Source organism: Microtus pennsylvanicus, chromosome 1 (assembly GCF_037038515.1).
Source record: "Microtus pennsylvanicus isolate mMicPen1 chromosome 1, mMicPen1.hap1, whole genome shotgun sequence".
Classification (NCBI taxonomy): Eukaryota; Metazoa; Chordata; class Mammalia; order Rodentia; family Cricetidae; genus Microtus; species Microtus pennsylvanicus.
This window is the reverse complement of record NC_134579.1, coordinates 77,737,307-77,793,749: the sequence shown is the minus strand read 5'-3', so window position 1 is coordinate 77,793,749 and position 56,443 is coordinate 77,737,307. Positions and strand designations below refer to the sequence as shown.

Below are 56,443 nucleotides of genomic sequence, written 5' to 3'. Positions count from 1 at the left end.
TGTGGCTGCTGTACTGAGGAACCCAGCGCAAGGTGGAGCTGATCACATTCACTCACAGGCGTGTGTGTGTGCGTGCGTGTGTGTGTTTGCGGTTGCTAGGGATATCAAATCTTTTTCTGTTTTTAAAGATTTATCGTATAGTTTTAAATGTATGTCTCTGTGTCTGCATGTATGCAGATGACCACAGAGGCCAGAAGAAGGTGTTGGATCCCCTAGAACTGAGTTGTGATGTGGGTGCTGGGAACAAACTCCAGTCCTGCAAGAGCAACGAGGGCTCTCAACCCCGAGCCAAAGCTCTTACCTTTTAAAATCTTTTTCTTTTTTTCCTCTTTGGGTACAGGGTCTTGCTATGTAAATATGGAGTTCCATATTTAGGTGGAACTCAGAGAATCACAGAGATCCACCTGTCTTTGCTAGGATTAAAGGTGAGCCCCATCATGTCTAACAGAATCAGTCTTCAGTGGTGTACCCTTGCTCCCACAAATAACCACCCCCATACTCGTCCACGCATCTCTTAAACACAATAGGTCCGTGTCTCTGTGTCTTACACACACACAAGCATACACGCACGCACACAAACACACACGCACGCTTGTTCACACACCCAACCTCGTTGGGTGATTCAAAGCCACCTGTAATTCCAGCTCCTGAATATTTGATGCCCTCTTCTGACCTCCACAGATACCTGTGTGTGTGGAATATGTTAACACATCCGCATACATAGAAACAAAAATAAACCTTAAAAAGTTAGATTAAATCCTTTACAAATAAAAGGGCCAGCCTGATGGTTCACTGGGTAAAGGCACTTTCTGCCAAGCCTGGTAATGTGAGTTCAAACCACAGGACCCACATGGTGGGAGAGAAGCAGAGCTGTTCTCTGTCCTCCACTGCATGCTAAGTGCGCTTGCGCACGCTTATTCACTCAATAATAAGTTTTAGGAGTCAAGTTCAAGATCATCCTTCGGTTGCATAGTTGAGGCCATCTTGAACTACACACACGATATCAAATTCCATCTTTCAGTTAGGAAGAATATGGAAGAGAGTAATCAATCACTTGAGAGTCGCTAAATGGCAACTCATGGGTAATTGGCAACAAAAGCCGCAATCTAATCAATTAGGGGCATTCTCAACACAATAAATCCTAACACTCTAGAGGGCGCTAAGACGAATTAAAATGTGTACACCCACCCTCAGCAGTGTGCTTTTTTAAAAAAATCAATCTAAAGAGACCAAGAAAAAAATAACAGGCATATGGAAGAGGCGCAAATGTGGACATGAAAAGTGGATATCGTCTCCCTGTGTTGTAGGCAGGAGTTCTGATCTGGAGGTTCCACAGTTCAAGTCCACGGAGATCTGGAGGCTCTCAGTGTGACTTGGAGACTTGAGAGAGGGTGGTCGGGAAGGAGAAAGCGAAGAAGCTCGCACTCCGGGGACCCAGTTGCAGCGGTCCTCCTGCCTGCAGCCTGAGGCGCAAACCTGTGGACCCAGGACCCGGACCTGCCCACCGCCCAGCCACTTGCTCGGTCGCCTCGGATTCGGGGCTCAGGGGTCCCTCGCCAGACTCCGCCCCTCGAGACCCCCACGATCTCCGCCGAGGCAGGCGGCTCCAACCTAGTCCCCGGGGCGCTAAGAAACGCGGGTGGGCGCGTGGGGCAGGGCGAGGGGCGGGGACGCGCGGGGCGGCGGGGGCGGGGCGCGGGCACCGATTGGCCAGCGCGGCGTTCCGAGGCCGTTTATGGCGGCTGGGCCGGGCCACCGCTCCAAAACAAAGGGCAGGCGGCCCGCGGGGCGGCGGCAGGAAGATGCCTCGCGCCGGGCTAGGGCGCCAACGGCCAGAACGCGTCCCGGGCCACGCCGGGACCGCCTGAAAGCCGAGCCCGCGCCGACCGAGCCTGGGCCGGATGGGCGCTGCGGACGGGGCCGCGGACCGCCGAGCGGCCGTGAGTACGGACGGGCCCCCGGCGGGTGCTCTGCGGCGACCCGACGGTCGGCGGCTCCGGGAGGGCGGGGAAGCACCTGTTGGGCGCCGGCTGGCGGGGCGGGAGCGCGGAGGACGCGTTGACTTTTTGTTCTGTTTTTCCGGCGTGTTGGTATCTGGTTCATTACGTTTTGGAAGACAACGCAAAACCCCAGTCTTTTGATTTTTTTTTTTTTAGGCCACCCTCCTATTGTTTTTACCCTACCTTAAAAAAAATGGGAAAGGAAATGAATACAGAAGATACCTCCAATAAAGAAATGTTAAATAAGGGGTGGCATTTTCAAGTTGCATGTACAACAATAACTAAGAGGAATCGTCCTCATTGTTTACCACTTGTGGCTCTAGGCTTTATTAATGCAGATTGCCAATAGTAGCAACTAAATAAGGTATTTTCTCCTCAATACCTACATAAAAGCTCATCTTTGACGTCCAAATCAGGTGCTGAGCTCCAGAGCGGAAAGGCGGCGGAATTTTGTTTTGGATAGATAATAGACGTTGAAAATACCATTTTCCATTCAAAGCTCTTTCTGATTCAGTTGCCTTCTTTTGGATATCCGAAATGTACTTACCTTAATCTGATGTCTTAATCTGATTGAGCGCACCTGCCCCTCGCAGGTGTCAAGGCGAGGCTCACCTCGTCTGAGGAGCCTTTCCAGGACCTTCTGAGCAGTCCACCCTCACCCATCGTCACCTGTGCTGTGTCCTAGTAAATGTGCTAACAAAGTTTGCTGAGTCCCTGCTTCCCCCTCCCCAGGAGCTGTTCTGTGACCACAAGCTGGTCCTGTGGGTGTACGTGCGTGGGTAGTGGGATATGAATAAATACGTTCATATGTATTTATGTATGTTTTGCCTGCATGCATGTAAGTTCGCCATGTGTGTACCTGGTGCCAAAGAAGCCAGAAGAGGATATCGGATCCCCTAGAGCTTAAGTTCCAGTTGGTTGTGAGCCACCATGGGAATGCTGGGAATCCTGTCCGGGTTGTCCACAAGAGTAGCGAGTGCTCTAAAGTACTGAGCCATCTCTCCAGCCATTGTCTGTGAGCTCTTAAAAGACTGGGAGGCGTGTGGGAGGATTGCTGCTCCCAGGATCTCTAGGTCTTGCGTTCCTGGCCAGCACCCTGTGTGGTTACCATGTCTTCTTAGGGGTGAGAGCAAATTCCTGCCCTACCACAGGCGTGTAGTCCACCACACCAGTGGCCAATCTGAGTAATAGTCTGTGTTGTTGTTTTGGTTCAGGGCCTCATGCATTCCAGGCAGCTGCTCTCCGTCACTTATTCTACCCACAGCTCCAGTTCTGTAAATAAACTTATTTTAGAGTAACTTTAGAATGACATAAATATTACAGAAGAGCTGTGGGTGGGGCTCAGTGGTTAAACATGTGCCGAGCACGTGTAAAACCCGTGGTTCCATCCCTGCTGAACACGCCAATCAAACGTTTCCAGCTGCTGGGGCCCGGAGGTACTCAGCCTTTAATCCCAGCACGTGGGAGGCAGAGGCAGGAGGATCTCTGAGTTCAAGGCCTGATCTACAGAAGGAATTCCAGAACAGCCAGGGCTACATAGAGAAACCCTGTCTTGAAAACAAAACAAAAGTTTCCAGCTCAGCTCTGGTGGTCCCACCAAACCCTCACCCAGTTCACGTCCCTTACTGTGGTGCATTTGGTCAAACCGAATAACTGAGAAGGGTCTGTTCTTTAAATCTCAGGTCGTCTTTGCATGTTAAAGAACCAAAGCTGGTAAATGTGTGTCCACGCTGCTGCTGCTCTGACATCTGTCTCCAGTCACCAAGCAGGGGTGGAGGATGCCAGACTGGGTGGTCTCAGTGGAGGGCTGAAAAGGCACAGGGAGTTTAGACTATAAAGGAGTCGCTCCTTCACAGGCCAGTCTTATACCAGGCAAGTGGGACGGGATTTAGCAGAGGATTCGGGTACAGATGAGAGAAAATCCTGAGTGGGTGGAGAGCTAAGGATTCTGGGGAAGGCAGTATGAGATAGAATCAGACAGATCAGTTTTGTCCCCAGGGGATGATAACCTCCTTTTATAACTCAATGCCTGGGTCCTATAGACCATCAGCAGGCATACAATACGTGAAGTGGAAAATCCTTGAACGTTTGATTCTGTTTTATTTAGCATGTGAGTAAATAAAGTCGTTTAGCCAGGCATGGTGGTGCGCGCCTTCCATCCCAGCACTCAGCGAAGCAAAGACAGGGATGTCTGTGAGTTCTAGGCCAGCAAGGCTACATAGCAAGATTCTGTCTTTAAAAACAAAAACAAAAGTTTAGCCAGGCCTGGTGGCAGGAAATGAAGAATTCAAGATATTCCTTGGCTGCACACGGACATATGGAGTTTTAGGCCAGCCTGAGCTGCGTGAAGCCCTGTGTAAAAACAACGAAAGAAAGGACTTGAGGAATGGCTTCGTGTTAAGAGTGCACACTGCTCTTGTAGAGAACCCACGTTTGATTCCTAGCACCCACATGAGGCAGCTCACAGACAGCTGTAACTCCGGCTCCCAGGGGTCTGATACCCCCGACTTTTCTGTCAGATGTGCGTGCATGGAACTAAAAGGCAAACTTTAAAATTCCCGGCTGTATTTCTGCTCACCAGCCATCTTCACAGCCAATGCGCTAGTCGAGGAAAGCAGGCAGCTTTCTGCTGGCTTGTGTCTTAGGCCCGAGCTGTGCAGAGCTACGTTACTGCAGCAGAAGGATGTGCTGTGGGATCTTAGACTAGACTGCACAACACCGAGAGTAGGCATTGTGCCCGGCCATGGCAGAAAGAGGGGGAAGACGAGGGGTTGAGGGAAGAAGTGCTCGAACATTGGTGTGGAGGTGCCAGATCCCCTGAGGGTCCCGAGAGAGTAGGAGGTGGCATCCACAGCAGGCACAGGGCATTTTGTCTTGGGACCACTGTCCCCAGGTGCCTGAAGTATGGGAGAAAGCGTCTCATCCCGTGATTCAAGTGGGGAAAGAAAGGACATGAGGAAACAAGTAGCTACCACCAGAGGCCAGCCCTAGCGACACTGTGGCTCTTTGACTCTTTCGGGATCTTTCCGAGCCTGGGTGTAGGTATTGGGCACCTGAATACTCAATTTATATGCTCGGCATCAAAATATAAAATATCCAGGTGCAGGGCCAGTGAAGACACCTGTTGTCAACCCTCAGCACCTGAGTCTGGCCCCTGTGACACATAGTGGATGGAGGGAACCACCTCAAAGTTGTCCTCTGACCACCCCTGTGGTGCAAGCACAAAGGTACAGACTGACAAGGCCCTTGCTCACCACAGCCTCCAGCCCATCTTGGCAGTGTCTGTTTACATGAGGGCATTAACAGACTCTCCAGCTTGAGGTGTATCCTAATTTTTCGTTATTACAAGGGAATATTGTGACTGCTTTTATCCAGTTGTTTCGCAAATGTAAACTCCTTCGATCTTCGATTGACCACTCCAGCTCAGGGACATACACCTAGGAATGTTCTGGATGAAACTCCTCCCCCGGAGGAGGCCTCACTGTGTTTCCCATGCTGGCTTCACATTCTTGGGTTCAGCTGGTCTTCCTGTCTGAGTCTTCCAAGTAAAATTATAGACTAGCCCAAGCTCACCTGCTTGTCAGTGGCGGGTGAGAGCCTGTTAAAGGAATGCTGTGGAGAAGCTGGGCACAGGTAAAGGTGGGGCAGGTGGTGGAGCATGCCATTACTCCCAGCCCTTGGAAGGTGGAGGCAGGCAGAGCCCTGTGAGTTCTAGGTCTGTATAGCAAGTTCCAGGGCAGTCACAGCTCCATTGTGAGGCCTTGAGAGCGAGAGGAGGGGGAGTGTGGCCAGCTGGAGGGCACCGTGGCTCCACACTTCGTACCGTCGGGCATCAAGAGCCGCTGCGCTCCGCTCTCCCCCTTAGTCTGCGTCTTCCACGGTGCGCTGATTACACCATATGGACATGGGCCCGATCCACAGACTCCTAAAATAATGGTATGTGCTTATTTTAGATGAGAAACTTCTGGAACCCCACATACTGGTTTGCTAAGGAGAAGGAGAAAAAAAAAAGAACAACAACCAGAAAAACAAAAAGCAGTGTCTGTTGTGGAGGCGGTTCCGTCACACTCAGGCTCCAGTGCCCTTCCCGTGACTTTCCTGACCTGGTCCTGACTTACCTGGTCCCGACTTACCTGGCCGACAGCTCGCATTTGCTTTCTAGTTACTTCACAGTGGCTCCTAATTGCTCATTGGGTCTTGCAGTGTTTCCCACTGTAGCTTCTGACTGAAAGCCAGTTAGACTGACACACAGCCACCAGGTCAGGGATGGCTGCTGTCTGCCTGCTGCTGTCGAGGATCAGAGCTGCTGAGATGACCTGAAGTTTGCATGCACGGCTCCTTGAAGGGAATCTAGGAGCTGCTCTGGGGACTGTGACACAGACTGTTAGAGAGGGACTGATGGCGGCAACACGGAAATAAAGAAGGCAGCCAGGCACCTGCAGAAGCAGAACTGTTCCTTTAACCAGAACAGTGAGGGCTGCCATCTCTACAGAAGTGGAGACCGCTTGGGGTTTTATAGGATGGGACAGGAACCTTGGGGATGGAAGAGTCCATCTGCATCAGTCCCCTGCAGTCTGGAAGCGGTAGACACCAGCGGGTTTGGTGTGGGGTCTCGTGACCAGAAGCTTCCACAGGTGCCATCAGTCAGGTCAGCTTCCCTGTGGGAGCTTCTCGGGTCACCTGAGGCTTGAGGGTCATTAACCTTTCATGACTGCTTCAAGTAAGGACATCTCGAGAGCAGGGCCACATGGTGAAGGCCTCTACCATAGTTTCTCTGCTTTCTGTTCTGATAAACACCACAACCAAAATAGTTTAGGAAGGAAAAGGGTGTCTTCATCTGACACTTCCAGGTGCTACTCCATCATCGTGGGAGGTCGAGCCAGGAACTACTGAAGATGTTTTTGCTGGCCAATGCCCAGCTAGCTTTTATCTATTTATTTCTATTTGTGTGTGTGTGTGTGTATATATGTATGGGTGTATGGGTGTTTTGCCTGTGTGTTTGTCTGTGCACATGTGTGTAGCTTCTGTGGAGGCCAGAAGAAGATGTCAGATCCCTCAAACTGAAGTTGCAGACAGTTGTGAGCTGCCATGAAACCAGGTCCTCTGCGAGAGCAGCCAGTGATCATAACTACCGAGGCATCTCTCCAGTTCTTAGCTAGGTCTTGTATATAGCTTAGACCTACCTGCCTAGGGTGGGCTGGGCCCTTACACTTTGGTCATCAGTCTAAGAACCTCTCAGAGACACGAGCATAGCCTATCTGATGTGGGCAACAATTCAGGTGAGGATCCCAGACATCCTAACATGAATCAAGTTGACATAAAAACTGACCACCAGTCTCCAAATAAGGTGAGTGTGCATTGTGGACCGGGAGAAACAAAGTTTCACAGTGCTCTTGCCCGACGGTGGGCTGTGCACAGCACTCCTCATCAGGGTGTTGGCATGGTTCAGCTGCTCAAGAATTTGCAGCCTCTTAAAGTTGTGAATGCATGCCTGTTTACTTTTTTTTATTTATGTGTGTGTGCGCGCGCATGCGCCTGTCTTTATGTGCACTATTTGTGTGCAGTACCCGCAGACACCAGAAGAGGGCATCAGATCCCCTGGAACGAGTTATAGGCAGTGAGTGATGAGCTGCTTGATGTAGGCTCTGGAAACTGAACCCAGGTCCTCTGCATGAGTGCCAAGTGTTCCTAATCACTGTACCATCTCTCCAGCCCCTGCCTGAAGTATTTAAGTCAAAGCCTGGACCCAAGCTAAACAGGGCTAAGGACACATTGAATCTGTGTAAATGAGGTCACTTGCTGGAATCCACAGAGGCTGAGTCAAGCATGACTCTGGTGACAGCCCTGGCTTGTCCATGCTGTGCCCAGCCACCCAGCAACCCTGCAGAAGCTGAGTTTTCCTTGCCTGTTTGTCTGTGTGTGTACACACGAATGCAGGGACCCACAGAAGCCAGAGGCCTCAGTTCCTCTGTTCCTTTCATTATTTCTTTTCTCTCCTCCCTTGTGTGCTTCCAAACAGACCAGTTTTTACATCATTCCTCTGTTTCTCTTACTGGATTTGGGAGTTACACACTTCATTTTTATTTTTTTTTGTGGGGGGGGGTTTTCGAGACAGGGTTTCTCCGTAGCTTTTGGTTCCTGTCCTGGAACTAGCTCTTGTAGACCAGGCTGGCCTTGAACTCACAGAGATCCGCCTGCCTCTGCCTCCCAAGTGCTGGGATTAAAGGCATGCACCACCACCGCCCGCCATTTTTATTTTTTTTTAATTTTTTAATTTTTATTTTTTTATTTATTTTTGGTTTTTCGAGACAGGGTTTCTCTGTAGCTTTGGAGCCTTTCTTGGAACTAGCTCTTGTAGACCAGGCTGGCTCCAAACTCACAGATCCGCCTGCCTCTGCCTCCCGAGTGCTGGGATTAAAGGTGTGCGCCACCACCGCCCAGCTTCATTTTTATTCTTATAGAAATTTCATCAGATACTTCCAGATTTATCCTTACTTTATCAGATTCAAAGTTAGTTTATAATGACAGTTTGCCTACCAGTGGGCCACATAGATGTTGACTCCCTCAAGACCATCTTTCTCGTATGCACGAGGACACCTAGTAATGAAATTCTCCTCTGACCTCACATTTCTCAGAAAACACACCTGTAATTAAACACTACTATCCTTGTGGGAAAATTCCAGGGCTCTAGACACTTTCCACTTGAGCTTTCCCCTGACTGCTGTCATCTGCTGCAGTTGGGTCTTTTTGGACTCTACACATTGTCCACACAGCCCGTTTTATTGTCTACTTGTAGTTTTGAGTATGAGTAAGGCAACTCTACGTAGAGTTGCCTTCTTGTCTAGAGCCGTATCTTTGAACTTCCTTTAGTGATGTTTTACTACAGTAAGAACCTTTAAATTGTGTAACAGTGTCATTTCGCCAATTCTTTTGTTTTTGTTAGAGGGTGGTTGGGAGGACAGGGTTTTGCTGGGTAGTGCAGGCTGGCCCAGAACTCAGAATCCTCCTGCTTTAACCCTCAAGATGCTGAAACTACAGATGTGAGCGTATACCTATTCTTTATAGAAGTGAATTGGTTCTGTTCTGGGGGATACTGGGTTGGAGCCCCTCCCTGCATGGAGAGCTCAGGATAACAGCTGATGGAAATCTTTACGGTTGTTTTGGTTTTTGTGGTTTGTTTGGTTTTGGGGGGAGGGTTGTTTTTGAGACAGGGTTTCTTTGTGTAAGGCTGTCCTGGAACTCACTCTATAGACCAGGCTGGCCTCCAGCTCAGATCTGCCTCTGCCTCCAAGTGCTGGGATTAACTGCGCGGGCCACCACACCTGGCTCTTTCCAAAGTTGACCCTTCCTGAGTACTGTCTGGGTTTCAGTTTACTGTGGAAGCACCTCTGAGCATCAGATACCCCCCTTCCCTTGTTCTATGTCTAGTCACGGTTTTATCTTTGTTTCTCCTGCTTGGACTATAGCCCAGACACTTAAGTCTAGTGTTGCTTCGTGGAAACTCCTTCATCAATCATTTCTCTGACTAATCTTCAGTTCTGATTCTCTCTTCATCTTATTCCTGTCAATCCCCACTGGATTAATGGTGTTTATTTCTAGTGCTATTTATAATAACTCCTAAATCTGCAAGGTCATTTCCCCTCATTTGTTAATCGTGTATCTCTGTAACGGAGCAAGAAGTCCTTCCCTGTGTCTATGGTGTCGAGTCTCATCTGTCCCTGGTACTGGTGCTTTGTCCTCCTGAGAGCCTTTTTTTTTTTTTGATGGGGGTAGACCTGGCTGTTAGACAAGTATTCTGCCACGCTGCGCCATACCTCAGCCCACCTGGTTATTTTTTTACTGTGCTCTTCTGATTTTTAAGATTACATTTGTTATTGAATTGGGGTGTGCCACAGTATACAAATGGAGGTCAGGGGGCCGCTTCGGGGGGAACTGGTTCCCTCCAACCACCACGAGGATGCGGGTGATCCTCTCAAGTTACCATGCCTGGTGACAAGTCCCTTTTCCCACTGAGCCGTCTGGCCAGCTCATGGCCATGTTGTTCTTCCGGTGGGGATCTCGGGACTGGAAAACATAGACTTTCTCCAAACCAGCTATGTGCTTGCACCTGCCCTTGCCAGGTGCCTTAGGGCCTTGTTGCAAAAACCCATCTATTGGGAATTCCTGAAGCCTTCTGACTGGTGGAATCGGGGGCTGTGCTATGGTTACTGTCCCCGTGGTGCTGCCAGATGCTTTCAGGGCAAAACAACCGCCATGCTCAGCAGAGACTTCCGGCTTCCGCTGTGCACGATGGGGTCATCCTGTTTTAGCCTCACATTGTTGCTTTGAGGAAACGGCCCAGGTGGGATGTAGCGGTGCACCAGAAATCCCAGGTACACAAGAGATGGACAGTGTGTTGAAAGCCAACTTGAACTAAATAGAAAGCCCGTTTTGTGTGTGTGTGAGAGAGAGCTAGAAAGATGCCATTAAAGGCTAGATTCAACAACAACAAAAATTTTTTTTAACTGCTTTATTTGGTTATCATTTTTTAATACCTCTCCATGGGAAGATTGGTCCAAATGTGATAGATCGTAGTTTGAGATGGGAACTTTTCTTTTTTCTTTTTGTTTTCTTTACTTTTGGACAGGGTTTCTCTGTGTAGCCTGCCTATTCTGGAACTCATTCTGTAGACCAGGCTGGCCTTTAACTCACAGAGACCCACCTGCCTCCTGAGTTCTGGGATTAAAGGTGTGCGCCACAGCTGCTAGTGCAAGTTGACTTTTGATAGATTAAACTATCTCTTTTTCATTTACTCTTTTAAAGTATGAGTGCTCTGTCTGCATGTACACCTGCAGGCCAGAAGAGGGCACCAGACCCCACTATGTGGTTCCTGGGAATTAAACTCAGGACTTCTGGAAGAACAGCCAGTGCCCTGAAGGCCATTATGAGTATGTGCTTGTGGCCAGTGCCTGCAGAAGCCAGAGGGGCTGGGTCCTCTGGAGCTGGAGTTGGAGGCAGTTCTGAGCCTGCTGACATAGGTGCTGGGAACCAGACCCCACCCTTTGCACACCCAGACACTACTCTCCAGACAGCGTTTCTCTGTGTATCAGCCTTGGCCTCAAATTCGCAGTGATCCTCCTGCCTCTGCCTCCCAAGTGCTGAAATTAAGAGCATGCGCCACCACACCTGGCCTTCTAGTCATTGCTCTGAAACAGGGTCTGCCATTGAACTGTACCACCATGCCTGGGCATTACGTTGCACCATGGGTGTTGGGGCTCTGAAATCGAGCCCTCTTGCTTCAAAGTAAAGGGCAAAAGCACATCACTGACTGAGCCGTCTTTCCAGCAATATGCTGACAGATTTTCAGTTTATTGACAGACTTTGATTTAGTCTAGTGAGATTTTTCTTTTGGAGAACTTGAAGCTCATTACTGCATGCCCACACATATACACACACATTTATATGACATACATACATGTATATGACACACACACTCGTCTGTTTCCAGAGTTCACAGTGTGCATGCCTTGGTGAGATGCAGCAGTCAGCATCACACTGCGCAAACGTCCGTAGTGTACCTGACAAAAAGGAGGCCGTGAGGGGACCTACGCAGCAGCACACTGCAAATGTCCGTAGTGTACCTGACAGAAAGGAGGCCGTGAGGGGACCTACGCAGCAGCACACTGCAAACGTCCGTAGTGTACCTGACAAAAAGGAGGCCGTGAGGGGACCTACGCAGCAGCACACTGCAAATGTCCGTAGTGTACCTGACAAAAAGGAGGCCGTGAGGGGACCTACGCAGCAGCACACTGCAAATGTCCGTAGTGTACCTGACAAAAAGGAGGCCGTGAGAGGACCTACGCAGGAGCTCCGCTCTACCAGAACCACTGGGTTTGATTTTGAAGCAATGACGGCATTTGGATGTTGGTTTGCATCTCAGAGTCCCCCACAGGTTCACCTGGCCCCCAGCTAGTGTTGATCTTTGGAAAGTTGTAGGGTCTACCTGGAGGAGGCAGGTGATTAGGGTAGGCCTTTGAAGGTAGTGTCTTCTTGTTTTGGCTTGTTCTTTCTGCTTCCTGGTGCACAGACTCCCACAGCAGACAGGAGTTGCTCTACCATCATGCCCTTCCTGTCACAAAGAACTGAAATCCCTCAGAAACTGTGAGCTGGGATGAACCACATGAAGTTGTTTCTGTCTCAGTAAGCCAGAAACAACTACTACGGTTTCCATGGTTCCAGGGCTGTGCTCTCTGCTTTGGCAGACCAGACAGGGCAAACACAGTTGTCCCAGAGCCTCTCTCTCTCCGGGAGACAGTGACATGTCTGTGATCTGTTTTGGGTCCCACAATGGGCCATGTTCCAGCACATGGACAGAGCATCAACCACTGTCAGGAAAAGAGGCGGGAGAAGAAATCAACAGCTTCAAGGCCAAGAGAAGGCAGACACAGGAGTGACCTGTTAGCCCAAGGTCACCGAAGATAACAATGTTTTCTGTGAACCTAGCCAGTTCCCTGCCTCCATCATCTCTAAGACTCAGTGATGTGGGGCCAGGTGCATATGCTGCACTGGGAACCCAGCACTCCATGCGGAGGTCACCAGCCTATGAGTCTGAGGGGACCCCATGCAGGCTGTCTTAGAATGTTATAGACGCTTGTATAAATACAGCTGTAATGGAAGTGAATGGCACCCCGTGAAAGTGGAGCCCCTGGAGAACAGTGTCGCAGACGAGACTGTATCTCATGTCTCCTGTGTGAGTGGCCAGCTGGAAGCAAATGAAAGCCCCAGCCCCATGCTGTCTTATACCTGTGACATGGGAAGATACTCAGATGTGGCCGTATTGGCAGACAGGATATGTCCTGACCCCTCCGCTCCCAGAGCTGACCAGTGACACACCTGTTGTCTACCAAAGACAAGCCATCCGTGGGGCCACTACGCACTGACCAGCCTGAGGGCTGCTGCGAACCCACAGCCACCGTGAGCACTTGTGGCAGTCGCCCGAAAGAACACAAGCAGCCATGTGGCCATGACGTTGCACCCAGAGCACAGCTTGTACGGCACAGTGGCATCCCTTGGGGCCATCCATACACAGGACACAGCTGCCATGACAGAAACACCAAGACCAAACGAGGTGGTGTCGAGATGGGGCACTGTGGAAGGGCACAGTCACCCAGTGGTTTTGGATAGGCCCGGGACGGGAGACAGCCGGGGGAGCTTTAGATGCTCTCCTGCCTCCAAGACCCATTGCATGCATCGTCTGTGGAAGCGCGAACCCTGGTGGTGCCGGAGGCTGCAGGAAAGGTGGAGTCCACAGGGTTGGTTTCTGCTGAGGTCTTGCGTCAGCTTGCCAACACCTGTCTCCCCTGGTGGCTTTGACTGCCGCAGTGTGGGCCGCAGGTTTAAGAGGAGTCTCCTCTGTCAGGCCCACCCTGACGACCTCATTCCCACTCTTACTCGCTGAACCTCTTGACAGTTCCTTTGCATTTTTTAAAAGACCCATCTGGAAACTGGGACTGCAAACTGCACACCTGAAATCTCAGCCAGTACTCAGGATGCTGAGGCAAAAGGCTGACGAGCTTGAGGCCAACATGAGGAAGACTCAGCGCTCAAGGGGAAATGTCAGGGAGCGAAAGGTCTTGGGTGTAGGCTCAAGGGGACTCAGCATGAAGAGCATTGGCTGGACTGCTGGACGTGAGGAGTTTACTGGAAAGGTTATCAGTACTGTAGGTAGAAAACTGAATGGTGGGAACTCCAGAGTGCCAGACCCAAGAGCAGACAGCGTGGGGGAGGAGGGCTCCGAGAGGAATCAGGCCCCTGTGGTAGAAGTAGGCCGCGTAGCTCTCTGAGGATAGACCCTGCAGCCTGTTGCTCTGAGTCGCAGGCAGGGTGGGGGCTGCATGGGTGGCTGTCCATGTCCTGTGATGTAGACCTGAGACTTAGGTGAGTCAGTGCCTGTTGGTGCCTGGGAGAGGAGAAGGGGCTGCTGCAGGTGCTGTGGCCTGAGCAGCTGTGGATTCTGGATTCTCACGTTCCAGTCTTAAGAGTCCATGGCATGGGACACACGCTGCTATCCCCACACCAGAGACACAGAGACCCACAGATCCCTGCGCTTGCCAGCCATCCAGCTTAGCCTGATTGGCAGTTCCAGGCCGCTGAGGGACCCTATTTCAAACACGGAGGGCTGGTGAGATGGCTCAGCAGCTGAAAACTTTTGCTGTGCAAGCCTGCAAATCTGAGTCAGTCTCTGGAACCTACGGAAAGCCAGATGGATCACACTTCAGCTGCAGCACTGCTACAGTGGAATCTGCAGTGGCAGGAACAAGAGACCCCACAGTGACATGACGGAAGGAGAAAACCAGCTCCTAAAAGTTGTCCTATGGCATCTTCATGTGTCATGACCTGTGTATGCCTACGCTCATACACATGCAACATACACACAACTGTACTGAAATCCAACTAGGAGGGGTGTAGACTGCGCTTCGCAAAGGACCTGGGCTCGATTCCCAGCACTGATACGGCTGATATGGCAGCTCACAGCCATTTGTAACTTCAGTTCCAAAGGACCCAACGCCCTCTTCTGGCAGCCACAGGCACTGCATGCACATAGTGTACAGACATACATGCAGGCAAACATTCATGCACATAAAATAAAAATAAACCTAAGACAAAACAAACAGTTGGGTGGCTCCTGAAGAAAGACATACACAGTTGATTGACCTCTGCTCTCGATATACACACACCCATACACATGAACATTCACGTACACATAAACACACATGCACACACCCCAAAATTACTGGGAATACAAGTCAGCTCAGGGGAGCTCACTGGCTTAGCATGTGCAAGGCCCTGACTCCCATCTCCAGTGCTGTGCAGAAGCAACACAGCATCTGGCTAGTCTGGGGAGCTGTTTTCCTTAACGGGCAAGTAATAATGTCGCCAGGCAGTGGTGGCACACGTCTTTAGCCCCAGCACTCAGGAGGCATAGGCAGGCAGATCTCTGTGAGTTCGAGACCAGCCTGGTCTACAGAGAGAGTTCTAGGACAGACTCCAAAGCTACAGAGAAACCCTGTCTCAAAAAAAAAAAAAGAAAAGAAAAGAAAGAAAGAAAAAGGATTATTCAGTCACTGTTAGCAATGTTCAGTCTGTCACTCATGGCTGTGGCACTGCTGAGATCTGTCACTCAGGAGCCCTGGCTGATGCTTCATGAGTCCCAGAGTCAAACAGTGTTTTTCTCCCCACTTTCTATTATTTATATGTAAAATAGCTCTCTGTGTCTGCAGGGCACCGGCTAGTTGCTACCGAAATGAGAAAGTCCATGAAACCCGGGAAAAGGGCCCTGGTCCGACTGGAAGCTACTTAGGACTCAGTCATCAGAGTAAATAAAGGGCATCGATGGCCCCTCAGACCACCCCGTGGCTAAGCTCTGGTGGCTAGAACTGACGGACTGAGGGGGAGAGGGAGCAAGGTCGGGTGTGAGGAGCAATATAAAACAGGCAACACGAGGGCTGGAGAGATGGCTCAGAGGTTAAGAACACTGTCTGCTCTTCCAGAGGTCCTGAGTTCAATTCCCAGCAACCACATGGTGGCTCACAACCATCTATGAGATCTGGTGCCCTCTTCTGGTGTGTGGGAAGCAGAATGTTGTACACATAATAAATAAATAAATTAAAAAAAAAAAACAGGCAACGCGAGGCAGTTCTGGAGTCTTGGAGTTTTGTTTCGATCAAAAAAGTCAAAGATAAGAACAAAGCAGCTCGCTCACCACTTGTCACTAAGCTGAGATGGAGAGCAACGGGCCTGCTCCAGGCTCCTGTGTTGTGTGCTTCGTCAACACTCCGGACCTCAGCCACTCCGCCTGACTGCGGCGTCTGCCAGCACCGCGGGAGGTGCAGACCGATAGCTTTTGTTTGTACGAATAAACCATGACCAGTGAACAGACCAACAACATACCAGCAACACCAGACCTGTGGAACCTACTTGTGGCCATAGAAAAGGAACCCTGGAGGCAGGGGTGTGGCAGGCACGCTGACTCCTTTGGTCACTTGGTGCACACCTCAAGGACCCCAGAGCCCCAGGTCCAGTGCAAGTCTCTCCTGCCTCTGGTGACTGGCACAGCCTGTAAGCCAGACCTACCTGTGACAAGCTTTCACCTGGACAGGTCTACTACACCCACGATTCTAAGGCTGATCTGGTCCCTATAGACTTTTCTCTTTGTTTTTCACGACAGGGTGTCACTAAGTAGCCCTCACTGCCCTGGAGCTCAGTCTGTAGACCAGGCTGGCCTCAAACTCAAGATCCTCCTGCTTCTGACTCCTGAGTGCTGGGATTAAAGGTGTGCACTGCCTTGCCAGGCCAGACCTTTCTTTCTGCCTATGAGTTCTCTGCTTCTGAATTCTGCAACTCGGCTTTTCTGAGCCATTCTGAAACCTGTACATGTACAGATATTTAAAATAGTGTGGGAAATGTGCTCCGTGAGTTAATATTAGCCATTACAATGGGCGCGCGAGGAAGGGGCTCTGGGTAAGGCGTGAAGAGGACGCACAGGTCAGACCAGAAGAGAATCCAGGGAGATGGCTGTACAGATAACGGCTTGTTGCCCAAGTGTGAAGGCCTGAGCTCAAACCCTAGAGCTCACATGAAAAGCTGGATATGGTATTGGGGAGGCAGAGAAAGGATCCCCAGAGCTGCCAGCCGAACCTGAGTCCCTAAGCTGACTTGGCAACTAAAAGCACTTGCCACACAGTCATGACAACCCGCATTGAGTCCTTAGAAGCACAGTGGAAGGAGAGAACCGACCTCATGTACACGTGCACATATGCGCACACACACACACACACACAGTGGTAGGTTTCTTCAGACGAGGGGGAGAATGGCTGATCCCCAGCACATGTGTCCCCTCCAGACATGCACATGCATACACTGCACATCCACCTGTACAAAGAACTGGCAGTGACCATACTGTCAAGTTAAAACCAGAGTTACTTGGCACATTGCAGCCAACTCCCCCAGCTGTGTTGTGCAGACACAACGTGCCTGCCTTCGCTTCTCAAACAGCGGGCTCGCGACATCAGCTGGACGTGTAAAGACTTGGCTCTCAGACGAGACTGAGGCAGCCTGGGCTACAGAGAGACCCTGCCTGAAAAAAGCAAAACCTCAAGACAAAATAGATGTTGAGCAGAGGATGCAGCCTAGCAACCAGCTTGTGCTCCCTATGCATAAGACCCTGGCCTTGAGAAAGAGCTTTAGCGTCTAGGCCTGCTCCCTGCTCCCTGCTCCCATCACCTGAGCCCTAACGCCCCTCCTCACCGTCTGATTTATTTGCAGGTCGCACTGGTTTTCTCTTGCCCCAGTGTGTGGACACCACCACACGCCCTACAGACCAGCAACGGCTCTTGCGTGTATGTTCCAGTGTTTCTTCTGTCAGAGAGTCGGACAGAGCCCTAGGTCCTCCAGTGCTGGCCCGGAGCTGAGGGACGAGCGCCCAGCAGACATGGTGAAAATGACCAAGTCTAAAACTTTCCAAGCTTATCTGCCACACTGTCACAGAACTTACAGCTGTATCCACTGCAGAGCCCATCTGGCCAATCATGATGAGCTCATCTCCAAGGCAAGTGATCTGGATCCAAAACTGAGGGAACAAGGCTTGCACACACCTTTAATCCCAGCACTGGGGAGCCAGAGGCAAGATGGTCTCTGTGAGTTCAAGGCCAGCCTGGCCTACAAAGTGAGACCCTGCCTCAAAAGGGGAAAAAAAAAGCCATAAGGTAACCGGCAGAACTGGTTGGGAAGGACATGGCTTTGGTGACTTGGTGACAACTGCTGTTTACCACAATCTGTCACTTGAGCCAGCAGTGAGAGTCAGACACCACAGGCCATTTTTCTGCAGCATGCCGGGCATAGCCGTCCTGGGAAGGGACACAAAACTTACCAATGCATCACATATGCATTTCAAGTTGGAAGATGCCACACATGAAATTCTTAAAGTTGCACAGACTGCCAAGAGGTCTGAAACCTTCATGAGCTAGTGATGGGGAGGGTGACTTGAGTCTCGTGACCCTGTAACAAGATACCTAGAAAATCAGCTAATCAAGAAAAAATGTACCTGTTGATGATTTCAGAGATTTCCTTTTTTTTTAAATATTTATTTATTTATTATGTATACAATATTCTGTCTGTATGTATGCCTGAAGACCAGAAGAAGGCACCAGACCCCATTACAGATGGTTGTGAGCCACCATGTGGTTGCTGGGAATTGAACTCAGGACCTTTGGAAGAGCAGACAATGCTCTTAACCTCTGAGCCATCTCTCCAGCCCGATTTCAGAGATTTCTGTGCAAGGCCAGGTGCCCCTCCCGCGGTTGGAGCACGGAGCAGAGGAGGGTGGAAAGCAAAGAGGAAGGGACCAGTATTCCAGTAACCCCCGAGGTCTGCCCGTGGTGACCTAATTTCCTTCCTCATGGTTCCCTCGCCTGGCCGTCACAGCCCTGGCACACTCTCTCGAATGGTCTCTCTGCTTAGGGCTTCGTGAAGCTGAGGGCGCACTGTGAGAACAGATTCCAGCAGGTTGGGAACTAGAGCCACCTCCATGCGAGGTCACCAGTCCGTATTTGTCATTTAACAAGTTGCCTCCTTTTGAAGAAAAGATGCTGTCACGCTGCAGCCCAGGCTGGCCTTGAACTCAGAGACCGGCCTGCCTCTGTCTCCCGCGTGCTGGGATTAAAGGTGTGAGCCAGCACAGCTGACCCTTCTGCACTGTTGACTCTCGGGTGTGCTCATGTTTCCGTTCACCTCAGATGACTTGTGCTGCAGGAACTGTCCCCTGAAGCATCGCTCTCCACATGCCCCCCATAAACTCTGACACGGAGGAAAGCCTGTGGAAAGCAGAGGACTTGGAAAGAGTTTAAGGCTGAGGGGTGTGTCAGAGTCTAGGATGAGGGTTGGCTAAACTGAAAAGGAGCACAGAATAATATTCTTGGTCCTAGAAAACCGCTTTAGGAGATATTCCTGAAATAAATGTGTGTGTATATATACATATATATATGGATATATATGGATAAGCCTGAAATCTATATTTTATTTATTTATTTTTCTCTGTGTATCCCTGACTGTCCTGGAATTCACTCTGTAGATCAGGCTGGCCTCAAATTCAGATTCACCTGCTGCTTTGTCTCCCAAGTGGGATTAAAGACATTGACCACTAGACTGAAATCTGTATTTTAAAATCAAAACCTATCTGGGTGGGCTGTGACTTAGCTCAGTGGCAGAGTCCTTGTGTAGAGCCCAGTATCGTGAGACAGCCCGTAGCTCTCAGATCCCACACCCCAGGGACCGCCCACTTGTCTCCTCCCAGCACCAAGGTCACAGGAGCAAGCAGTCGTGCTCAACTTTTTTTTGAGGGGGAGGGGGTTGAAACAGGGTTTCTTTGTGTAGTCCTGGCTGTCCTAGAACTAGCTCTTGTAGCCCTCCCGAGTGCTGGGATTAAAGGTGTGCACTACCACTGCCTGGCTTGTCTTTAAAGGTATTACAAGGATGAGTGTTTTGCCTGGTGCCAGCTGAGGGTCAGAAAGGGCATTGAATCCCGAGACTGGAGTTACAGATGGTTGTGAGCTACCATTTGGGTGTTGGGATTCAAACCCAGTCCCTCTACAAGTGCTCTTAACTGCTGTGCCATCTCTCCAGGCCCATGCTTGGCTTTTTTTTTTTTTTTTTTTTGGTTTTTCGAGACAGGGTTTCTCTGTGATTTTGGAGCCTGTCCTGGAACTAGCTCTTGTAGACCAGGCTGGTCTCGAACTCACAGAGATCCGCCTGCCTCTGCCTCCCAAGTGCTGGGATTAAAGGTGTGCGCCACCACCGCCCGGCCCATGCTTGGCTTTTAACATCTTTCCAGACTTAAATGTGTGTCTGTTTGGGAATGTGGTACATCTGAGTATGGTGTCCTCAGAGGTCAGAAGTATTGGATCCCCTGGAGCTGGAGCTGCAGGGTTGCGAGCAGCCCAAGTGGGTGCTGGGAACCCAGCTCAGGTCCCCTGCAAGAGCAGTTATGTGCTCTTAACTGCCAAACCATCTCTTCAGTCCGCGGTCCCCGGTCCCGTTGTCCCGTGTGTCCGTGTCCGCCCCCCCCCCCCCCGTAGGTGGACTTCACTGTGCTGGGCCTTAATATCCCATGACTCAGCCTCCCAAGTAGCTGAGCTACAGGCACAGGATGTAACTTTGTTTTCTGTTTTTCTGAGACAGGGTCCAGCCACGTAGCCCTGGCTAGCTTGGAACTCAGAATGTGAGCCATGCTTGCCTTAACCTATGGTGGCCATCCTGCCTCTGCTCCTAAGGGCTGGAATTACAGACAGCCATGCTGAGCTCAGGCCATGACTTTTTTTCTTTAATGATACTGGAAAAATACAGAAATTTCCCCTTGCCTTCTACTACCTGAAGACAGTGAGGTGTCAGGACTGTGTTGGGAGGGGTGAGAAGGGGGCTGGAGAGATGGCTCAGCAGTTACAACACGCTCAGTCCTCTGTAGGCCTCAGGTGGGTTCCCAGCACCAGCCAGCATGGCAGCTCACAACTTCCTTCAACTCCAGTTCCAGACGATTGGATACCCTCTTCTGACTTCCAAGGGCTCATTCATGCACGTGGTGTGCATCCTTACACACACACACACACACACACTAAAACAGAGATGAGAAAAGAGCATGTTTATCTGTGACCTGCCTTACAGCCCCAGGGTGCAGTCCTGTAGTCTGGCAGACCTACCAGAGCTACTAGCTATGACTTCCTCTTCTCACTGTTGCCCAAGCCAACCTTGAATCCCAAGCTGAACTATTTCTCCTACCTAAGTCTCTGTAACTGGGGCTGCAGGTAGTCCCAGTGTCCAGCCCTTGACAATTGCACGGTGATACTCCAACCTCTTTCTAGATGCAGAATTGTCTTTTGAAATTGGTGCTGGTGGTGGTGTCGGTGCACACCTTTAATCCCAGCCCTCAGGAGGCAGAGGCAGGTGGGTCTCTGAGTTCGAGGCCAGCCTGGTCTACAAGAGCTAGTTCCAGGTCAGCCAGGGCTACACAGAGACATCCTGTGTTGGGGGAAAAAAACAAACCAACAAAAAAAAAACAAAACAAACAAACAAAAAAAAACGGGGAAGCAGTGTCAGCCTTGAGCTTTATAACTTCAGGAACTGCACTGTGGGGTGACTGCTGGCCTGAGCTAAGTGACTGCACCTGCTCCTCCAACAGCCCAGAAAGCAGAGCTTCTGGTGACTTGCCTGCCCCCTGCTAACACCTTCTTCTTCTTTGCAGTCCTTCCAGGGCAGCCAGGGGCGAGCCTACCTCTTCAACTCCGTGTAAGTACGTGTTGTCGCTCGTGCGTGCGTGCGCGCGCACGTGTGTGTCTGGCGCTTCCTCGGCAGCTCAGTGAGAGCGGGCTGTGTAACTGAGCTGCGCCAGTCAGTGCCTTCATCAGCTTGGAGGAATCTGGGCCCCTGCATCTGTGCTTTGGAAAGCACCCTTGTGCCTGAGAGTTCAGCCTCCAAGCCTGACCCGTTAGGGTGCCCTGGGTGGGTTGGGGGTGGCTCAGTAGAATGCTTGCTCAGCACCTGTGAGGCCCTAGGTTTGATCCTCAATACCATAAAGAAAAAAATGGATTCCCTCTTGTGAAAGTGGGGATGGTGGCGCTGAAACGCCTGTGATGGTGTGGAGATTCTGCTTCTCATGCACTTGATGTGGGGGAAGGGAAAGGGGGCTGGGCAAGGGGACCTCCAGCATAGTCACCTTGCTTCTTGGCAGGGTGAATGTGGGCTGCGGCCCTGCTGAGGAGAGGGTCCTTCTGACCGGGCTGCATGCAGTGGCCGACATCTACTGTGAGAACTGCAAGACTACGCTCGGGTGGAAATACGTGAGTACCTGGGCCTGAGAGGGATGGTAACATCGGTCGGACACTGCGGGTTCTCATGGGGACGTAGCTCAGCGCATAGTGCTTCAGAGGTATGCACAAAGCCTTCTATCCCCACAGCTTCATAAAATGTCACAGAGCCATGGCTCAGTGGGTAACAGCCTGGGTCTGACCCCAGGATCCACGTGATAGGAAGAGAGAACCAGCTCTTGCAACTTGAGTGCCACAGCAAGCGGGCACACACACACACACACACACACACACACACACACACACACACACACGCAGGCAGAGGGCACTCAGGAGGTTGGAGGCACATGGATCAGTTCCTGAGATAAAGGATCCTGTCTCAAACACAAGGATTGCAGGTTCCCAGCGGTTCCTTCCAACCGTGCAGGACGGAGCTCACCGTGTGCCTCTGTTGAGCACAAGGGCGTGACAGTCCCCAGGTTCTCTTCCCAAGACCCCGCTTTCTCAGGGTTGCCAGCCTGCCTGTCTCCAGCTTCTCTCCATGCATAAATTGATTGGCTACCAAAGCTGACAAGCTTGCCGCTGTTGGCTTTTGCCTTAATTTCAACCCGGGGCTCTGAACACCGCCCCTCTACTGCAAAGGCCAGACACTGTCTGCTGCCACCTTAGTCTCAAGAGCCACTTGGCTGCTGTGGTTCTGTGGACATGTTCTGGTCAGCTCTTTAATGTCTACCTCTGCCTCAGCTTATCCCCTAATAGAAGCCACCTTGTGATGTTGCACCCTGCCTGGCACTCCAGAGACATGTTTGTGGTTTGTTTGCATCTGTGTGTGAAATTCACACTTTTGTATGCATGTTCTGTGTGTGTAAAGTGTACACTTCTGTATGCATGTTCCTGTGTGTGTGCTGGTTGCACACTTCTGTTTGCATGTTCCCATGTGTGTGCTGGTTGCAGACTTCAGTATGCATTTTCCATGTGTGACATGCACACTTCTGCATGCATGTTACCATGTGTGTGAGACACTGTAGTCTTTTGTATGTATATTCCCGTGTATGTGTGTGACGTGCACACTTTTGCATGCATGTTCCCATGTATATACCTGGAAGCCAGAGGCTGATGTCCGGTGTCTCCCCAATCTCTGCTTAATTTGCTGAGGCAGATCTCTGAGTTCAAGGCCGTCCTGGTGTAGAAAAGCTAGTTCCAGGACAGCTGGCCTACACACACACACACACGACCCAGCCTCACCTGTGTGCTGTTGACTGTTCTCATGACTCTCCTTCACGTCTCCTGAAACACTCACCTACAATCAGTGCCAAGTGAGCAGTGTGTCTGTGGTGCTGAGGATGGAGCCCAGAGACACAGGCACACCAAACTGTACTGAGCTGCATCCCAGCCTCAGGAGCAGATCTGTGTTAACACTGCTCATAAGTGTACCAACCCATGGATCCTCCTGGGCCTAGGTCAATGCACAGTTCAAAGAACGTCTGAGCGTAGATGATGCTCCAAACTCCCATTTACCAAGAGTGTTAATAGAGCAAGAAAATGAAACAGAGTGTGTCCTGAAATCTTCTTTCTACTTTCCCCTCAAGGAACATGCCTTTGAGAGCAGTCAGAAATACAAAGAAGGAAAATTTATTATTGAACTTGCCCACATGATCAAAGACAATGGCTGGGAATAGAGCGAAGCCCCCACTCCTGTCTGCATACATTTTATCAACGCTAAGTGTGACGAAGACCTAGCTTCTGGTGACAATACTTCTGGAACTTTAACCTCACAGGCCAGCCCACCTGAAGGCCTCTCTAGACTGTTCACTGGGTAAGGTGCCCCCATCCAAGCCCCTTCGTGTTCACTGTTGTTTCTGGAAGTTCGCATTCTTTTTCTAACTTCTCACATTCTAGAGAAAGAATTAAGCAACCACTGACTCACCTGCCTAGTTAATAACTCCGCACGCCTTCCACATAGTCTGCCTGGGTTTCCACCAGAGCCAGGCCCCTAATGCACACAAGCAGGGTCTCGTTCTGAAGAGTCTTCCAGAGTAGCCAACAGACTTACATGCAGAGCATATGGCTTCAAAAACAGAAACTAGCCACTGGTGACATCTTAGAGAAGCTAAGGAAGAAAGCTTGTAGTGATTTTATTTAAGCTAAAAGCTACATCCCTGTCTCCTTACGGAGAAAGCAGGTGTCTAGTGGCTAAGCATTCTGTCCCAGGCCACTGAGGCGACCCCCTCAGTGCCACAGCAGCACAGCAGCTCGTATGTGGGGCTGGTCCCTGTCAGAACAGCAGCTGGGGTCCACTCTATACCCTGGATGTACTTGAAATAGTTATGCATACAGAGGCCAGAGCCAGCACAGAAAACTTCTGAACTTGAGACTTTCCATGATGAAGGAAGAGTTATCTTAGTGTGGGAGCTGCCTTTCCTGCCTGGGATCACCTCCTGAGCTGACAGGGAGGGATCTGGCCACTTCCCAAGCCCTGCGTCTCACAGACTTTAAGTCACAACCTATAATCCTCCACGCATCTACAGGAGTGACCAGTTAGCAGAGGCCAGAACCATTCCCAGATCAGTTTTGCAGTTCAACTTTTTGTACCAAACATAGGGGCAAAAGAGCAGGAAGAAGGTCCAGGAAGGCTGAGCACCCAAGAGCTGGGAAGGCAGCATGCCAGGAAAAGCGGTCGGCCCCAGCTGCTGCCTGGGGTTCTTAGTCCAAGAGCAGCGTCCAGTCCTCTGGGCTCCCAGCCCCAAACCTTCTAAACTCAGACCCTCGCGCCAGCACAGCGCCCTGCTCACTCCAAAGCTGACACTTTGGCACCATCTCTTTGCCCAAGATCGAAAGCCTAGTAACACAATGCCTGTGCAGTAGAAAACATGTTTGCACGGTCTGTGAGCTGCTATGCCTGGTCCTGGTCGAAGCTGCTTTCTCCCCGACTATGGTTCCCTCCAGACTAATGGGTAGTAGAAAACATGTTTGCACAGTCTGTGAGCCTCTATGCCTGGTCTGGTCGAAGCTGCTTTCTCCCCGACTATGGTTCCCTCCAGACCAAGGTTGACCCAAAGCAAGGTTACACCACCAGTAAGGTAACCAGTGAAATGGAACACAGGCAGCTAGTCCGAGTGAAATCTAGCAGGGCCCAGGCTCCATCCTTGTCTAGAATGAACACTCGTCAGCAGTCTGCTCACAGTGGATACAGCACTAGTTTCAATACTCTTACAAGTGGGAACTTGGTAGCTGAGGCTTGGGAGACCAGATGTCACCATCAGATGCAAAGGTGAGCACCCTGAACATATATTCACGCTTCACTTGAAGAGCCTAGGATTTCTGACCAGTTTCTGTATATACTAAGATTATATTTACAGCTTTTTTTTTATGTTCTGGGCAAGCTTTCTGCCCTTCTACTTGAGCACTTTGTATTGTCTTTTGTGATAGCATTGATTGGAAAATTTTTGCTAGTACTCTTGATGACTTATTTTGTAGGGGGGCGGGGATAATGGATACCAACCAAACTTTTATGGAGTTTTTTGGATTTTGTGTTGGCCTTCTGTGAAATATAAACTTTTTAAATCAAAAGAACTGACCATGAGCTGGCTGCAGGGGAAGCGATGCAAGACCACAACCAGATGTGATGAGCTGCTAAACATCACTTTCCAAACAGCAGCATCTGTGACGATCTTACAACAGTGGGAGGTGATGCCGGGTCATAAACGCCACTCTGCTTTAGAAATGTGATTTATTTTATTGCTGTCTTGTTAGCATAGACATAGTATTTTTATACCTTAATGTTTATTCTTTTATTTTTTTATTTATTTATTTTTTGGTTTTTCGAGACAGGGTTTCTCTGTGGTTTTGGAGCCTGTCCTGGAACTAGCTCTTGTAGACCAGGCTGGTCTCGAACTCACAGAGATCCGCCTGCCTCTGCCTCCCGAGTGCTGGGATTAAAGGCGTGCGCCACCACCGCCCGGCTTCTTAATGTTTATTCTTGATGGCATCTGTTGGATAGCTGAAAAGATCAGAAATGAGAATTTTTTTTCCTTTAAAAAGTCCTTTATTTTCTGATGACCTCATGAGGCAGTGTTCAGAACCCAAGCGTCATTACTGTCTAAAAAGCTGCCATTTACGCTCTATACAACCCGTGGAAATGTAAGCCCTGGTGGGTCCTGTCCTCTCTCCCAGAGGACAAGAGCAGAAGAGGACACAGCTGCCCCCTTGGACAAATGTAGGCTGCAGGGTAAGGCTGACCGGACAGCGACCTGGAAGCAACTGGGAGCTCGCCGTGAGTATCAGGGCCACCAAGCTCAAGCATACAAAGCACCCGTGGCTCCCCTGTTGCCTGGCCAAAGCTGCCAGCCCTTGGTGACGTCTGTGAGGGACAGAAACAGAGCTGCTGACGTCAGACAGCAAGGCCTGCAGCGCACTTGCCATCTCGGAGGTGAGGCCTCTCTGCAGAGGGATGACCACAACTTCTGCAGCATCCACTGGGAGCAAAGGACGTGCCAAGGCTCCAGAGCCCTTGAGGACCCAGGCTCCCGGGAGTGTGGCCTGCGGAAAGTGTGAGGAAACAGTCAGGCACTGCCTCTGTCGCACAGAGCCGCAGAGGAGCCCTGCTCTGCAGCCCTGGGCTGCTTTTTCACTTTTTCTTTCAGACAAGGTCCCACCATCTGTCTGCCTCTCTTTTGTTTTTATTTTAGAGGACAGGATCTTACTATGTGGCCTCAACTGGCCTAGAATGTGCAATGATCCTCCTTCCTCCTCTTCCTAAGTTACTACAGGTGTGTCACTGTATCTGGTCCCGGCTTCATGACCCGTCATAATTGTGACGTATCAGCTTGCCTATAGCAGAGGAATCAAGAGAGGATCCTGAAAGGGTAGAGGAAGGCAGGGTGGAAGGACACCAGGGAGTTGGGACCTAAAGTGACACCCACAGGCAGGTGGCTTAGTGGGCTAGGCTGGAGTGTAACTGGCCTGTGAGCAGGGACCAGACCACATTCTCGCCTCAAGAAGAGCCAGTGATGAGCAGCACTCATGCCCTGAGATCATGCAAGAGCAGCTGGAAGTGGATGAGGGGAGACAGGTGGTGAGGCAGGACAGACTGTCCATCTCCCAGAAATAGAGAAGGCTTGGGCTGTGATTTAAACATCAGAAATGAAAAGAAGTCCAGGCTACATTCTCAAGAACTTTAGGGATTTTGTGGACACAAGGTTTTGGGCAAGATAAGAAAAACAAAAACAAAAAAACCAAGAATCAAGCCTAAGTTACAATTTAATGTGGCACCCCAAGGACAAGGGAGCCGTAGGCAGGCCAGAGAATATACGCCACGACATGACGCAGCCTCCAGAGGACACAGTGCCCACACTTCTGGAGGGGCAGCTGGGGAAAGCTGGAAGTCGGCTCAGGTTCAAGATGGAAGGCAAAGTAATGACAAACGATGGCTAGAAGCTGTTCGGACACAGAAGAGCCGATGCCAAAGGCCTTTTCTCTGTTGGTTTTTTGAGACAGGGTTTCTCTACATAATAGCTGTGGTTGTCCTGGGACTCGCTCTGTGGCCTCGGACTCACAGAGATCCGCCTGTCTCTGCCTCCTGAGTGCTGGGATTAAAGGTGTGCGCCGCCACTGCCAAGCCATAAAATCATTTTCAGGATCAAGAGACTGCCCTGGAATCAGAAGGAGTTGGTAAACCAGGCATGGCGTACATCTCTAATCCCAGCACTTGGGGAGGCAGGAACAGGTGGATCTGAGTTTAAGGCCAGCTTGACCTTACATAGTGAGTTTCAGGACAGCTAAGGGTACATACAGAGAGACCCTGTCTCAAAAACACAAAATAAGTAGTTGGTGACGGTCAGTAGAAAGGAATCAGCAGGGATTCCTAAATCACAGCACAAGCCACTGACTGGGCAGCTGAGCAGACAGGACCTCAAGCACGCCTGCCTCAGGCAAGGGCAGAGCGAGTGCTTAGGGAAGTGCTGTCAACAGAAGGAAGCTCACAAGATCTTGTCAGCCTGGGAGGGCAAACTCCACCTCAGGATCCAAACCAGGGTCTGAGAACCAGTCTCAATCTCCACGCCAAAATTTCTTTTGAGAGAGTCTCCCTTTATAGCCCAGGTTAGCCCTGAGCACTCAACCTTCCTGCCTTGGCATTCATTCGGAATGAATGCTGGGATTATAGTGGCTCCCTGAGCATCTGCGTTTTTTAAATACACCGGTGATGGCACTAGCCAGGGAACTGTGCTGAGTGAGCACATAGCCATCCTGGGGCAGAGATGGCTGGGGTGGGAGTAAAGGACACAGCCTTCCTCGCTAACCCAAGACAGGGCCATTGGCACCAGACGAGGCATCGAGAGGCCAGGGGCCCCAGGGGCCAAAACTGGACCCAGCCATAGGCAAGAGGTTTATTGGCTCAGAGCCAAATTTGACAAGGACAGACAGCTCAGAGACTGAAGCCCACAGCCATGCACCATACCAGGAACCATGAGACCAGCCTGCTGCTACCAGGAGCTGAAGTCCCCAAAGCCCCGGCTGGGCTTCTTCTTGGCCATGGGGACAGCTGTGCTGGTTGATGGTTCTTCCTCTGCTGCTCGCTTCCTGAGACACAAAGAAAACTACTCCAGTTGCCACAGAAGAGCTAGGCGCCCATGCTCAAGCCCTCTGAGGACGCTCCACACATAGGCAGCTTTCCCTGCAGAGGCGTCCTCGTCCTCTACAAAGTGCTACTCCCACTAAAGCATCCTGGCCCGCACAGGGCCTTTCTAGACCCTTAGCTCTAGTCTGGCCTGTGGGTTTGGTTTGGTTTTTCGAGAAAGGGTTTCTCTGTGTAACTTTGGAGCCTGTTCTGAAACTCTATAAACCAGGCTGGCCTCAAACTCCCAAGTGCTGGGATTAAAGGCACGCGCCACCACCACCTGGTCGGCCTGTGCTATCACTAAGATCACTGTGAGAAGACAGCATCAGAGACAGGAGAGAGACCACCATCAAGCACACTCACGTGGCTGCTGGGTTGATGTACTTGCCCACCCCCTGGCGGTATGTCTGGGGCCCCTGGCTTCCAGGCTGGGGCTGGCTCGTCTTGACCTTGGCCTCTGGATCCACTTGCTGCTGTGTCTTCTTCCGCTCCTGGGCAATCTGGGGATAGCAAAACTGTCTGAAGTGGAGTCCAGAGTGGGGTCTCCTCACTCATCTAGAGCCTCGGGGTGTGTCCTCTTGCAGAGTCCAGAGTGGGGTCTCCTCACTCATCTAGAGCCTCGGGGTGTGTCCTCTTGTTCCCAACCAACAACCACGTGACCTGTCTGGCACCTTTCTCACCTGGGCATCAGCCTCCTCATAGGGGTCCACAAACACCGTGGTTGCACATATGCGTATTTCCTCCTGGTGGCAGAGGGACTCTGTGAGCGGGCAGCAGACTTCCCCAGCCAGCACCCAGTAGGCAGTGGTCCTCTGTTCTCCAAGGTACATACCTTAGGACGGTCAGTTTTGGGGTCACTCTCCACATTCTCCATAGCTGTCAGCGTGTCAAAACCCCCAACAACCCTATAGTAGAGAGACAGGGCTGGGTCTCTGTGTACCCTGAGCAGAGTACCATTCATGGCAGAGTCAAAATATACCAAGAGAAGGACTGTAGACTAGTCACCAGGCAGGACAGGATGGGCCACAGCAGAGAAGGGGGCAGCGACCACACCCACCCAGGTGTGCTGACTGAAGTCCTACCTTGGACAAAATCACAGTCCTTGTTTCCATACTTTGTTTCCCCCTCTTTACTAAGGCAGGGTCTTACCAAGTCTAAGTGACTGAGGCTGGCCAGGAACTAATAATCCTTTGTACTCTAATTCTATGTAACCCCTATAACTCTACAATTGAATCATTGGCACGGACTGTCCTTTGTGGGGCTGAGGAGAAGGGACTGCTTCAGACATCCAAAAAGGCGCCTGAGAGGGAAGAGGAGCCAGGGCACCCAGGTCTGTCTCCTTGGCTCTACAGGACAGCCAACCTTTCCCCAGGAACACCCACAGTCCTCAGCGGGGACGGTGTGGGAATACCCGTCTAGGGAAAGGCAGTGAGGCCCACACCGCACTGCAAACATGCATGGCATCCACTCTTACCGTCCGAAGATGGTGTGCTTCTTATCCAGGTAAGCACAGGAGCGGAACGTGATGAAGCTGGGGAAAGCACAGGGAGATCAGGGAAGCAGCAAGCTGGCCACCCACCATGGCTCTAGTTCCTCTGTAGAAGCTACCTGCCTTTCCCAGGTAAATCCAGACCCCTGGAGATAACCCAGAGCTTGGCTACCAAAATCCCATGCGAGCCAAGTAGGAGAGACTGGAGGCTTGAGCTAACTATGAGATTATCTGCAGGAAGGCAGTGGTTAGGGGAGCCATACCAAACAGGCCAGATATGTGTGCTATCTGGAGGAAGTCCTAGACTGAAGACTTTGTAAACACTGGAAGACATCAGACAAAAGGAGGATGGGTGAGAGGACTCACACCTGCAACCCTAGCACAGGCGCCTGAGCTCGAGACCAGCCTGAGGTACAGTGTGACCTTACCTCTAAATAAATATAACAGAAAACAGGAAGTGTATGGGATGGGTCCCTACACAAAGTCACAGGTGGACTAGGGCCTACTGTGACAACAGGATATGAGCCTCATTCACAGTCCACACAGACCCTCAGTGAGGCCACACCCACGCACAGTGCTGCCCCTGGAACAAGGACTCCCTTATGGCACCGAGCATAACTGAACTGATTCTACTGCCTCCAGGTGTGTGCCACCATCAGCGAGATCTTGTGAGTTTCTAACATAATAAAGGAAGCTAGAAAAAGAATGAAATAAACCTGAAGAAAATAGCAGGAAAGTAAAATATAGCAAAAGGGAAAACAAACATGCAACGGAAATATTTAGATTTTGAAAAGACTAAGGAAATGCTGACAAAAAAAAAAAAAGAATGCTGTCGAATGGGGCTGGAGAGATGGCTCAGAGGTTAAGGTTCAAAGCCAGCCTGGTCTACTTAATGAAGCCCTGTCTCAAAATATGTTTTAAAAAAGAAAAAACTATACTCAAAAAAGATATACCCAGCCAGGCAATGATGGCGCACGCCTTTAATCCCAGCACTCGGGAGGCAGAGGCAGGCGGATCTCTGTGAGTTCGAGACCAGCCTGGTCTACAGAGCTAGTTCCAGGACAGGCTCCAAAGCCACAGAGAAACCCTGTCTCGAAAAGCAAAAAAAAAAAAAAAAAAAAAGATATACCCAGGCTGGAGACCATTTTAATGGTAGAACATGTATTTAGCACACACAAAGCTCTAGGTTCATACCACAGCACAAAAAGAAAAAAATGTGTATGTGTAATATATATATACACACACACACATATCTCCAAGAGAGTTAAGCCATATTTTTAGATGAAGAATAGAATATGATACACACCTATTCTATTCCAAAACATGAGACCAGACATCCAAGAGCCTTACCACCCACCACTACCGAGCACCTCTCCCTGGTCACTTGTCCTCAGAATACCTCCTCCCAAAGCACTGGACCAGTAAACCCTGCATGGTGCCTGGCATCCATACACTCCTGGTTCTGCCTGTCATACCCCGAGAGGAATGCAGTTCTACCGGCTGACTTGGCACCTTTCCTGGAGGGCTGGTGCTCGGTCTGACTGTGTACTGTGGACTTGTGTCCACTTGACCTGGACAAAGCACAACTTTTAGGGAGCACTCCAGGCACTCTGAAAACCACCCCAGCAGCCGAGCAAGAACAGCTGGACTCACAACTGAGACTTGTTGGTGTTGGGCCCCGAGTTGGCCATGCTGAGCACCCCACGGCCTGTGTGGGAGAGGTTGGGGCGGAACTCATCTTTGAAAGGCTTGCCCCAGTAGGACTCTCCACCTGGAACAGAAAAGCACAGTCAGAGGTCAGCCAGAACCTATTCCAGGAGCATCAGAGAAAGCCCCGGGCCCTGGGGCACCCCTCTGGATGACCCCTAGATCCTAGCACCTTCATCACCCTTGTGGGCCAGGGGCTACAAGGCCAAAGCTACAAGCATCATTCAAACGTGGGTGGAAGTCATAGCTGGCCCATGTAGCTGAAAGCTTGGGGGAAATGTTATTATGCCCTATAGGAGCCATGGGGCCACCTTATTACACCTTCCTCTGCCTTGTTATGGTAGGACCCTGGGGCTGAGCAGAGCAGAAAGGTGGGGAAACTAAAAGGTGTGCCCAAGGTGGCCCAGAAGGACAGACACTGTGGCAAGCCACCCCCAAATCTGAGATTCCACATCCAGAGCTCTTCAGGCCCAACTCCCCACCAGACCCCACGCATCACTCTGATGGAAAAGGCCTGGTACCAACACCTACCTGTGCCTGTACCTGTGGGGTCACCGCCCTGGATCTGCAGAAACAAAACCCAGTGAGGTCACTGGCTCTGATGCTCCCTCTGCCCAATGGCATGTGCTGCGCTGAGGACAGGGACCTCCTCTCCCACCCCACGTCTTCTGGGCCATCTATAGGATCCCTGGCACAAGATACACCCGAAGACCCTACCCTGGCCACACACAGCCTGAACCAGGTGTCAGGGACAGAGAACACAAGCCCATTGGTTCATGGGTGCTACCCATGCCACCAGGCATCTATGGGCAGCACCAGCTTGTTCCACTCACCACAAAGTTCCTGATGGACCTATGAAAGATGGTGCCATCGTAATACTGTTTCTTGCAGAGCTTGATGAAGTTTTCACACGTTTTTGGTGTCTGCAAAATATCCCAATATTCTATAAGGCACAGTGGTCAACAGCAGAGTCACAAAAGACATGTAGGCCTTTCATCACAAGAGTGAGCTACCTGTCTGCAGACCATGGTTCAGTCTGCCCTCCAAAAATTAAGTCATCAGAGTCCTGCAGCCATATGACACATGGCAGAACATGGGAGAGCCGGGTCCTAGTCCTTAGCTTTGCACACACACCTAGCAGCACCCAAGGAGGCATGCTATGTTGTTGAAACTCCAGGAAAGGAAGTCAGAGCACTTTGGTTCTCAGCAGGAGTCAGGCAAGACCTCTTAGAAACAAACTAACTATAGCCCTACATTTAAGATGTCTTAAATATCCAAATACCCCAGCAACCACCTGGGAACAGCCACATACTCACCAGGTCACAGTGCAGCTCTAGGTTAAGGTCGCCCTTGTTGGTGTGCAACCTCACATAGCCCTTCTTCTTCACAAACTGGTAGCGTAGAACATCCTCATCAATGACAGCTGCAAACAAGTTCTGAGCTCGGCACTTGCCCTGTACCTCAGGTAGCTCCTCCATTCAGGCTCCATGGCATGTCACACAACATCAGCACCAAGGAGCCTTCCCCAGTCAGGAGCACCCCAGCTCTGAGATCATATCAAGGACAATACGATGCTACAGGCTCTAAGGGCCTGAGAGCAGGGTACTTCCAGACAAGGGCCAAGACCATATGTGAGAATGCTTCTGACTCAGAGCCTACCTTCCAAGAACACCCACCACAACCACCAACCACCAGAGACTGCAAGTAAAGGCACAGTGGGGATGCTGGGAAGCCCTACTTGCTCCCAATGTGGATTCTGTCCCAGTGAACTGAGGAAGTAGAGGTGGCTACCTGCTTCATGCGTGGTCTCGGGTACCATGGCAGTGGAGGTGAAGGACGCACTGACCTTTCCTGTGGAATAGTGGGCCTGCAAGAAAACCATGTGCTCAGACCCGATACCTCTCCTCAAGGACAACCTTTGACCACCACAAAGCCACAGGGAGAGAGTCAGCAAAGATCAGAGGACGAGATTACTGACACCAAGAGAACAGCTGAAGGCCTAGTTGGAATCAGAGCCCAAGGCCTCAAACAAACTGAAACTAACAATATTAAGTCAAGATGGGAAGACCCTCACAGGTACAGCATCTTCTCCCATGACAGGAATACAAAGGCACTTCTAAGTTTATTTCTAAAGGTTTCTCTTCTGTTTTTTAAGGTACAGTTTCTGTGTAGCCCAGGCAGTTTTAGAGCTCAGAGACTTGTCTGCCTCTGCCCCCCGAGTGCTGAAATTAAAGGCCTGCGCCACCACACCCAGCTGGTTTCCTTAGGGGGAAAAATGGTCATGTTATCGGGTGTGGTGGTGCACACCTTTTGTCCCAGCACTCTGAAGGCAGAGGCAGACAGCACTATCTGAATTTGAGGTCAGACTGGTCTACAGAGTGAGTTCCAGTTCAGAAGCAAAGACAACAAAATGACTATGTGTCTGAGTGTTTTGCTTGCATGCATATCTTTGCAACACATGCATGCCTGAACCCTCAGAAGTCAGAAGAGGAAGTCAGATCCCCTGGATGGTTGTGAGCTGTCATGGGAACCAAACCTGGGTTCTCAAAAACAAGTGCCACGGATCCATCTCTCTAACATACATATATATATATATATATATATATATATATATATATATATATATATATAGTAAACACATGATCTCTTTAATGGGGGAGGGAATAAATGAATTTTTTCATCATAAAGAAGGAAAAAAAATGAGGACTGATCAACATGACAGTAATACCGAGAGGTACAATATCCGTGCTTAAATAGGGAAATTGCAGACAATGAACTTAATTTAATTTTCTAAGATTTCCTGGATAACTCCCTATGGGTCAGACCCCACCTCTGCCTTTTCCATGGCAGAGACTTTTTAGGCTCAGTCTAAACAGGAGAAAGACAGCACCTATCAGCTAAATGTACTGAGGAAATTCCAGCACCACAGCTGTAGATAGGACCTCAGTAGCCCTGGCAAGCCCAGTCCTCTCTGCCATTATAGACCTGCAAGCCCTTGCCTCTCTGTCCTGAAATGTAGACGCTGCCTGTGGAGCACCAGAGACAGCAGAGAGCTTGGCTGAGGCCTGGGTCAGGGCTCACAGCACAAGGCAGCGCTACTTCTGCCGCTCCACTGCTGCCAACCGTTCCTCAGCCCCAGGGCGTGTGGCTCCCTTTTGATTTGTTTGGAGCCCAGTCACCTCAGCAGCCCTGGAGGGCCCCACCCAGCCACACCTCCAGGTGCACCCCTGTCAGCACCTTCCCCGGGGTCTCTCCTGGGGAAGAAGCAGAGCCAGAGCAACCCACTCACAGCATTCAGTTGGTCCACCTTCTTCTTCTCAGGTGCCTTCATGGTGGCTGCTAAAATCTCATCTCCTTTGAACTCTTTGTAGAGCTCCTGTAGTGTCTCTCGGGTCTCAGCATTCGTATTTTTCAGGTAATAAGATGGATCCTGTTTGGCCTTTTCCTCATCTACAAAACAGTGTACAGTACAGGTACAGCCAAGGCCCCAGAGTCTCGAGATGAGCATGACAGGAACAGAGATGGAGCCGCAAGTGAGATGACCAAGGCAGGCTTCTCTGGCCACAGCAGAGCCACAGCTTACTGCCCTGGGTCACCTGGCAGCAGCACTAGTGGGTGCAGCAAGGTGGGGGGCACACAGAACACATCATCATGGGGCCTGACCCCCAGGCCTAGAGGGGTCGCCCTCATAGGGCCAATGGTCCAAACTTAAATGTCACTGTTCTTTTATTTACCTGTATAATGACATCTCTTCACAATGAGGTTTTGCTTTTGTCATTTTAAAAGTGCTTCTTTCTCTTCCTTTTCTTTTTTTTTAATTAATTTATTTATTTATTTGGTTTTTTAAGACAGGGTTTCTCTGTGTAGCCAAAGTGTTTCTTTCTCTTCCTTTTCTTTATTTTTTAATTAATTAATTAATTAATTAATTTATTTATTTATTTGGTTTTTCAAGACAGGGTTTCTCTGTGTAGCCCTGGTTGCCCTGGAACTCACTCTGTAGACCAGGCTGGCCTCAACTCAGAGATCCACCTGCCTTTGTCTCCTGAGTGCTGGGATTAAAGGCACCACTGCCCAGCTAAAAGTGCTCATTTCAAGGGAAGGAAGAGTTTGGTGTGTTCCATATATGAAATGTCCCGTCTGTGCTACATGCTGAGTGCTAGGCCAAAGGCTGTAACTTGCTGAGCAGCGAACATGCCTAGGTCTGGCCTCTTGAGTCTACTGAGCTCAGTTATTCCTGAGTTGTTCTACCTCCCTAAATCCTAACTGGTTCATAGTGTTCATTATTAAGAGTCACAATATTGTTTCCTGCTGAGGTGGGCCAACTAAGGTCTGGGCATGAGTCTAGCTGGCTCCTTGGTATGAAACAAGTGAGCTCAGAAACTTTAGCCACTCCATAGTATGTTACAGTGTGCTCAATAGCATGGGCCAAACACAGGAAGCAAGAGAACCAACCAAGAGCCCAGTCTAACTACCCTAGAAAGATCTGATGTCACCCAGAGTCTCCCCTACAGCCCCTCTTATCCTATGCCCTGGGAAGAGCAGCAGTCAACAGGAAGGGAAAGTGAGGTATCCTAGAGTGTCCCAGACTCCAGTCAGCTGCTTCTCTGACACGGTGGCACATGCCTATAGCTCAGTACTTAGAGGGCAGAAGGAGGAGGGTGCTGCAAATGCGAGACCAGCCTCATCTGTACAAGCAGATCTCGGGACAGCCAGGGCTTCCCAGAATAAAGGAAGCTGAAGCCTCGTTAATGAGAAGCCACTCTGGAGCCACAGTCTGAGCCCCAAAGGAAGGGCTCGCCAGAGAAGCACCCGTACTCTACTCACGGCAGCCATGGTTGTCCATACCTGGATCTATGACTTTCATATTATTCTTCACATGGAAGAAGTTGGAAACATTGAATTTGTCCAGGTTGGTGGGGTCCTGTGACAAGAAGAGAACACTCAGGAGGAAAAGCTGCAGGTGTTGAGGCTTGACAGGTGCCTGCAGGGAAGGAGGCTGTGCCGACAGGGTGACAAGCAAAGGTGCTGAGTCCAGAGCAGCTCAGCAAGCCTCTCCAGGGTAAGACTTGCTGCTAGGCAATGCAAGATAGAGACTGGGCAGCCATGGGGCTAAGCTTCAGTCAGAACGGAGTAAGTCAGAGTCCTGTGAGCCTGTCCTGGACTGTGCTCCACCTAGGCATGCGCACTTTTCTGTCAGTTTTCACCGTTCACCTGTGCCAGCCGCTGCTCTTGGAGCAGAGGGGTAGAAGCTGCAGAGAAGCCTGTGGTCTGCTGCCTATGATGGTTGTGGGGGAGACGTATGCCACTAAAGAACAGTGGGATGCCATGGCACAGAAGACCAAAGCTGGAAGGCCGAGCGCAGAGCCGAGGGTCAAGGTGAGGCTCTCCCCGTGAAGCTACTTACCTGCAGGGTGATGATGTCTTGCCTGGAAAAGGGCTCATCAGTCAATAAGTCCCTCAAGTTCTTGGCCTTGATGTTTAGCTGCTCCACTGCCTATAGCAGGACAGAGATGTCATGATCCAATCTAGACCATGACACAGAGATAAGGGCCACCCTGGGGTGCACAGTCTCGAATGCTCTCATAGCACAGACTAGCTAAACTAACCTGGCTGCTTCAGGCAAGAGGTCTAACACGGGCTCTCCTGGGCTACAGGCTGCTCCTGCCCCTCCCACCAACCTGGCACCTCCTTCATCTTAAGAGCCTAGCTGCTCCTTTTCTCCCAGGTACCTCCCAGAGTCTCGTTCTTCCCATGCTGAAGACGTGGGAAGACTCTCTGGGATACAGGGAACCCTTGCTTAGGCCGCCCGAACTGCCTTCCTAGGTTTCAGGTCCAAAGGCCACCAGAGTCACCTAGCTTTTTGGTTTGGTTTTTTTGTTTGGTTGGCTGGTTTGGTTTTTCAAGACAGGGTTTCTCTGTGTAACAGCCCTAGTTCGAACTTGTAGAGACCCACCTGTCACTGCCTCCTAAATGGTGGGATTAAAGGTGTGTGCCACTGCCACCCAGCTGAAGTCACCTGATCTTTATTTTAAACCCTCATAAAGCAGGAAGGCTATAAAGCTATAAAGCCATGAGGACAGGCATGCTCACTGCTCCTGGTTCACCTCCAGCACTCAGCCAGGCTTTTGGACTCCCCCAAAGCACATGTGAGGCCCCACATTACACAGTCCCACGCATTACAATAGAGGTTTACCTCATAGGTGTAGACATTGCCAGTTGTCCTGATAGCCACAATATGAGTGTTGTCAGTGAACACCGAGTACAGCACTGGACAGTGGTACTGCCCTGGAAAGCAAGCACACACAGGGCTAGTGGTCCTTGAGAGTTCTAATTAAGCAATCCTGAGAGGACATTTTTATAACCCAGCTACTCAGGAGGCTGAGGCAGAAGAACAGGCAAGGCCAGCTGGACAGTTCAAGAAGTTGCAGGGTCTTGGATGGAGAAATGGCTCTGTACATAAGAGCACTTGACTGCTCTTCCAGAGGACCCGGGTTCAATTCCCAGCACCCACATGGCAGCTCACAACTCTCTGTAACTTTAAGATCTGACACCCTCACGCAGACATACATGTAGACAGAACACCAATACACATAAAATAATAATAAAGACTTTCGTTTCAAAGTGAAATTTTGAAAGGAGGCTCAGTGACCGTGCATTAGCCTAGCATGCGCAAAATATTGCACTCAACGCCATTGCCACAAGAGAGATAGGGAGGGAGGGAAGGACAGGTGGTGGTGGTGCACACCTTTGATCCCAGCACTGGGAGGCAAAGGCAGGCAGATCTCCAAGTTCGAGGCCAGCATGGTTGACAGATCAAGTTCCAAGACAGTAGTAGGAGCTACACAAAGAAATCCTGTCTGGGGGGTGGGGAGGGCAAGGAAGGAACCAGTAGGAGTCTGAGAAGGGAAGGAAGAAGAACCTTAGGCCAGCTACCAAGCCCTGGGAAGCACAGGGATGGCAGCCATTCAAGCTCCATTTCCACACTGTTAACAACTCCTATTCATTTTACGAGCCCCAAGCCTTGCTTCCTCTTACTCGGAGCACTGTTAGCCTCCAGAGCAGCCCAGGTGACCCACCGTCTGGGCTTATCTTTCCAGAGTCCCACAGCACCCAGCACTCCCTTTATCTCCTGGCCTTCCTCACCTAGCTCTCTTCCTGCCCCAAAAGATGATCTCCCATCCAGCAGGGGCCTCGTCAGATAAATGGGGGTGGGGTGAGGTGGGGAGGACAAATAGATGTATCATCCACATGCATCTAGATAGATTTCTAAACATTTTGTTTTAAAATAAAAGAAATCTTACACACACACACACATACATACATATATATACATACATCCATACATCCATATATATATATATATATATACACACACACACACACACACACACACACACACACACACACACACCAAAAACAAAACAAACCTATGGAAATATAACCACTGTGTGTCTATTTGATGACCAGGGAATTCTCGTTCATTTTTAAGTGTCATAAGATTATGAAGATGTAAGTCATTACCCTTTTAATTGATGTACTACATTTTTGGTTTTTTTGTTTGTTTGGTTGGTTTTTCAAGATAGGCTTTCTCTGTGTAGCCCTGGTTGTCCTGGAACTCACTTTGTGTAGACCAAGTTGGCCTTGAATTCAGAGATCTGCTGCCTCTGTCTCCTAAGTGTTGGGATTGTACAACCACTACCTAGCATTGCATTATATTTTTATTCATTAACTTTGTGTGCTGGGTGAGGGGACAGGGTGTGCACATGTCACAGTGCAAATGTGGAGGTCAAAGAATAACTTCAAGAATCCAAAGCCACAGAGAAACCCTGTCTCGAAAAACCAAAAAAAAAAAAAAAAAAAAAAAAGAATTCAGTTCTCTCCTTCCACCGTAAGTTCTAGATGGAATTCAGGCTTGGCAGCAAGTGCCTTTACCCTCTGAGCCACCTCACCAAGCCCTACAGAGCAAAACAATGAAGTGGGAAACGATACACCATGTCTAAGATCTGCCTCATGCACCACCCTGAGACAGCAAAGAGAAGCCCAGATGAAACCAGCAGGCTATAAGGAACTGGGGCTGCCGAGTGCGTGGGTAGAAATGTCCCACTAGTGCTGTGTTCGTGGGTCTGAGATTTCAAATCAAACCAAAGCAGATTTGGTCAAGGTAGCATGCACCTAAAATCCTAGCAATTCAGAGTCTGAGAAGGATCAGGAATTCAAGGCTAGACTCAGTTACAAAATGAGCCAATCTAGACTTTACCTAAAAATAAAAAGCTAAAAAAAAAAGGGGGGGACACACAAGGCTAGTTCATTAGTAGAGGACCTGCATAGCACGTACAGTGTTTCTCCGTTGGTCTCCCTAGTACCACAGGACTGGTCTGCCTCCTGTCCCCAACCCAGTCTAAAGTCACATGCCCGTGTTACCATGGTTTCAACAGTACTGAATTTCTGCCACACGTGGACATGCTCGAGCACATGCCTTTCTTTGATGCACCTGACCCCTCTAGCTAGAATGTTCTTCCCACATCTTCATACAGCTTCCTCTCACCAAGTTTCCTCTCACACACTGCTGTCCTCCGTGGGTATCCTGCTGGCCCATTCCTTCCTCTACTTCTATCTAAAACAGACAGGACATCTGATGCCCTACACATCTCCTGCCTAGATTCCTCCCCCACCAACACAAGCTCTTCTCACTCCAGAACAGACACACACCCCACCTCACCCCACCTGCTTGTTCTCTGCACATTTCCAGGGAGAACTGCTCTAAAACAGACACACATGACCTCCTCGGCTGCTGGAGGTCAGACAATGAAGAAAGATGGCCCAGTGAGCACTGACAGCAACCTCAATTATGGTACTCATGTCAGAGTGAAACCATAAAGAGCCTGCAACAAGATCAGACCCCAGGACAGGGACCGGCAGCTGCGTTATCTGGATGACAACAACAGGGCACAAAGGGACTTAGAGCAGGAGGAGTGATGATTGACAGTCTACTTAAGAGCAGACTGGAAATGCCTCCCAAACACCCATAACTACAGCTGGGCTAGGCACCCTGGACTTTGGCTGAGCGACTTACACCTACAGCCAAGAATAGGCCATAGCCTCAGCCAGGTATGTTCCATGCATGAGGCCCAACTATGGCACCAGCAGCTTACAACATCCCAACAGCCTTTGTGGGAGCCACCTATCCCTACCTAAACTACCTGACCCTTTGAGAAGTCATGTGACATCCGGGAAAGCAAAAGCAAGTATCAGAAAGGAATGAGTGAGGCTGGAGATGTGGCTCAGGCAGAACACTTGTTTAGCATCCAAGCACAAGAGAAGAGAAAAGAATGTCTGATTACAGACAGGAAGTTGGTGAGAGCAGGAGCTGGGGTTCTGTGCACCAGTCCTGGAGCTGGCTACAAAAGGGCTCTCACCTTCACTGTTCTTTGCAAAGTTCAGCTTGATCAAGGACTTCCCATCAAGTTTCTGGAAGACAGACAATTAACAATAATGAGTAAGGGGAGAAATAAAATGAAGGCTGCCAAATTAGGAGCAACAGAGACAGAAGAGAAGGAGCTGCCCAACTGACTCTTCAGCTTACACTAGCGGAAATCTCTCTGGGAGTCTCCAAGACACAGCCTGGGCTCCTCAAGGCTGCAGATGCAAGTCTATGCAGTTGCACTGATGTAACCTGTAAACCCAGGCTGTGAGCAGATCCCCAGATTTGTAAACCACCAAATCCAACAAATATAAGGGGTGATCACTGCGCTAAACGGTGAAGCTGTGGAACAAAGACTGGTCTGTATTTCCACAATGCCTAAACTTTTCTTTTTGGTACCAGGTACCAAACTCAGGACCTCATAGATGTGTGCTCTACCACTGAGCTCCATACCCAGGCCTTGTCTGAACATCTTTATGGTAAGCACACCACTTAATGTGTGGGGGCAGGGCCACTGAGATGACTGAACTCAATCCCTGAAACCTACAGTGGCGGGAGAACAAACTCCTGAATGTTGTCACACAGCAACACCCACACCATACACGGCAACACCCACACCATATACACATCTCTAGTAACAATAATGGTAATGAACAAAATAAAACCAAATGAATATTCCTAAAACTAGGAGGAAAGCAGAGAAATGCCTCCGCTGGTAAAGGTCTTGTCATTGAGCCTGATGGTATGCTCCATGCTCAGCAGGACCTGGAGAAAGGAGAGAACTAACTCCCACAGTTGTCCCCTGACCTTTACACACATGCTGTGGGCCCACACGCACATACACATACACAAAATAAGTAAGTGTAACAAATAGAGCTAGTGAGAGTACTCGGGTATTCTGCTTATATTGTAGTACAAATTTTTTTTTAAAAAGGAGTAAAACACTGAAAGTGGAAAAGCTGGTGCTGTAGCTCAGTAGTGGAGTGTGTGTTCAGCATGGATAAAGACCTAGGTACGGCAAAAAAGGAGTGGACGTGCCCACAGACTAGGGGCGCTACGACAGAATACACCCCTGTAGGATTTCATAGCCAAAGTAACTGCTATATGTAGTTTGGCAGCTGCAGATCACAGACCAGCTAACAAGATTTGATATCCCAAAGAACACCTGTGACACAGAATGCAAAAATTACAAAAAGCACCCAGGTGTAACTGAATAACAATGTCCACCCGAAAAGGAGACAACTGTAGAAAAGATACCAGAGGTGGAGGTTGGAAGCAGAGGAGGACAGGGAACACTAACAAGATGACAAAGGGTAGAGCTGCAGCAGCCTTTAGTAGTCATGGCCTCAGGAAGGCAGAGACCAAAAATCACAAGGCACAGGCGGGCAGCAAAGGCCTCATAAAAAGGAAACCAGTAAAGGGTATGCTCCCAGTCCGGGGACTCGGGAAAAGCCCTGGAGCTTCCTGGCTGTCAGCAGAAAAAGCTGGTCACACTTCCAAGTGAGAAACACCAAGGAAGGAAAGCAAACTACTTCGGGAGGTAAGACCCAAGATTCTGCCCCAAGCAGCCCAAGATCAAGTGCACAGGCTCTGAAAGCAGTCTAAGACGCCTGTGTAGAGTGCTGCTCCCCTTTCCTCGGGAATGGGAAGAAACGGGCTGGCAACACACGCATCTACCCTCGAAAGAATCCCTGGACCTCATAGCAGTCCCAGACTGTCACCAGGGCCAGAAAGACTCCGGCTAGCTTCCTGCCACCCAGTAGGTTAGAGTCTTAAAGGCTTTTATTTTGTTTTGCTTGAGATTTTATATGTGGATTTTTTTTTTTGGAGGGGAGGGGATGCTAGAAAATGGAAGCCAAGGCCTTCTGCAAGCTAGGCAAGTGCTCTATTATTGAGCTACACCCCCAACTCAAAGATTCTTCTTGCCAAGGGAGCTCCTGCCCCAGGCAGAGGAAGTGAAGGGACAACATGATCTACTCTAACAGGAGAGGCAGAGTCACAGACTAAATACATTGAAAGTTCCCTGGACTGGGTTGAAAATGTTCCCCCAAAGTTTGCACGCCCCAGAAACCTTCCTTCAAACAGGGCTTCCATGGAGGTAATCAAGTGAAGATGAGGCCACGCTGGCGGCGGCAGAGCAATGGCCTGCCTCAGATCCTGCCTGCACTAAGTACCAGGCTCCACTGGTCCTCACTGCCAATCAGGACAGTGACAACTGCTCAGGAAGCTCTTGCTGAACTGTGGCCAGTCCCCCAAAATCACAGTACTAAGTGACTGCTGTGATCTCTACTGTCCTAAGGACAGGACTCAGACTCAACACCTTAAACATCCGGCTGGCCCAGTCTACAGCTCTCTTCTTCCCTCTACCTTCAGCCTGGTCAAATGTACACAGCATCTCTCACCCAGACAAATGCATGATCCCCAGCAGATCTCCCCGGGGCCACCAAGCTCCTGAGAGCACCTTCCTGACAAAACCAGACCTATCCTCAATACAGGTCAGGTCATAACCCTGCCTGGGCATCCAATCCACCAGGGTAAGTCCAGGGCCAGCAAGGCTCCCCAGGATGGCATCTAAATGTCATTACGTCTCATCCTCAGGACTGAGCATGACAGCAGCTCCCCAGAGACTTCCTCAGTCACCTACCCTCCCTCTTTCCTTGCCATTCTTCTCTGCATCATTTCAATGACACACACCTGACCTGCCTACCCCATCCCCATGAGCAGGAACAACTGAAGAGATGAAGAACCAGGCCACGGAAGGAAAGGAGACGGACTTCTAAGACACAAAGGGACCAAAGGGCCAGAGGCCAATTAAGATGTGTAAAAAGTGAGGCTAGAAAATAAGCTAGTGACAATCATAACCGCGAACTACTGTTGGCTGTCCTGGGACTTGCTCTGTAGACCAGGTTGAGCTCACACTCACGGAAATCTACCTACTGCTGTTTCTGAAGAGCTGGGATTAAAGGCAAGAACAACTTTCCTTTCGTCCCTAAAACAAAACAAAAACAAAAACAAAAACCCTGCCAGGTGAGGATGGCATACGCCTTTAATCCTAGCACTCAGGAGGTAGAGGCAGGCAAATATTTTGAGTTTGAGGTCAGTCTGATCTACAGAGTGAGTGAGCTCCAGGACAGTCAAGGCTACAGAGAAACCCTGTCTCAAAAAACAAAAACAAAAATACCCTTGATTTGTCAAAGACATGGGAAAGAAGCATTTTCTTCTTGCAGTGTGGCTAAAAGCTTAAAATGTATAACAGTTTTGAATGGCAGTTGGCCAGGAACTATGGAAACTGACAATGCACCTTCTTTTGACTCTGCAGTCCTAGAAGAATATTGCTGTGTGTTCAAGAAAATGTGCATGGAGCCATTCCTGCACTTCTGCTGTGACCGGCAATGACAGAGGATTCAGTACGACTCAGTCACAAAGACGACGCGAGACCGATGATGGCTCAGCAGGTAAAGTCACTTGCCACCAAGTCTGATACCGAGTTAGGTCACTAGAACCAATATGATGAGAGGCGCTGTCCTCTGACCCTGTGCCATGGCATGTGCACTTACATAGATATGCCTACATACTTACACGTACACTCACAAGCACACAAGTGTAAAAACCCATCATTTCTAAGACAGAGCGCTTTCTGTACGGACACCCTTGAGACTTACCAGCACCTTGAAAAGCACATAAAGCAAGATACACATGAGACACCAACTCTGATCAAACTCAAGAGAAAACACAGACAGCCAGGCCTGGAGGCTAAAGCAGGAATGCAGTGAGTGAGAAGACAGCCTGGGCTACACAATAAGACCCTGACTCAAGCAAAGATATAATGAATGGTGTACATTCACAGGAGACTAGTACCAAGACTCCATAGCATCCCAATCTCAAAATGATGTAGCATTTGAATGTAACCTATGTGTACCCTCTCACCAACTTTAAAACATCTCTAGACTGCTTGCTACCTATTACAATATAAATCCTACACAAATTACTATCTGATACTGTTTAGTAAACAATGACAAGAAAAAGTGTATAGATATTCAATACAGATACAGTTTTTCCACAAATACTTCTTTTTGAGCATGGTTGATTGAATCTAAGAACACAGAATCTGCAAATACAGAGGCAACACTTCTGGAAAGCAGAGGACTGTCATCCCAGGCCCTGTGAGCAGTTCTCCACTGAGGACACGAAAACTGCAAGGACAAAGCAAGGGCAGGGCACAGCTCCACGGCAACAAGTACCTGTGTGACCACCTACCTCTCCATTGCTGGGATTGGTCCCATACTTCTTAAGCCATGGAACAATGTTCCTGATGGGAGAGAACAAAAACTGTCACTAGGGCGCTAGAGAGATGGCTCAGCAGTTAAGAGCATGTGGTCCTCTGAGCTCCCAGCATCTACATGACATGGCAGAACAGCTATCTGAATAGAACTCCAGTTTCAGAGAACCCAATATCCTCTCCCAGCTCCCACAGGCACTGCACAAATGTGGTACACACACACACAGGCAAAACATCCACACACATGAAATAAAAATAAATCTTAAAGGGGCTGGAGAGATGGCTCAGAGGTTAAGAGCACTGGCCTCTCTTCCAGAGGTCCTGAGTTCAATTCCCAGCAACCACATGGTGGCTCACAACCATCTGTAATGAGATTTGGTGCCCTCTTCTGACCTGCAGGGATACAGGCAGGCAGAGCACTGTATACATAATAAATAAATATTTAAAAATAAATAAATGAATAAATAAATATTTTTTAAAAAGTCACCAGTAGGTGCTGCCAGTGACAACCTGGAAGCCCTAGGGCTGTTTCCAGGTGAGCTGTAAGGCAGGCTGCACTTCCCCACAAAAGGGAAGAACACTTCCATCAGAGTGGGTGCACTTGTAGGTCATGTGTTCCCACACACGTTCGGTGACGTGGCATGTTCTGGTACTGGAGCCTGAAAACACACTTGTGCATACAGTGTCTCCACTGAGCTCCACTCAGTATCTGCAGGAGTTTTACTGAAGTTCCGTATAAACAAGAACTTAAACTAGGCAGAAGGGCAAACAGATGTTAGCATGCCTATACAAAACACTAGGTCAGCATCAGAAATTCTAAATTATAAAATTATAAATTATACCTGCAGCCACACATGGTGATAAGTAACCAGGCTCACACTTGGTTACTTATGAGATGAAGGCAGGAAATCACTAGAACCCAAGAATTCAATGCCAGGACAACACAATGAGACCTCCCCCACCTCAAATAGATAAATCTCTATACAGGGCCCAGAAGGCATAAGCATTCATATTCATAGTGATGATCCTGAACAGTGAGCTCTTTATGGTAAAATGTTCTACTGAAGTATTTTATATTTTTCTAAATTTTAGAAAATATTTTAGACTCTAAAACAAGCTTGAAATATAAAACAAAGCTAACATATGTTGACACATAAAATAGGGTCTAATGCTTCAGAATGTAATGCTGGAAGTGTGCGCCTTCATCACAGCTCTGCTTCCATCAAGCAGACAATATCCAGTCCATCACGGCTCCACAGCAACAACAGACGGGTGACCAGCTGGTCCCTAAAACATGGTAGGAGGACTCATCTCCATTCTAAGCAGTGGCAACAGCATCTGTTAGCTAATACTGCCTGCTAGAGGTCATAGGGCACTTCTGCCATATCCCCTGTCTGTCCCTCCCAATTCCCAAAGAGGCTAGCCTAGATCTCAGGAAGTTTCTAGGGACAAGACTTTGGTGACTCTGTCCCTGCTTAGAGCCATAAACTCAACACTCCTTTCTCTACTAGGTGTCAACGATCCTGCAGTATCTGTTCAATCAAGACAGTGCTGGGAGACAGCACAGGGACAAAGCACTTCTCATGTGAGCACAAAAACCTGAGATTTGGATCCCAAAAAAATTCAGACAAGACAGCACTCATCTGTAACTTCAGTAGGGACTGGAGGCACTGAGACAGGCAGACCCTGGGAGATGCTTGTCAGCCAGCCTAGCTGACACTGCAAGTTCCCCGACAAGGTCCAGCCTCAAAAACATAAGGTGGAGAACAACAAAGACGGCTGAGGTCAACCACTGGCCTCCACATACCCTGCTGCACATACACACACACATGCAAACACAGACATGGACACACACAGACACATGCACGCACGCACACACGCCCCACAAATAAAAAGAAATTTAAAAATTCAAGAGGAAACTCACAGCAAATCAAAGACGACACCTTCTGGAGTGCAGACCGGGTAGACAAAAGGCTGCAGGGAGAGACTGAAAAGGACAGAAGTCTGGTGAGCTTCCGGGAACACTAAGCATGCTACAGTTCCAACAACCTTCCCAGCAGCTCCAAGTGTGCTCGGCACTGACACACCACACCACTAAGGACGCATCATCAAGAGGTGCCTCGGGACCTGGTGCCTCAGCACCGGACTTCTCTTCCAGGTTTTGTTGTCAGATTCAAGTAAAAAAGAGGTCCTCTGTGTTGGTCCTGAGGAAGCAGGCCTGCAATTCCCTCTCCAGATCCTCACAGAGCAGGCAAACCAAGCTTTCGTCCCAAGAGCCACCCTTCCCCATGCCAAGGTTTGATAAGACCACCGTGGTCTACTGTGCCTGCACCACTCGTGTGCTGGGAACACGACCGAGGAAAAGCTGAATCCCTGGGAATTTCCGAAGCACAGAGGTGGAGAGGTCTACAGCAGCCTCAACTACCCTAATCGCTTCCACACGCGGCGTCTGCCTGAGGAAGAGTCCATGCCGCTGCTTTCCTTGCTTCCTTGTGATGGTCTCAAGCCTTTAAATCTAGCACCTGGGAGGCAGAGCAGGTGGATCTTCTTCAGTTAGAGGCCAGTCTGGTCTACATAGTGAATTTCAAATCCACAGAAACAGAACAGCATAGACTCTATGTTTTTAAAAAAAAAAAAAATGGCAGGGTGGTAATGGCACACACCTTCCAGCACTTGAGAAGCAGAGGCAGGTGGATCTCTGAGTTTGAAGGCAAGTTCCAGGACAGCCATGGATACACAGAGAAACCCTGTCTAAAAAAAAAAAAAAAAAGCAAAAAACCAACAACAAAACCAACTTTGACTTTAACTAGCCAGTAAGTGGCTGGAGCAGAACAGGGCCAGTTGGAGACTCTGGTGGAGAGCTCACTCCCCAGCACATCCTGAAGGGCTATGTTCTCCACCCAATCTGCAGTGGAGTCAGAGGCCTCCAGAGGTGCCAGACCCAAGAGTGAAAGCAGGGCTGCAGCCTCCGTCCCTTTCTCACTGACAGGCTCCCACTAAGTCACCTGACCTTCAGAGTAGCGCTTGGAGCCAAGGACGCCAACCACACCAGCCTTCCCTCCCTCCCCGACTTACCCTGAGAGAACAGCATAAGGAGATGGCTAGGTCCTTGTCTAGGACTGCTTCCCCAGCAGTCCCCTGTCCACATACCAATATGCCCCAAAGCAACACCTGACGGCTCAGCATCTGGCTACCCTCTCCTTCCCACCAGTACCTGAGTAGGGAAGGAAGGGACCTGCCAGAATCATCACTATTGCTGATGTACAGCCGCTTACAATCTGAACAAAATAGGGCACCACAGGCACAGCTGCGAGTCAGACCATCCGGGCCACACGCCATCCCAGGGCTTATGCTATTCTTCCAGGCACTTGTCCTCCCAGACATAAAGTAAGCTTAGCCACAGGGTCCACTCAGACTCAGAAGATTGTAGTAAAAAGCAAAACTGGTAACCACACACACAGTAACCAGAAAATACCCATGCACTGGCCTCATGGCTGGGTCTGCTTTCTCCCACTCAAGTTATCTTGAAAGGCACAGAGAAAACTCTGAACACATCTCAAAGAGTCCAGTTCACACAGATTGTACATGTTAAAATTCTCACTTTCTAGGCTTAAAAAGGGTTGGATTTGGAGAGATTTTAAATTTTGGATTTTTCAGATCAAGGACGATCAACTGTTTATGCAAAAACACTCCAGATGCAAGTATGGTAGCCTGTAATTCTAATACTTGAGAGGTAGAAGCAGGAGAATTAGGAGTTCAAGGCCAAGCCAAGTTACAGAGTTAAAAGACCCTATCTTAAAACACACACACACACAGAGGCTAGAGAGATGGCTCAGTGGTTAAGAGCATTATTGCTCTTCCAGAGGTCCTAAGTTCAATTCACAGCAACTACATGGTTGCTCACAACCATATATAGTGGGATCTGCTGCCTCTGATTCTGTGCATGAAGACAGAGCACACATATACATGAATAAATGATTCCAAAAAAACAAGAAATACACATGTAATTCTATACATATGTGTTAAAAAATAAATAAAAAATAAAACACACACATTTGGAGAGATGATAACCAAAATAAAACAGAAGCCTTTTAAAGGTCTTACCTACAGTGGTCAAAAGGTAAGCGGCGAAAACTTGTCCGTGTGATATCTGTTTAAATAAAATAAAAACCAGAAAGCTTGTTTGGGAAATATTTCAGCTATGTGCACTTACCACTAGAACTACATCACCATGTATTAGCTTTTTTGTTGCTGCTGGAGAGCAGACCCAGGGCCTTGTACATGCTCTGTGCTAGGTGCTTCACTGAGCGACACGGCCAGGCCTGGGTTAAGAATCTTGGTAGCAGTCTCAGCACGCAGGAGACAGAGGCAGGCAGATCTCTGTGAGTTTGAGGCCAGCCTGGTCTACAAAGTGAGTTCCAGGACAGCCAGGATTACACACACACACACACCAAAAAAAAACCCCAAAAACCTGTCTTGAAAAACCAAAAAAGGCCGGGCGGTGGTGGCGCACGCCTTTAATCCCAGCACTCGGGAGGCAGAGGCAGGCGGATCTCTGTGAGTTCGAGACCAGCCTGGTCTACAAGAGCTAGTTCCAGGACAGGCTCCAAAAAACCACAGAGAAACCCTGTCTCGAAAAACCAAAAAAAAAAAAAAGAAAGAAAGAAAAGAAAAGAAAAACCAAAAAAGAAAAGAATATTTTATTGGGGGCCTAAAAAAAAAAGATGGCTCAGAGGACCTGAGTTCAAGGATTAAAGGCATGCACCACCACACCTGGCCTAACTAAGCTTTTTTTTTTTTTTTTTACTAACAACTGTCACAGGCACAGTGGCTTACACCTGTGAGGCAAAAACAGAACACTCTTGAGTTCAAGGTCAGCCTGAGCTACTTAAGACTATATTTTATTTTATTTATTTTTTGAGACAGGGTTTCTCTGTAGCTTTGGAGCCTGTCCTGGAACTTGCTCATGTAGAACAGGTTGGCCTCGAACTCACAGAGATCCACTTGCCTCTGCCTCCTGAGAGCTGGGATTAAATGTATGCACCACCACCGCTCAGCAAGACTATTATTAAAAAAAAAAAAGTCAGGTGATAGTGATGCATACCTTTAATCCCTGGGAGCACATAGGCAGATGTCTGAGTTTGAAGCCAACCTAGTCTATAGAATGGGTTCCAGGACAGCCAAAGCTACACAGAGAAACCCTGTCTCAAAAAAATAAATTATATAGATGTGGTTTTTTTTGGTTTTTTTTTTGTTTTTTTGTTTTTTTTTTTTCGAGACAGGGTTTCTCCTTCACTTTTTGGTTCCTGTCCTGGAACTAGCTCTTCTAGACCAGGCTGGCCTCGAACTCACAGAGATCCACCTGCCTCTGCCTCCCAAGTGCTGGGATTAAAGGCGTGCGCCACCACCGCCCGGCGATGTGTTTATATATATATATATATATATATATCTCCTGATGGCTGAAGAGATGGCTCAGTGGTTAAGAGCACTGGCTGTTCTTCCAGAGGACCTGAGTTCAATTCCCAGCACTCACATGGCAGCTCACAACTGTCTGTAACTCCAGTTCCAGAGGATCTGGCACCCTTACACAGACACACATGCAGGTAAAACACCAATGCACATAAAATAAATTAAAAAAAAAAAAAGACCATGTCCTTTCTTTCTTGACAACTCTGGGCACTACCGTTCCTTTTTTATTCCTATAAAGAAACGTTTATAGCGCTAGCCTCAGGTAAGTAGACTCTACTACGCTGAGTATACGTACTCTCTTCTGGACTCTGGACTCTTCAGTTATACACTGTAATGTCAGTGTTCTGGTTCTTATCCGTTGTTCTGGATCACTGTATACATTCCTCAGTAGCACCAGCATCCTTACCTGGCTTCCTGCCGCCATAGAAGTGAGTGTACTCAGCGCAGGTGATGTACCTAAGGAAGACAAGAGTATTTTACTAGCTCCCCTCCCAGAAAGGACAGAAGCCGTAGAAGCAACCTGAGAGAACTGCCCCTCACTTGACAGGTGCACAGGAAACAGCTGTAGTGTCAGACACAGAATGATCAGCACAAGAGGAAAAAAGATAAGCACCAACAGGGCCTTGCCCAGAAAGAGATGGACTGGACTTAGAAAAGACCTGACAATGAGAACTAGGCTGACAAAGATCTGGGGAAGCCCTTACTGAGACGTTGGGGGGGGGGAGCAGGAAGATACTAGAGGAACAGTGAGGAGGTGGGGGGGCCGCAGATGGAAACAATAGTAGCTGCGTCAAAAAGGAGTCTTAAAGATCACAGAAAGTACTCTATATTTGCCTTCAGTGTGGTTGGATGGTTGTGAGCAGGAGCCAGGCAGGACCTAACACAGCTCTAGTTGCTGTGCGCATGCTTCTACTGGTGTGCAAGGCTGAGGATTGTCTTCAGTCTATGTATAGTAATCAGGGACTTAATATGTAACCACTGGGATAGGATGGGAAGAGAGCAAGCTTAAGGTGTGAAACTTATCAAGAGTTCCCTTTCAGGCCTACTAATTCTGAGAGAGAGCTAATCGAGTAAAGAGTAAACAGCTGGCGTAGTGCAAGAAAGATGAGACTACTAGAAAAGATCACCCACTGAGAACCAGAAAGAAACGGGGTACCTATGAAGTCTGGAACAAGGGAAGAAAGAGGAACGAGAAAAGAGAGGTCACTGACGCAGATAAAAACAAAGCGCACATACGATCCCACCAAAGACCGGCTTCGGAAAGGGAAGAAGCCCAAAGACTGAGAGCTGGCACCAGATTTGGCAATACAGAAGTCAAAGGCATCCTTGCAGTTTGGGGGAGACCATCTTACTACACTAGTTTCAAGACACAACAGAAAACAGCATACAGGCAGACAGTCGCAAATGGAGAGGAACGTGGAGTACGGCCCACCAGTCTTAAACTGTCGCCTGTGTGTAGGCTGGCAGGCGAGAGCCAGGACGAAGTGGCCCTGGCTGTACAGGGCAGACAACCAACGCAGGGGCAGAAAGGGAAGCGGTAGAGGCAAACCCCAGAAGTGAGCTTGTCCGGCCGCGGAGGCCGCGCTGAGGGGCGATACCGCGCCAGCAAGAACTGAGGCTTTCGGGAGGAGATGACCTTCAGGATGGCGATGGGCTGAGACGAAAGGTGCTGCCCCCACTTACATCTTATCCTTCTGGTGTTGTCGCTTCCCCATGGCGGCGAAGAACCTTAAGCAGCCCCACCAGACGATCAGACTCTGGCGCCTCCGCTTTCTCAACTACTTCCGAAGTTCGGCCCACCCAGTCCCGGAAGTAGGAATAAGGCATTCTGGGAACTGTGGTTTCCAAGAGCCCAGAGTGCGTGCTAGGCGCAGCCACCTTGCTAAACTGAGGCTTACTGCTTCTGAGTAGAATCTTCTTTTCCTGTCTCTAGCCAAACTGCGTTGCAACTTCTCAGAGACTTCTCTGTGTACTGCCTGATTACTTGCCCAGCCCATGCTATGCCAGCCAGATCCGCTCAGACCTGCCCTCCCTTGTATCTAAAGCCTCTTGCCTTTTCTCCTGGACCAGCGCCTGCAAAGGCGTGTCCATCCCACTGCCTGCTCACCTCCCTTTCTTTGCTCTCCTTCGGCCCCCACGTCCTCCAGGCCCAACAGGTGGCAGGTGATGAAGCCCTCCCTAGGTCCAGTGCCCTCCCTAGTCCCACACATCTCCGCTGCTAGATCATTCCCTGGAGCCAGGTCCTTGGTATGGCTTGGTTTTTTGCCTGAGGATGCAGAAGACTAGAGATTAACCCTAAGGGGTATGCTAAACTTGAATTTCCTTTTTATTTTTTTTTTTTTGGTTTTTTGAGACAGGGTTTCTCTGTGGTTTTGGAGCCTGTCCTGGAACTAGCTCTTGTAGACCAGGCTGGTCTCGAACTCACAGAGATCCGCCTGCCTCTGCCTCCCGAGTGCTGGGATTAAAGGCGTGCGCCACCACCGCCCGGCTGAATTTCCTTTTTAAAGTATGTGTGTGATCAACTATGTGCCTTGGCACATGTGTGGAGCTAGTAGGACAAGATCCAGGAGTTGGTTCTCCTTACCAGGCTTGTGCTGCATGTACTTTTACCTGTGAAGCCATGAAGCCATCTCTCCAGCCTAAGCTTGTGGTTTTATTTATTTTTTATGTGCATGGGTGTTTGGCCTGCATGTATGTGTCAGATAGGTGATGGGAACTGAATCGGCCCTTTGGGAGAGGAGCCAGTGTGTTTAACTGCTGAACCATCTCTCTAGCCAGCTAAGCTTGAGGCTTTAAACACCGCTTATATCCTGACTCCCAAAGCCAGTTACATGTCAAGTTCTTGTCTACATGTCTGATCTAAGAATTTTCAATCTCCCTGACCTCTGTTGCAAATCTGTATTTTGATACTAAAGTACATGCTGCAGAGCCTATATCCTGACCTCCAGCTGGTAAGTCTCAAACTCAGGAACACAGCTGAGGTGTCTATTAACACATCTAAGTGGATACTGGCCACCAGGTTCTCTGTGCATTCTAGTCCCTGCCTGTTACAGGGGCCTCCCGACTGGTATGCCTGCTGCTGTGGGATAATACTTTTGTACCTGTAAAGATTTGTCACTCTTATTGGTTTAATAAAATGCTGATTGGCCTGTAGCCAGGCAGGAAGTATAGGCAGGGCATCCAGAGTAGGATTCTGGGAAGAGGAAAGCCTCAGTCTTCAGTTGCCACCCAGATGCAGAGGGAGAAGATGAACATGTTGCATTAAAAAAAGTACCAAGTCACATGGTGGCTAAACATAGACAAGAATTATGGGTTAATTTAACTTGTAGGAGTTAATAATAGGTCGGGTGGTGGTGGTGCAGCCTTTAATCCCAGCACTCAGGAGGCAGAGGCAGGTGAATCTTTGTGAGTTCAAGACCAGCCTGGTCTACAAGAGCTAGTTCCAGGACAGTCTCCAAAGCTACAGAGAAACCCTGTCTCAAAAAAAAAATACAAAAAAAAGAGTTAATAATAAGCCTGAGCTAATTAGGTCAAACAGTTTATAATTAACATAAGCCCCTGTGTATTTCTTTGGGACTGAATGGCTGTGGAACCGGGTGGGACAGAAACTTTCTTCTACACCCTGCCTCCTACCCCAAACTTCTCCCAGTGCTCTTCCCTATATAATTCAACCGTTTTGGTTACTTGGCCTTTTCATCTGCTCTGCAGAGCCCCCTGACTGCTGTACCTGGTTTCCCCCTCCCCTCTCCTTGTAAGGTTCAGGGTCACATCTACAATGGACTCTCCCAGATGTTCCTGCCTTTGACTGGTCTCTTCCTTTAATCTATAATAAACCTTCTCCTCCACCATACCTAGGAGCAATCATGTTCAGCTCCTTTCTTTTTTTCTTTTTTTCATTCACCACCCTGATGTGGGATGTCTCTCTGTATGCTGTGAATATGTTTTATTACCATTGGTTAAGAAAGAAGCTAATTTGACCAATACCAGGCAGAATAGAGCCATACAGGAAATCCAAGCAAAGATAAAGGGAAAAGAAGGTGGAGTCAGAGAGATGCCAACAGCTAGAGAAGCGGGATATGAGGTAATAAGCCACGGGCCTTGTGGTAAAATATAGAATAATAGAAATGAAGCCAGGCGGTGGTGGCGCACGCCTTTAATCCCAGCACTCGGGAGGCAGAGGCAGATGGATCTCTGTGAGTTCGAGACCAGCCTGGTCTACAAGAGCTAGTTCCAGGACAGGAACCAAAAGCTACAGAGAAACCCTGTCTCGAAAAATCCAAAAATAATAATAATAGTAATGGGTTAATTTAAGTTTTAAGAGCTAGTTAATAATAAGCCTGAACAAACAGTTTGTAATTAATATTAAGCCTCAGAGTGGTTATTCAGGAACTGGCAGACAAGGGAGAAACCTCCAGTTACACCACCTGAAAACACATCAGAAGCCTCCTAGCCTTGCAGTTTGGGGGGGCTATAAATAAACCATTTCTCCTGTTTCTGGAACTGTTCTCTCAAACCCCGCTTTAGGGAGTAGCTGTGTGTGACAGGAAGTAAAGATTGCTCATTCAGCCAAAAAAGGTGGGTAATGGTCTCAACTCTTATCCGGTAGGATTAACAAGGACCCCTGTCCACCCATCACCCAAGGCAAGTCACCTTTGTCCCTTCTCAAGTCATGGCTTCTGGTTTCCAATAAATCTCACCTCAAAAGATCTTTTAGGGGTTGGAGAGATGGCTCAGTGGTTAAGAACACTGACTGCCCTTCCAGAGGACCCGGGTTCAATTCCCAGCACCCGCATGGCAGCTCACAACTGTCTGAAAATCCAGTTCCAGGGGATCTGACACCTTCACACCAATGCACATGAAATAAAGTTAAATAAACCATTTAAAAAAAGATCTTTTAGCCTAGCATGGTGGTACACACCTTTAAACCAGCACTTGGGAGGCAGAGGCTAGAGGATCTCTATGAGTTCAAGTCCTGCCTGCTCTACATAGTAAGTTACAGTCAACCAGGAATATACAGTGAGACCTTGTCTCAAAACAAAAGAAAAAGAGAGAGAAGAAATAACCTTCCTTGGCCACCCTAATCATATCTCTCCCATAGTTTATCACAATTTATAATTACGCAGTAATTTTGTGTATGTTCTGATAGATGTGTGGGCATCCATCGTGACTCAAACAGTTTATCTCTAATGCCCAGTAACGACTGATTTCTCACATGGAGAACAGGTTCTAAGGCCTGTATACAAGATGACAATGAGAATCACATTTTTGAAACTCAGAGAAGTATCAAGTTGGAAATTGACAGACCCATTCACTCTCTTCCAGGCAAAACACCCACCAAAGTAGGCTTGTGTTTAGAGAACACATGCAAGGAAAATACAATTCACTTGCAAGGACAGACAGGGCCAGTCACTGAAGGGAAGACCAATATTCCCACTCCATTCTCTCAAAGCACACACAAAGGAATTGCTTGTTGGAATGCAAGCAAGGGGCCACAAAATGGTACTGATCAGCCGGGCGGTGGTGGCGCACGCCTTTAATCCCAGCACTCGGGAGGCAGAGGCAGGCGGATCTCTGTGAGTTCGAGACCAGCCTGGTCTACAAGAGCTAGTTCCAGGACAGGCTCCAAAACC

At 49.2% G+C, this 56,443-nt stretch overlaps 2 protein-coding genes across 10 annotated transcripts; one reads left to right on the top strand and one right to left on the bottom strand.

The window, feature by feature from the left end:
• Positions 1–1,757: 1,757 nt before the first annotated feature.
• Positions 1,758–23,624, top strand: Ypel1 (yippee like 1). Of its 2 annotated transcripts, XM_075970445.1 has the most exons (5): positions 1,803–1,940; positions 17,304–17,586; positions 21,271–21,314; positions 21,757–21,865; positions 23,422–23,624. In XM_075970445.1, exons 2-5 carry the CDS (start codon positions 17,380–17,382, stop codon positions 23,509–23,511), a joined length of 450 nt encoding a protein of 149 aa, XP_075826560.1. In that variant the 5' UTR covers positions 1,803–1,940; positions 17,304–17,379; the 3' UTR covers positions 23,512–23,624. The 2 variants fall into 2 exon arrangements, with proteins under 2 accessions (XP_075826569.1, XP_075826560.1); XM_075970454.1 differs by lacking the exon at positions 17,304–17,586 and having other exon boundaries at positions 1,758–1,940.
• Positions 23,625–25,849: 2,225 nt separating this feature from the next.
• Ppil2 (peptidylprolyl isomerase like 2) lies at positions 25,850–52,615 on the bottom strand. 8 transcript variants are annotated; one of them, XM_075970431.1, is made up of 21 exons: positions 52,497–52,615; positions 51,220–51,269; positions 49,449–49,494; positions 47,269–47,331; positions 45,323–45,374; positions 41,061–41,112; positions 37,838–37,929; positions 37,049–37,138; positions 36,490–36,565; positions 34,934–35,094; positions 33,436–33,511; positions 32,961–33,067; positions 32,478–32,567; positions 32,176–32,209; positions 31,591–31,708; positions 29,923–29,979; positions 29,281–29,353; positions 29,129–29,191; positions 28,812–28,948; positions 28,290–28,407; positions 25,850–26,371 (listed from the first exon to the last, which is right to left on the bottom strand). In XM_075970431.1, exons 1-21 carry the CDS (start codon positions 52,526–52,528, stop codon positions 25,925–25,927), a joined length of 2,034 nt encoding a protein of 677 aa, XP_075826546.1. In that variant the 5' UTR covers positions 52,529–52,615; the 3' UTR covers positions 25,850–25,924. The 8 variants fall into 8 exon arrangements, with proteins under 8 accessions (XP_075826546.1, XP_075826518.1, XP_075826527.1 ...); XM_075970403.1 differs by having other exon boundaries at positions 25,863–26,371; positions 28,290–28,411; positions 51,109–51,269; positions 52,497–52,596; XM_075970369.1 differs by having other exon boundaries at positions 25,868–26,371; positions 28,290–28,411.
• Between the last annotated feature and the right edge of the window lie 3,828 nt (positions 52,616–56,443).

Bases quoted from the DNA above. Each gene is read 5' to 3' on its own strand.
- Ypel1 (XM_075970445.1), top strand. From the start codon at position 17,380: ATGTTCCAGTGTTTCTTCTGTCAGAGAGTCGGACAGAGCCCTAGGTCC. The intron at 21,315-21,756 runs GTAAGTACGTGT...GCTTCTTGGCAG, and splicing joins GCCTACCTCTTCAACTCCGT to GGTGAATGTGGGCTGCGGCC. The intron at 21,866-23,421 runs GTGAGTACCTGG...TTTCCCCTCAAG, and splicing joins CTACGCTCGGGTGGAAATAC to GAACATGCCTTTGAGAGCAG.
- Ppil2 (XM_075970431.1), bottom strand. From the start codon at position 52,528: ATGGGGAAGCGACAACACCAGAAGGATAAGAT. The intron at 29,980-31,590 runs GTGAGTCCAGCT...TGCTTTCCCCAG, and splicing joins AACACCAACAAGTCTCAGTT to CTTCATCACGTTCCGCTCCT. The intron at 28,408-28,811 runs GTGAGTGTGCTT...TGTCTCAGGAAG, and splicing joins TACATCAACCCAGCAGCCAC to CGAGCAGCAGAGGAAGAACC.